Here is a 58,119-nt window from a genome sequence, read left to right on the forward strand (position 1 = left end):
ATTAATAATATAAATGTGTGTAAACTCATTTGTAAAATATTCCTATTATATCCCCTTTTTTACTACTCACTACAGTGCTGTACTATTAAATGTATAATTTCAACAACAAAAAAATCTTTATTAATGTTAACCACTACATTTTTTCATGTATTTTTCTGTTATTATTAGTATTGCTATGAATTTAATATGTCATAGATATATAGCTAAGCAGTCAGAATATGTGTAAAATAATATTTGGGAAATTTCTACAGTGCTGTACTATTATATGCATTATATATTTAAAAGGTATGCATGTATGTTTTTAAATTTACTTTTCCACTGACCCCCTAGTACTCATTTGGGGGTCCCATGACCCTCTTTACACACGTTACGGAAATACTTTAGTAATACCATAGTATTGACATGGTATTGCAAGGAACAATAATACCATGGAACAATTCGTGTAAGTGTAAGGATACCATCCCAGACAGCAACATAGTGTTGGCCCAGATCCGGCCCAAATCTGGCCCGTGTGAAATCCATGTGGGCCGGATCTGGGCCAACACTGCTTGCTGTCGGGGATGGTACATGTACAAAAACATGGTAATATTTGAAATGTGAGTACATTAGACTGCCCTTACCAGACTTCTCCAGCAGCTGGATGGACTGGCTGTAGAGGTTCACGGCTTCTCCATACTGACCGGCTCTGAAGCACTCGTTACCGGCTTGTTTGAGCTCCGTCCACGACTGCGAGCGCCGCTTATGAGGCATGTTGATACTGTAACGATCAAAGGCAGTGTGAACCTTAAGTGCTGTTGAGATCAATATTACACACCAGTAAAATTGTTGTGAGACGTATAAACTTAGTGTAAAACAAAGTTACCGCGGTAGAATCACGTCTGAAGTTGAAAAACCGGAAAGTAAACGTTGAAGGAAGGGCTTTGGTGATAACTCGGCTCCGCTTGTTTAAAGTTACCAGTTGTATGAACTAGATGAGATAACTAGTCCTCGTTCTAGAACAAGCTAGAAGACGCGCTAGCCGGGATGAGTAGCACGTTTTACCGGCTGAGGCTCTGCAGAAACGGGTTGAATTTCAGTTTCAATTCTCCACTCAAGCGGCTGACTCTCGATCTGTGCTGCTGCTATTTGAAGATCAAGATGGGTCCAGTGTTGCCAGATCCAGCAACAAATCCTAGCAACGTGGTCTGACGAATAAATAAGTGAAAAGTCGAGTATAAAACAGCGACATGGCAACCGACACAAGCAGTTGGTTGCCAGATGTTCGTGAAACCAGTAACATTCATTATTTTAAAACGCATCAGTTAAGATTTTTTTCTTTTAAATAATGTTTTAATACAGTCAGTAAAATAATTAGCAATAAAAATACAAGACAAAAAAGGCAATGGTATATAATCCATCGAAACCTGATTATTTAAAAAACGCAAATTAATTTTATTTTATAAATGTTTTGTCTTAGTCTATCAACGAATAAACCACTGTATTCTTTATTTCTTTAAATAATAAAAGTACAATGTGTGGTAGTAGTTGTAAGTTAAGCCGTGTGAGATGTTTTATAGAAATCAAATTTAATTCATGCTTATAATAAATAAGTAAATAAATAAATATTCTATTTTTATTAAACATATATTACATATGTTTTTTCCTTTGTCTTAATCGGCCCCGCTGTGTTTGTCCTTCGTCAGTTTCCGTAGTTTGGCCACATAAACGACTTCCTGTCTGAGTAACCGGATGTGCGTGCTGAAGGTCGTGAATTAAACGGTAAATATAGAGCTTGCTATACTTCTATGGTGAAATCTGTATAAATTTCAATAATATCAAGTTATGTTTTTCATAACACTAAATAAGAATCTCCATTTAGCTAAACGTGCCTCGTTTTTGAACTCCGTTTTGTCGCTGGCGGTCATTGCTAGCTAGTGTTAGCAATACAGATCGTCTCAACTCCATGATATGAATCAGAATTATTAATATTTAAAATAAAAGAAAATTTGGCTTTTCACGTCTAGAGACATGATATGCAAATTAGCTAAACCGCTAAAATCTACAACTGCCCAAAAGAACACATCTGTATATAAAACCTTATGCATTTTAACAATATCTAAAAATGTAATGGTGTCTGTTTGTATGCTTGTCTTGAAAAGCACGTAGCTGTGCTGAAGGGTTGACTATGAGTGTAAGAAGTATATTTTATCAATGTCCATTATTGTCCTCTGCTTCTAGAAGTCAACAATGTCTCTTCAAAAGCCAGCAATGAGAGGCCTCCTTTCCAAGCGTTTGAGGTTTCATTTGCCCATCGCATTCGCTTTCTCCCTCGTTGCAGCAGTCGCCTTCAAGGTCAGTGTTATTGTATTAATCCATCAAATCTTTTTATGGTCATATATACTATATTAGAGCTTTGTGGTCTTTGGTGCTGTTTAAAATTGTGATTGGCACTTCATCTCTTGCTTGGGTCAAAATGTTTTTTTAAAATTCCCACATCAACAAGCACTTTTGTCATGATTTATCCTTAATAGTCATTCAAATTAAATTGAAATTTGATTAGATGATCCCTAATTTGTATATTTAGTTGTATCCTCTTTTTTTAATTTTGGGCAAAGGAGTTTTTGCAAGCTAGCATGTACAGTTTTTCTTGAATCTGAGAAATAGTTTGTGTCTTTCTGCAGTTCACCGTAACAGAGCCCAGGAAACAGGCTTATGCTGACTTCTACAAACATTACGATTCAATGAAGGAGTTCAGTGCCATGAGGGAAGCTGGTATCTTTGAAAGTGTCAGACCCACTGGAAAATAAACCACTGTTTTGTGAGTGGCTCTTCAAATGCATATATCAGTATTATTTGTAATAATTTTCATTCATCACTTTGGCCTTTTTAATGCAGCGCTGTTCACATAATAATAATAAATATGAACCAGTTTTGGCTAAAATTCAAGCTTTGAATGCTCCAAAAACAAGAGATGTTCATGGAAAACTGATCCAAAGTTTTGTCCCTGACTATAATTTTAAAAATGCAGTTAATAGCATAATTTTCTTTCATGCATTGGTCAATTATGAGCTGTTTGGCTTCCGTAATGTATTCTTTCTGACAAGTGTAAAGAAAACATTCAAACTACACTTTAATTTTTTTTATTACTCATTATTGATTTGCATTTATAGATTTCAATTTCATCTGCAAAGGCCATTTTCCAAAAGTCCAAGTCTCCAATTCACCAGTACTTATTGCATCAACATTTATAGTTTTATTTCTATCTATATTGTGAAGGTTTTTGCAGTCAGAATTTGTTCATAGATTATTCACCAGATGTATAACATTTTATTCTAAAAACATGGTGAATTGCTTGTTTGATGACAGTATTTTTCTGATTTATGGAGTGATAAAACCTTTATCGCTCTGTAAAAACCCTAATCTGTCAACAAATGAACCTGGCTTTGTCCAAAATTCAGATTTCTCTTCTGGAAATATTTGCAAATTAGTGCATACATAATTAGATAATGCATTATTTGCTTGTTTAAACATAACATTTCAGAAAATTTAGAATATAAAATGGTTCTCTTAATGTACAAAGAATGGTGATATTAACTTTTTGCTGTGCTTTCCTGTGGACTTACACTTTCTTCTTTCTTTACAGGATATGTTCCCCCTGCACTCCTGCTCTACAACTGAATCTTTATAAGATGATCAGATATGAACATTGATGTCTGATGTTCTTATTAATATACAAATAAACTCTTGACAACCATCATGCTGTACTGGCTTATTGGTACTTGTACATGAAAATAAATGTTGAAACCTGTCATATCTTGTCAACATGCCTCTCCTATGTGTTTTATCATGAAAGAGACTCGCATCATTGACAAGGTTGGGTGTTTAACTATCGTTTATGTAATTACCATAAAAATTAAAAACTTGAATCCAAATGATAAGTTTAACCTCAACATAGTGGTAATGTTGCCATGTCTAGAATATTTTCAAAGGTGAAAGTATTTTTTTTTAACTCCGTTTCAAGAAAAATATAAAATGTTCACATTTTTTTTTTAAAATCTAAGTTTGTGATGTTGCTTCATATTTGTTTGTCCTTTTGACCTTTTTAGGGAAACAAAAATCCACAGTTGGTGTTTACCCTAATGTAATTTATTAATGGAATAATACCACTATTATGGTGCATACAAAGTGCAATATTTTTTATTTTCATCTTTGTAATACCATGGTATTTTTGAAACCACATTGGTGAACCATATGAAAACCATTATTTTTCTTGATTAGAGGTCTTTTATTTTGACGTGCATTTTCCCAGTGTACTACCGCACAGGAAGTGCTTCGAACAAGAAAAGCGGAAGTTGTTGATGGACAAAGTTGAGCATTCTCACGGCCAATTTATTCTTAAAGCGTACGATTAGTAATGTACAACTACAGTTTCATTAATCTCGCCGATACGACCGCTTGTGTACAGTGGGTGAGTTGTTTATTAGTAGTGATGGTTTAGGTTGTGTTTGCGCTCTGTACATGCGCCTTATCCAGGCCAGAGAGCCTGAGAGTGGACAGCTTGTTGTGGATTAAATATTGATTATCGCATATTTAGGCTAGATAATGTACAAACGAACCAGTCAACAATATCAGGTTACTTCTGTAACACTCTGTAGGTAACACATGCAGTTATGTGTTGTAAAGTATTTGGAGTCCTACACATTTTATATGACAGCACTTTGCAATATTGGAACAGAAATTATTACAACTATTGCATATAACTGTATAATCTTATAAAATATTATATGCGAGGCTAAAAATTGCATTTGCATTGATAGTGTTTTATTTACAAAAAAAAAAAAATATTGTTTGAAGTTTTGCGTTGTTTACGATATTTTGAGTCCCATGTCAATTCCAGTGTACATGCATTTAAGTCCCATGCTATTGCCATATTATGCTATTATAGTACCTTTTATGTATTATGTGCTCATATACCATGTGTTACTTCATGGTATTTCAGAGAATACTGTTAATACAAACATGGTGTTTCCACTTAAAACCATAACATCATCGTATTTTTAGTTCAGTTGCTTTAACAAACTGCTCTTTGTTAAATGTTGAATCAAGATTTGCATTTACAGGAAGATTTATAAATGCTTTGAAGAAATTGTAATATTAGCTAGTTTTATTTTTGGTGTTGAATGACATCTAGTTATCATGAAGGGCTAAAATCATTTTCAAGCTTTAATTTTAAAAAAGTGTAAAGTTTCAAAAGCTAAATATGTATGGCATGCTTAAGTCTGAAATGGTAGACCTACACAATGGAAGTTGTGTTCTTATGTGATGCAAGTAGGGCTGAATTAAATGCAGAAAAGTTGAATAGACATAAAACTGTCTTTTTTTATGGTTTAGGGCAGGGGTAGGCAACGTCAGTCCTGGAGTGCCGCTGTCCTGTAGAGTTTTGCTCCAACCCTAATCAATCACACCTGAACAAGATAATCAAGGTCTTCAGGATTACTAAGGATAGGGATACAGGCAGGTGAGGGTTTTTTTTCAGATTTGGAGCTAAACTCTGCAGGACACCGGCACTCTTGTCTACCCCTAGTTTAGGGTTTCGTAAGTTGATGAAAAGATAAAAATATAGATAATTTATTAAATAATAAAATGTAAAATTAAAATAAATATTTTAATTCAAAATAAAACACAATAATTGGTTATATATTTTATTTAAAATATTTATTTAATTATCTGCGTGTCTATTTTAATATATTATAAATGTAATTTATTCCTGTGATGCGCAGCTGAATTTTCAGCATCATTCCTCCAGTCTTCAGTGTCACATGATCCTTCAGAAATCATTCTAATATGCTGCTCAAGAAACATTTCTTATTATTAATGTTAAAAGCAGTTTTGCAAGTAATAATAATAGATATAGAAATTGTTTAATATTCATTGTTTTAAATGACTTATGCAGTTATATAATGGTACTTATGTGAATAATATATTTGTATTATATTCACAGGTGCCCGGGTGGATCTGTGATCTGCATCCGTCTACAGTCTGAGCTCTTCTTCTTCTTGCACTCTACCTCTGAACTCTCATACGACCTCCATCTCTCTGTCTCCCACATGAGCGCAGCGTTCTATTCCCGCTGGGCCGAGCGCCATGCCTGACCGGGATAGCGTCTACCTGGCAGGTGGTGGTGGGGGCGGCAGTGGGACTGGGGTGGGCACTGGGGTCGGGGACGAGGGAGGGTCCGGGACGGGTGGAGAAAGTAGAGCGTCAGGGGTTGGAGGCTCAGCGGGCTGCGTGGGGGGTAACGGAGGTCCCGGGGCAATGGGAGGCGGCGGGGCGTTAGGAAACGGCGCTTTTGGCTCCGGTTTGGGACTGGATGGCGTTTGCCGGGATTTTTTGCGGAACGTGTGCAAGCGTGGAAAGCGCTGCCGCTTCCGGCATCCGGACTTCAATGAGGTTCCCGATTTGGGCGTGCAAAAGAACGAGTTCATCTTTTGCCACGACCATCAGAACAAAGAGTGCGTGCGCACCAACTGCAGATTCGTGCACGGCTCGAAGGAGGACGAGGACTATTATAAGAAAACCGGAGAGCTTCCGCTTCGGCTCAGGGGGAAGGTAGCGGCCGGGTTGGGATTGTCTCCGACCGACCTTCCGTTGAGCCGCGGAGAGGTGCCTATTTGCAGGGACTACCTGAAAGGAGAGTGCCAGCGGGGCAATAAGTGCAAGTTCCGGCATGTCAGGAAGGATTATGAGTATGAAGCCCCATCCCGGGGTGGAGTCGGGTGTATGATGGGCGTCACCGGTGGCGTCAGCGGGATGGTGAACACCGGCGGCGGTGGAGCAGGAGGTGTTGCCGTTGCCTGCGGCGGGATGTCTGGTCTCGTTGGCGGTGGTGTTGGTAACTACATAGGACTGGGATGTCCCAACATGGGTGGCTGCAGAGAGCAGGGCATGTCGGGTGGAGTTGGGGCCTCGTTGAGCAGCTGCATGTCGATGGGAACAGCAGGTCTTCGGCGGTATGACAGGGGCCCTTGCTCTGTCTACGACCCTCTGTTTGAGAATGGCATGTTTGAAGCGGGGCCAGTGGAGGTGCCTGTTGACCACACGGCCCTCCAGCTGAAGAGACGGCGTTTGGAGGGGCTGCGGTTGACCGATGGGACCGGTGGTGGACATTATGACCTGGGGGTTCAGACCACCCTCTCGACCCGACCGTTAGAGTACCGCTTACTGGAAGAGGAGAACTCCCTGCTGAGGAAAAGAGTGGAGGAGCTTAAGAAACAGGTGAACAGATGTTAAATGTACTCATTCACTCACTCTCATGTAGTTTCAAACCTTCCTTTCTTCAGTCGAAAACAAAGGAAGATGCATCTCTGTCTCTGTTGAGTTTGGGGCTGCAAAAATTATATAGTATTACAAAAAGTAGCTAAAAACTGCCTTATCTCACCTCCAATCTCATTCTGGTCATATATGGTGCTTTAAGATGCATTGTGCCTGATATTTTTGCCAAAGACCAGACACACGAGAATCAATCGACAAGACATTTCACATCAAACCCAGTGTGTAGTTATCTAGTTTTGAGAACTACAGCCGAGGAGATTTCTAGCAAAAGAACTCTTCCTTTTTTTATTGTGCTTTTTTGCAGTGTTATTTTAGTGTTATTTATATATTATTACAGATGGCCTATTTAATATTTTGAAAGAGCTTTTAATTTTATATTTTCAGTTTTAGTTTTTGTTTTAGTAATTTTGACTTTTTGTAATACGTTTTTGTTTTAGTAATTGTATTACTTAAGTTATCATTTATTTTTATTTAGTTCATTTCTAAATGAAAATGAATTTTTATACTTTGTTTTATTTTTAGTTCACAGTAAAAACAGCTGTTTTTGTGGGGAGGCACCAATATTAAAAATCTGTATTTTGTCTAAAATCAAGTATCAGGTTTAAATGCTATGAGTGAATTAAGGGTTCATAACATTATAATGTGCAGTGTGAAAAAATAATACTCAGTTTTGATTACAAAAGATTACATGTACATTAGCGAAAGATTTAAGTTTAGTGATAGCAGGTACAGATGTAGAATTAATCTCTACGTTTTTATCATTTTTGGAGATTGACAGTCCCATCTTTGACTTTACTCTTTAAACTGTACATTCTGCAGTAGATAATCTTTTAAATTTCCACAGAAGACAGATTTTGAATGATTTGAGCATGAATAAAGGATGACAGAGTATATCTTTGCTGACCTCTTTCTATTACAAGTCTTTTAGAAGCATTATGCAATTGAGACCCATCCTTTATAAATCCTGCAAACAAAACATGCAAATCATCTCCAAATTGTACTTTATCTTGAGGTCAGTGACAGAATCATTTTTAAGTTTAGGACAACTGTAACAACATCCCTGTCTTTCGTGTGAAGTTTCAAGTTAAATTCTCAAAACTCACATCTTTCCTGTTTTTCTCCAGGTGTCCAATCTCATAGCCACCAACGAGGTTCTCCTGGAGCAGAACGCTCAGTTCCGAAGCCAGGCTAAAGTGATGACGCTGTCCTCCACTCCAGCTCCGTCTGAGCAGAGTCTGGTGCCCCCTGTTGGTTCTGTCAGCTCCTACAACCATGGCATCGCCCAGACACACACCACTCTGAGCAGCGCTGGTATGCAGCCCCGTCCCGTCACGCAGCAGGATCTGGTGGCCCCGGCCGGAGCGCCGACCGCCCCTCAAGCCAACGCGGCGCCCCCTACCGCACCCCCTCCACATCTGAACCCCGACCCCATCTCTGCCGCCCTCGCTCAGACTATCGCCCAGGGAATGGCTCCACCTGTTTCCATGGCCCCTGTTGCGGTTTCGGTAGCACCGGTCGCTGTGTCGATGGCACAACCGCTGCCGGGCATCACGATGAGCCATGCGACCACACCGATGGTGTCGTATCCCATCGCCAGTCAGAGTATGAGGATCACAAACTTGCCTCATTAGTATGAACAGATTTTTTCAGCAATATATACACAAGTCAAGGAAATTCTCCTAACACCCTTTTGCTTAACTTACCAATAACACGGTAAGTTTCTCAGGTGAAGGGTCTGTTTTGACTGAAGGGACTTATAGATTTCTGTATAGACAAAATACAGATCTCCTCTTGTGAATATTTGAAACATATTTCAGTTTTGTTGCCACGCTTTAGCGGATGATTGCCTTTAAGAGAGCAGAAAGAAAGATTCCTTTGAGATTGTGGACATCTATTAACTCATTTTGAAAGATGTAACTATTCAGCTAATCACTACAGAAGGATTGTGAATTTACTTGTTAGCTGTCAGTTTTAGTTTGACTCCTTTTTTAATAGTTTGTTTTGTGAATTGCTTTTGTGTGAACTGATTTTGCACAAAATTAATGAATCTGACCCACACAACAAATCATATGTGGGCATAAAAACGTTTTTTTTATTTCTTTTGGAAACTAAATAACTGCATTTTTCTGTCTAAATATTGGCAATGTTCATCTTTGGTGAGTATCTTTCTGAAATGTTGATGAAAAAATATATTTCTTATCAAACCAAACTTCTGTTATGAGTTTGATGTTTGCACTCTCAGACCTGTTCACTTATGATCAGATCACCACAGATGGATATGGGTGTAACTATATGTGTAAATAATATAGTAGAAATCCCTGTTTCACTTATGTTTAAAAATATTTTCCTCATGCCCAAATAAAACAGAGTAGACAGTTTTATGTAAAAGTTAGATAGTAAAATCACAGCATTTTATAATGTTTTGCATCTGGAAACCCCCAGATTTTTGAAAAGCTATCACTTTATTGCTCATAATCAGTTCTCATAAGTGAACTGTCATCTTTTAGTGTTTGCTTGTGATGTATTTAAGGTTTGGGGGTCTCTCTGATTAATTAAAGGTTGAGTGATTAACTATTAGGGTTATCATGCTAAAAGTATGAGCATGAGAAGTGTATTTAATCTGACCTGTTCTCAAACTTTAATCTGATAATCCACCAGCATCAGGCCTGCAGGACACAAGCACATCTGGATGCTCTGGAACAGACAAACTGAATAGTGTCTATACTTGCCCATGAATACAGATTTTAAGCAGAAGGCGATGAGCTGGTATCAGAGCATCTCAGCGGTTGTGGCTAGAAGGGATACAGCTAAAACTGGAAGCTAACAATAAACTTAATTTTCAACCTATTAGATAGTGTTTTATACAGGGTTGGGAAGAAACTACTTACATGTAACAGAAATACGTAATTTAAATACAAAATAAAAGTAATTGTAATTAGTTACTGAGAAAAAATGTGTAATCAAATTACAGTTAATTATGAAAATGTTAAGGATTACAAAGGAGGTTACATCTGATTTTCTCACACACACTGCCACATAAAGATTTAATTGATTTCTTTCATAAATTGCAGTGACTGCTCTAAAATATGAAACGCCAATGTTTCAGGAGTTTAGAAAATGCTTATTCGATGACTCTTTTATTTCCTTTATGGGTCTATGTATAGCTATGCTTAATTTTTTAAGATTAACTGTTTTTTCCAAGGCATTGTTAGATCCCAGACAGTGTAGTAGATTCATATCTAATAATGCTAATAATATTCTTATGATTTTATATATGTATTTAACCTCAGAATTATCTCGAAGTAAGTCTGATTTTGTGGTGGCTGTGCTTCAAAGGGGACATTGGATCCCCATCTTCCACAAGTTGGTATGATTAGGGTTTTCATGAAAGGTCTGCAACATACTTTGGTTAAAATTCCTCAGTGGTCCTGTAAAACAACACAGTTTTTACCTTGCTCTGTTCACAGCGGCTCGTTTTGGGGTGTGTTCCTTTAAATGATAATGAGCTCTGTTCACCCCGCCCCTCTCTTTCGTGGAAGAGCAAAGGTGATTTGCAAATAATCATAAAAATATATAAAGTGTGAGACTTACTTCTTCTGAAAGTGCATCTGGGTCACAAACAATGGGTACTGATCTATCCTTGAGTTTGAACTTTTTAACAAAACATGCCTTGAATTGTCCCTAAGTCTGGAGTAAAATTATTTGTGCGGACATAAATGAATTTAGGTGTATTCGGTGGTGCATTAACATAAAAAAAAAAAAAAAAAAACTAATGCACTGCGTCCTCAGTGGCTCCGATGTCAGGAGAAAATGAACAATCTTATGTTCTTCTACATCACAAAACTACAAAACATCTGGATTGCTACAGCTGCTCGAACACAGAGAGAATGATGGACTTCGTACAACTGGCTGAGGGCGAAATACGTTAATACTGGACAGTACTTCAGCGGTTGTGGGCGGGGCCTGAGCAAATGTGACATCATACTGCTCAGAAAATCAAAACGACTTGATAATTGAGACTGTTTAGGTTTTTGGGGGATTAAAAAAAAAAAAGAATGCTTTTTGGATTTTTATAATTGCAGGGTGGTCGTGTCCACACACTATTAAAATACATTTATGCAAACACCATGGTAAGTGTCTTTCAAGTGAATTTTGCATCCAATTAAAATATTATAATCTTAATTCAAACGATGAAGGATTTTGAAAATCTGACAGGAATCAGTGTTGACTGTTGAGCACTAATGGAAGGTTAACCCTGCCTGGTTTATGTTTGAAAATGATTAACAGTTGAAAACATTACAAATATAAGTGATCAAATGTAATGTTACATTACTTTAATAAAGTAATTGAAAAGTTACACTACTAATTACATTTTAAGTAGGGTAACTTGTAACCTATTACATTTCTAACACTGGTTTTATAAACGTCAACACCTACCCCAACCCTAAACCTACCCCTTACAATAATGCAAAAACAGTAAATATTGTACCGTGTGACAAAAATGACTCTATATTGATGTGTGCATGCCCAGTAGATAAATCTGTATACCATCTAGCCTTAACCATGTCTTTAAATCAATACAAGCTAGTTTTGACTAGTAAAATTTCATTTTAAAGAGTAATAATAATTTAACAAATCTGTTATATAGTTTAAACTGTAGATATCAGAAATAAAAACATTTGCAATAATGACTATAGCTAATGCATTCAGGATATGTTGCATACAATTTCTTGTCAAAAAAGAGGAATTTATTTATTGAATTGTAATTGGATGAACAAAGAATCAAAAATATCCCTTTAGATAAACTGAAAGTCCTTTTTTCTATTTCTATCACTAGCCCAAACTGCATTAGACATGTTTACCTGCAATTATGAAGTTGCATTGTGGATATCTTAAAAGTAATCTATTACTAAGCAAATTAACAGTTTTGGTTATTCCCAACTGACTCATTAGGAAAGGTTTTACTATTATGATTAATTAGCATTCCTTTAGGGTTTGTTTTTATGATTCTAACTAATAAAAAATGCAATCATTGATATATCAACCTGAAATGATAAATTATATATTTATTTCATAAGATATAGTGTATGAAAGAAAAAAAACTAATATAATTACAAATAAAATAGGTAAAACATGACTAAAACTGGCTATTATCGTCCCATTGTCATGTATTTAGTAAGAACTTGTTAGAATTGCACGTACTTTAAATCAGATTTTGTCTAGTGAGATATAAAGGTAGAAGAATCTGCAGCGTCCTGCGTCGTTTTCTGTGGGCGTGGATCTGCCTAAATAACGGTGCAGGCCACACTTCAGGGGTTCAGACAGAGATACTGCAAGAAGGAAGAACAGCGTCATGCCAGAAGAGTAAAAGAGGCGAGCTGGTCCGACTCATCTTCAGTCTGTAGTCCATGCGCGAATGAAACGCTCGACTTTAAGCCTCAGCATATGTTGAATTTGACTTGCAATCGCTTTGTAATCGCATCTCCACTTTGGAAAAATTTACGTACAGACCACAATGTCGCACCTTGATTCAGGGCCGAAAAATGACTCGGATTCGGAAAAGAAGACCGAACCAGCCCAGGACACTTCATCGGGAGAAATGGACGTCCCTAAAACGAAACTATTTGATGCCAAAGCAATCTTATGGACATTTGGCAAATGTCTCACTGCCTTGTTGCCCGCTTACCTGGCAGGTTACTATCGGGTGAGCACTAGTTTAGTGATGTTTGGGATGATGGTGTACGCAGGATGGAAACACACTCGTGAGGCGAAGGAGGCGAGACTGAAGTCTGCTATAGAGTTAGTCAACGACGAGCAAGAATACGTATCCTCCAAATCATTTAGAACTAGAAGAGACCTGCCTTCTTGGGTAAGAATGCACAAAAGTGTGCCTTTTGTTATCCATTGTTATTAATGCACAACATCCGAATAAATCTACACGTATTCATGCTACAAGTGAAACACACAACGTGTTAATGTAAAAGATTTGCATAGCTACAAACAACTAAAACGAGTGGCGATGTCCGAATCGCGAACGATTTGTTCATTTGAATGATTCAGATTCGTACGACGTTTGAAATCACTTTTCTGCACAGAAGTAAAACTGAGGAGGATGACATAAACAACTCTACCATTTGATGTAAACTACTCGGTCGTATTTTATCAGAACAACCTCTTTTACCGTTAAAAAATTCAACAAAGTGCTTTGCGTGACTTTTCTTTTGCGCAGTGACTCAAAAGAATCGGTCATATTGAATCATTTTTTGAATCACTTCATTGTAACAAACCGTTCGAACGAATCGATTCATCCTGCTAAAGAGAGTGGGCTGCAGCTTTAGAAGACATTGGTGGTATACTGCATACTAGATGCTGCATACTTGGCAAAATTCCCATCGCCCTACTCATTCTGAATGGGCCTACACTGTTGCTTCGTCATCTCCTCCACATGTGCACAGTAGATGCTCAAATAAAAGAGTTCAGTCCATATTTGCTCATGTCTCATGGTTGTCATGTGTTGAAATAAACTATGCATGTAATTCATTGAAAAATTTTTTAAATATATAAATAAATCAAAATGCATTTAAATAAAACAAAACATTCATTCATATATATATATATATTTTATCTGGGAGAAATCTAATTATACTCTGCAAATAGTATATGTTATTGTTATTTAAGAAAGAAATGATGAAATTAAAGGAAGAACGCTCATGATAGGCTGAGGTGGTTGTATGCGTCTGTTGAAGATTGCTCACTTTGAAGCTCATATGCATTTACAGTCTTTGCACTTAGAAATCTGTTATTATTTTTTCTTTATATTTTTAGGTCAATTTTCCAGATGTGGAGAAGGTTGAATGGCTAAACAAGGTAATTCAGCAAACATTTTGGTTGACATTTGTTCATTGAGATGCCGCATGTAAAATTAAGCCTGTAATCCCATGAGCTGTGCCTTTAAACCCCACCCAACCCATCCGTATGACCCTCCCTTATGTCACAACAGCTGCACACACACACACACACACACACGTCTTGTGAACAAAAGCTGCATATGCTATTATTACGCAGCCATTCTTAACTAAACACTAATTCAACCAACATATGTTCATGCCTTTGAATTAGTAGATCAGTCGCAATGCACCTTTTTCCAGGAAATTACATTTTTTTATGTCCTTTTGCATCTCCAAATCCGTAACAATAATAATAATTATTATTATAATAGAATTTATTTGCATAATTAATTTTCTGTATGCAACTCCATAATTAATGTAGCATACAATTAAAGATAAAACCCTCCTTATAATGATAACAAAAAATGGTAATTGAACCCAAGTGATAATAGTAAACTAAAAGACAACATAAGTAAAAAGATAGATTTTTAGCTTTCTTCAAAAAATATTTAGCATTAACGGTATATTTATGCAAGTTTGGTAATTTATGTAAAATAAAAAAATAGGTTTTGGGGTTGAAGTGAAGTTTCCTTCTTGAGATTTACTCACTGAGAGACAGAAAAACGAGGAGCATATAGAGATATATCCCTTCCTAAATTCTTTATAGCATTTGTCCTTCTTTGCGATGAAGCTCAGCCCATTTCAGTAGTAATCTGATTGTAAAAACCCTGTAGCGCACAAATATTTAGGCTTGGTGTTCTTCATCAGTGATTCACGAGGCAAACATTTTACGCTGGCATTCATCCCAACCGAGACTCTACCCTCGTCGTACCCCATGGTCATGTGGTTTGTGCATGAGTCACAATGCTATTTCTAAAATCATGCAATGAATAATCTGAAAAACACTCTGGCAACTGGTGCTTTAGCGTCTGTTATCAGCTCTTAACATCCGCAAACAACAACAGGTCGCTGTAGTAACAAGGCAAACACAAATGGCTCCGGTGTAATCAGCTGCAAGCAGAGCGGAGAACAGACATCAGTTATACGAGTGTTAAGGGAACATTTATCAAACATAATGAGAATGTTGCTTTTCAGATAGTAACATTAAAAAAATGTTAAATGAACGTCCAACTAAAGCATTTCAGAAAAAAATATATTCCATGAACGATGCATAAATAATATAAAATAAAAAAAACATAAAGTATGACACTCGTTCTCTTCCTGTCTGTTTTTCAAGGTTATCCAGCAAGCCTGGCCGTTTATTGGTCAGTATTTGGAGAAGCTGCTGACGGAAACCATCGCTCCATCCATCCGTGGCTCCAGCACTCATTTGCAGACGCTCAGCTTCACGAAGGTCGACTTTGGTGGCAAGGTCATACATGCACACTCACTCACTGCTACATTATATTCCAGTCTAACACTCTCACACATCTCAGTCCACCGCAGTGCAAGAGATTGAAAGCCACTGAAACGTGTCAGAACAAGCATTCTGTTTAAATAAATACTCTTGAGACTCTTATCAACCTCTGATGCCTCATGGCAAACTTCCTGTTAGGACACGAGTGAAATTTGGATGTTAAAAGGATTAAAAAAATGAATAAGATTGTGAAATTGTATATTTTGCTGCAGTATATTTTAACATAGCTAACATAATTATTAATTCATTAAACCATCAATATTTAAAATAAATTAAGTACATAATTTTAAATAATTTTAAGACAATCAAAATTAACATGGAAATGTGTTGTTGAATTATTAAAGTATTAACTTTAATTCTCAGGTGCTAATGTTTGGGAATCCCTGTAGTTAATAAATTAAAAGTTAAAATATTAACTTAAAATCTTAGGTGGCAGGTCATTTATTTTTATTTTTTTGCAAACTTTTTTTTTTTTTTTTTTTTTTTGTGAAAGGGTTTTGAAATACCAGAACTATTCCATTACAGAATTATAGAATAGTATTCATAAAGAAACAACCGATTAACCAATTTTGCTTGATATAATGGTATTGTCTGCACTTTTTTACATTGTTATTTTAGAACTTTCTTTCATTTTACAGCCGATGAAGGTGGTTGGAGTGAAGGCCCATACAGAAAATGAGAAAGGCCAAATTCTGCTTGACGTTTACATCAGGTGACGCATACAGCTTTTGAGATTCTCTGCATAAATGAGGTCCTGTAATGAGGGAATTGTCTATTGTCTCTCAGGGAGTGATTTAAAAGCCTTGTGTACTTGATATTGTGTCAAAAACAGACAAAACGAGACTGTCAAACTGCAGCCAACTCAGATTTGTTCAGCCGGACTGAGTTTATTCAGAGTACTGAAAGCCTCGACTTCAGTTAGTGTTTAGTTGGCTGGCATCAATTCAGAAGAATTGTTAAAGTCCTTAAGATTTCTAATTTATTTGTGAAGAGTTAAAAGCAGTCTAAAGTTTCCTCTCCGCCGTCTTTTCCCAGTTACGTGGGGGATGTTGAGATAAACGTGGAGGTGAAGAGGTATTTCTGCAAGGCTGGGGTGAATGGAATACAGGTGAGATTCTGCGTTTGTGACGGTAGATTTGATGCACAGTCCCAATGAATGAATTTTATTAAGGGTTTATTTCATTTTCGTTTGTTCCGTCAGCTTCATGGAATGATGCGTGTGATTTTGGAGCCGCTGATCGGTGACGTCCCAATCGTGGGCGCTGTGACCATGTTCTTCATTCAAAGACCTGTAAGTTCTGTATATAATAAGGGTTCTTCAGTGCTTCTATGGCTGTATGTGGTACTTGAGTTGACCAGATGGTTCTTTGGATATTAAAATATTGTTGCATGACATTATGGGTTTTTCAAAAATAGTAGTACAGGGTTTCCCAAACTTGGATATATAAACCCTAAAATTACAATAAATAATATTTTTTTATAAATAATAATCACTAAAACATTTTTTGATTGTTTACCTATTTGTCATGTGACCATTTACCAACATTAGAGTACCATAAATATGCAAATGTGTTGTTAAATATTAGCTTAAAATCTCATGTGGTACTTCAAGTAAATATTTTATGTTTGGGAATCACTGCAGCTGTATGTTGTATATTGGTATCATCCATTAATTAAAGAAAATTGAAGCTCTCCTGGGTTCTTTGAAACACCAATACACATTTTTCGGTTGCACTTTATTTTACAGTATGTGCATTTACGTGTACTTGCAATATACTTAAGAAAGTACTGGGTAATATAAGGTAACCACATGAGTTAAGGTTAGGTTTAGAGGCTGGCTCTGGTTCTCAAAATTGGGAATATGAATGCCGTTATTTTTTGTTAGAAACTGACCGTTAACTGGACCGGTTTGACCAACCTGCTGGACATACCAGGGCTCAAGTAAGTTTCAGTCATTAGAGATACACAATAAGATGTTTTTCAGTTCAGTACCCTCACTGTCCTGAGCTGCCTCCTTTTTGGTGTGTTTCTCTCTGAATCTATTTGACTCTATCTATCTCTGGTTCTTTCTCTCAGTGTGATGTCAGATACTATGATCATGGATGCGATTGCTTCATTCCTGGTTCTGCCCAATCGTCTCACTGTTCCTCTAGTGGCAGATCTGCATGTAGCGCAGCTGCGGTGCCCTTTACCCAGGGTAACACACACACACAAACCTTTACAAATGCCCATATACACATTAGAATCAACATACAATGCAACATTTTGACAAAAATACTTGGAATACATAATACTTTGGTTTTTGCAATTGAAATGTAAGCTACTGTTTAATAGTTTGGGGCCACCAAGGCTGCATTTATTTTTTCAAATATTGTACAAACAGTAATATTCTGAATATTATTAATTATTGATTAAAATATATATATATATATTTAATTTTGTCATGGTAAAGCTGAATTTTCAGCATCATTAGGATCACATGATCCTTCAGAAATCATTCTAATATGCTGATTTGATGTTAAAAAACATTTCTCTGCACTGTATTCTCATTCTGTGCATCTTTCTTTCATGAAGGGGGCTGTGCGTATTCATCTGGTGGAGGCTGATGGTCTGGCTTTGAAGGATAACTATGTGAAGGGTGTGATGGCGGGCATGTCTGACCCGTATGCCCTGCTCAGAGTCGGCCCGCAAACCTTCAAATCCCGCCATCTGGACAACACGCTCAATCCCAAATGGGATGAAATGTATGAGGTGGGTGTTAAAATGACACCACATTATAATAAGAACAAAAAAGCAGTAAGCCATTTATTATCATGATATCAATGTATGATGTAAATGTGATAAACATCTTAATCTCATGTGTATCTGTGCCTTTCAGCTCAAATGTAGAACCATCCATACCACATTTTGTCTTTGATTACTCATGCTGTTACTGTAAGTGTGTGTTTGGTGTTTCATGCATGCATGTGTGTGTGTTTGTGTGTCTGTCAGGTCATCATTCATGAGGTGCCTGGTCAGGAGCTAGAGGTGGAAGTGTTTGATAAAGATCCCGATCATGATGATTTCCTGGGCAGGTACCATATCACTGCTTCCTTCTCTGTCTATCCGTCTCTCATTTATTCTTTAAAAGGGGTCATATCTAACTTTTTGTAACATTTTTGTTTCCCCTGAAGTTCACCTGTAATGTTAGTCATAGGTTAGGTTTGTTGCAGCTAAAAACTTTTCATTCCAAAAGTTTCAGAAAAATGTATTTGTTCTGCATCATGATATGACCTCTTTTGTATAGATCTGTTTCAGAGTTTCATTTTCTAAACATTCATTCATAATGTAAACATCCATAACCATAAACATCATTACCATAAACTCACCTTTGTGTTTTTTTTGCTGTTTGCTGATCTCACACTATTCTCATCTTTGTATTGATTCTCTTTATTTCACTTGTGCTCAGGACAAAATTAGACTTGGGGATTGTGAAGAAGTCTAAAATAGTGGATGAGGTGAGAAAGTTTATTAATATTCCAGTGCACTTTTCTCCTTTGTGTTTGTGGTTAACAAATTTGTTACAAACCACTAAAATCATAACCCATGTTTTGTACATTGCAGTTATTATTATTTATGAATATGATTATCACATGGATGAATGCTTGATTCTGATTGGTCCATCATGGCATTCTCCAGTTAAATATTTTAATGAGGAACTTTTATTTACTGATTTTCATATCTCTTGCAGTGTTATCAATAATCAGTAAAACTTTTCAGTAATTGATATAAAGCTGAAATAAAATAAACCTTATAAAACTTGAACATTTCGCCTTGAAATAAAGCTGAAGTTTTAAAATCACAAAAACTAAAACGGAAAAAGAAAAAAAAATGATAAAAGCACATAACACAATTACAAAAACTTAAATTAAAATAAAAAAACTGAAAGTAAAAAAATAAAAGCTAATTAATGAATACTATAATAGTACATAAATAACACTAATCATTCTGTATTTACTTTGCAATAACGACAAGCTTATTTATTGAACATTGGTGTCTTTTTTCATAATATCAGTCATAAGTGTGTTGTAGGCTCTCTCATTGGAAATTTTTTCTGTATTCATGTCTCCTTAGTGGTTCACCTTGAAGGACACCCCTACAGGACGGGTTCATCTCAAACTGGAGTGGCTGACGCTAGAAGCTGACACAGAAAGACTGGAAGAGGTCTTGCAACACTGCACATACACAGAACACAGGGGGTTTTGTTGGAAATGGGTGTGCTCTGTTCAACACACATGCAAACAGTGTTTTCATATACTCCACCCGTTAACCAATCCCAGGAAACTTCAAACGTGTTAGAGATTGAAAGCTTACTTTGCACACTTTGCAAACAGAGTGAATACAAACAGAATTTCTTGCAGTTGGTTTGCTCCTCCCTCCATTGCCCTCTCTCTCTCTCTCTCTCTCTTTCAGGTTCTGAAGAGAAATGAAAGTGTGGTGAGTAAAACAGCAAAGCCGCCCTCAGCAGCCATCTTGGCAGTGTATCTGGACAAGGCTGAGGCACTTCCTGTGAGTAATACTCTCACATCCTCTTCCTGCTGCACTCTCTGTTCTAATGCACACACCACACACTATAGTTTGGGCACAATATTGTCCCCACAGACAGATGTGTTAAATCTGGCTAAAACCTGCTTTTGTGGACATCTGGGCATGTCATTGATTGGAATAATTATTCAGAAATAAAATAAATTGTGCTTTTTAACATTTTAAAAGAGTAAAAGGAAAAAATAGCTTTAAAGGGGTCATATGACGTTGCTAAAAAGAACATTATTTTGTGTATTTGGTGTAATGCAATGTGTTTATGCGGTTTAAGGTTCAAAAACACATTATATTTCACATACTGTACATTAATGTTGCCCCGCCTTTTTCTGAAATGTGTCGATTTTTACAAAGCTCATCATTCTGATTGGCCGAATACCTCAAGCGTGAGACGGAAATGTTACGCCCCCTTACCGTATTGTGATGCTTGTGCGACGACACAAAAACAATAAAACCCATTATAAATTAGGTATTTGTTGCATCCAGTGGGGACATAATTACTGATTATAATGACTTATACTGCAACGTGCCGCGTAAACATTACCATGTCTGCATATGTGATCGGAGAAACGACAAACAACAAGCACTACTCTACACTGCTCTAAAACTCGCATTTGAATAGTCAGTAGCAGAAACGTACTTACAGGCTGTGAGTCAGAAGCGTCAGACTGTCCTTGCAAAGTTGGAATTGCCCCACTTTATAGAAACAGCCTTTGTGCAAGCCAGCATTGTAGGCTAATGTTACTCTTCCAGGTTCAGGAAAAAGTCCTCCGTAAAATGCGCTGCACACACTCTAATATTTGGGTTGAACTGTTCTGGAACAGTGTTGTAAAAAACAACTTAACCACTGATTTCTAGTTGTGTCCTCTTTTGGAAGCCCAAACAAAGCACTTTCACTTCCACGACGAAACACAGCCTCTCCATGACATGCCGCCGGCGGCAACAACAATACTACAGCGAGAATAATAGTTCCTCCTTCTTTCATTGCGTATACATTTGGGCGGTGTTTTGCAAATCTTCCCACACCGTGAGGTAGACATGTGGGGGCGTGTTTGAATGAGCCGTTTTAGGAGGGCATGGCAGAGTCTTAACTTTTATATAGAATATCTCTTTGATTTTGAGACTTTAGTCTTTGCAACTTCAGGGATCTTATCTATGCATGAACAACTTGTGACACTCCAAACAGGAAGGAAAACTTGAAATCGCATCATATGACCCCTTTAAATAAAATAATAATGCTTTTATATTTAGCTTTATATGACAACAACGGAAGTTTAATGGCTGCATTTATTTGATCAAAAGTGCAGTAAAAACTGTGACATTATGAAATATTTTTACAATTTCAAATAACAATTTTCTATTTTAGTATACTTTAATATGTAGGTTATTCCTGTGATGTCACGTGATTCTTCAGAAATCATTTGAATATGTTGATTTAATGGTCAAGAAACATTTCTGATTATTATCAATGTCGAAAACAGTTGTGCTGCTTCATATTTTGTGGAAACCATGATGAATAGAAAGTTCAAAATAACACTTTTGATTTATTGTGTCCGTGCCAAATAATAGTATTAATTTCTTTGTGTATGTGGGTCTGATTTTCTCGCCTTTGTACCTGAAAAGGAAGTGAAATCTGAACTTACCCTACTTTGCGGACAAGCCCTTTAAGGAAAATTGCTTAATAAACATACTAAATAATGTCTCAGTGAATGTCTGAAAATGTTTCTGTGAGGGTTACATGTAGAGTTTGGGGCTAGAAAACATCATTAGCGCAGTATAACAAACAATAGAAGTCAAAGGAAAGCCCCACCATGATCGTAAAAACAAATGTGTGTGTGTGTGTGTGAGAATGCCTCTGGTTACCTACAACTTGCCATTTCCCTTTTACATTTGGCAGCAGACTGGCAGACACCCAACTCTGAAACAGAGTAAAAGGAGGACTGCAGCCATGTCTACAGAAACTATTAAGTGTAACTCTAGATTATATAACTTCACTTATTCGGCTCATAGCCTGATAGAGCACTTTGTGAAAGCACTTGCACCGTTTCCCGCATCCAGAATATTTTACCAGAAGTGCAAGGGCAAAAGAGTTTACTTAGAGGAACACACTGATACTTAAAACTCTTGAAACAAGTACACACTTGCATCGAGTGAACATCCCAGAGCGCTCAAGCTTACAGTGCTGCCTTCTGGAGGATTTCAAATGAATGCTCTCGTTTCATTGCAAATTAGGTTTTGTTGTTGTATGTTGTTATTGATCACATAAATTAGACTCGTTCTTCGGCTCTTGTGTTTGCAATAATGCACTTACTGTACAATGAAAGTCAATGGGGATTTACTATGTGAAAAAATTAAAATCTGCATCCTTGAGCGGGCCCCACGGCGAACGGACTACCGAGGGGGACCACCACCCCCACCTGTTTTCAACATTGATAATAATAATAAATGTTTCTTGAGCAGCAAATCAGCATAGTATAATGATTTCTGAAGGATCGTGTGACACTGAAGACTGGAGTAATGATGCTGAAAATTCAGCTTTGCATCACAGGAATAAAATACATTTTAAAATGTATTCAAATAAAAAACAGTTATTTGAAATTGTAATAATATTCTGCAGTATTACTGTATTTTTGATTAAATAAATGCTGCCTTGGTGACCATACGAGATTTCTTTCAAAAACATAAAAAAAATATTACCGCCACCAAACTTGGTGTATAGAATCGCTTACTAACTGTGTTTGTGTAAAGTTATATGAATGAGTTAAACAGTTAAAACAGGAAATATAATTATAAAAGATGATGATAAAAGATCTACAATTCATTTGTTTGTTTTTTTAAGTGGATTTGTGCTTGTTTCTTCTGATTTTCAGATGAAGAAAGGCAATAAGGATCCCAATCCGATCGTTCAAATCTCAGTGCAGGATGTTACTCGTGACAGCCGGGTAAGACGCGCACCTACCATCCCAAATAAACCTTCCCATGTGACCACCCGCTCTTCTCGCTCACTTATTTCCCTTCCTCCAGATTTGCTGGAATACCGTGAACCCCCAGTGGGAGGACGCTTTCACTTTCTTCATCAGAGATCCGAGCAAACAGGACATTAACGTACAGGTATCCTATCATCATCTGCCTGGTTTTCTAACCGTCTTCTGATCTGCTCTAAATACCAAATGTGAATTTTGCTAGTTCACATTCATGTTACTTACTACTTTCTCCATCTCTTTCAGGTGAAGGATAATGACCGTGTTCAGGTTTTGGGAAGTCTGTCCATTCCTGTTTCCCGTCTTCTCTCTTGTCAAGATCTGAATTTGGATGAGTGGTTTAACCTGGAGAATTCTGGTCCAGAAAGCCGCATCCACATCAACACAGTGCTCAGGGTAAATTCTGACACACAATATGCAAGATTGAGTACACAGATCACAATATACTGCATACAGACTACTATAAAAATACAGTAAAAACAGAAATATTATTAGAATTTAAAATACTTGTTTTCTATTTGAATATATTTGAAAATGTAATTTATTCCTTTGATGCAAAGCTGAATTTTCAGCATCATTACGCCAGTCTTCAGTGTCACATGGTCCTTCAGAAATCAGTCTAATATGCTGCTCAAGACACATTTCACATTATTATTGATGTTGTGTTACTTCATATTTATGTGGAAACCATAATACTTTTTTAAGGATTTGTTTGATGAATAGAAAATTTAAAAGAACTGCAGTTGAAATTGAAATCCTTTGTAACATTATAAAACCTCATTAAGAGGTCTTTTCTGTCACTTTTAATCATAATAATCATTTAAACAGTAGTGTATGATGTTATACAGATTTCAAATCTATTATATTTGGAAAAAGACTCTCATTCGGTGTTGATGTAATTTCCTGCAGGTGCTCTGGTTGGATGAAGCCGCTGCAGCTGCCTCTCTCCTCTCCAGTGACCCTTTTTCAAAGAGTTCTGCCTCACGTCCACAGAAAACGATGCCCCATTCCAGCTTCGCCACTGAGGTGTGCAGATCTCATCCATTAGTCAATATCTCTGTGCTGTTAATAATGTATCGCGTTAGCCATGCGAGTACTGAAATCAACATCCTTTGATGGTCCAATCGATCATAACCAACCCTAAAATCATCTGCCCTCTCTTCCTGTAGGGGATGCTGCGTATCCACCTCGTGGAGGGTCAAAATCTGGTTGCGAAGGACAATCTGATGGGTGGGATGGTGAAGGGCAAGAGTGACCCGTATGTCAAGATCCAAGTCGGAGGTGAAACCTTTAAAAGTCAAGTGATCAAGGAGAACCTCAACCCGGTCTGGAACGAGATGTATGAGGTGGGAGTGCTGGGATTTACATTTATAAATCAACTCTAGACACTATGGCTTTGTCTGGAGTGGCATGCTACCGTACTACTCATGCAATTTGTGCAGTTTTTTGTATGTACATATATTTAATATTTTCTTTAGCCATGCAGTCATTTGCTAAAAATTTGCTGTATACAAGTCATTTTCATAAAAAATTTAATTACAAATATAAAATAACCTTATTTATTTCCAAAATTATAACTGGATATGACACATTGAATTAAATATGCATAATATATTTATGTTTATTTGTTTTAAAAACCTAATATGGTCATGCAACAATGTTTGAAATGTGTATTTTTGCATGTTGCATACTGTTCACAATGCAATTCAAGGGCTTTACAAGCATAAAGAAGTGATTGACATGAAAACCAAGCATTAATAATGATATTAAAATAGTTTATAGTTAACTCTAAAAATAACTTGCATGCCAGTGGATATATATACTGTTTACATACTATTTAATATTTTATTTAAAAAAAAATAGTAGCCTTTATATAGTATATTCTGCAAATTATGTCCTATGCAAATGTTCAAAACATTTATTTGTGGAACTTTTTTCCTTAATAAATAAAAATAACGCTCTCTCTCTCTCTCTCTCTCTCTCTCTCTCTCTCTCTCTCTATATATATATTTTTATATATATACTATATTTACTATATTTATTGATATTATTTACTATAATACTATATTTATATAAATAATAATACTATATAAAATATAAAAAAATAACTGTTAATGTGTATAGTTACATACAGTTTATGTGTTATTTTTTATAAAAAATATTAGCCTGTATACAAATTACAGGCTATGCAAGTGTTCAAAACATTTCTCTGTGGGACTTTTTACTTGTATTTCTAACTTTTTTATTTCCCATTGATATTTTAAGGTGGTTTTGACGCAGCTTCCTGGTCAGGAGTTGACCTTGGAAGTTTGTGATAGGGACATGGACATGAAAGATGACTTTATGGGCAGGTATGAGGGCTGCTGTCAATATAATCCATAAGAATTCTAAACATTGTTTTGTTTTAGCATTATTTAGGGATGTATTGTTTTTCTTTTAGGCTGAAGATGAATCTAAGTGATATAATTAGCTCCGAATACATTAACGAGGTGAGTATATGTGCATTAGTAGTAATACGTCTAAAAATAACCTGCATTAATATACTGATACATATGCTTTTGTGTCTGTGTTCGTGTGTCAGTGGTTTACTCTGAGCGATGTTAAGCGTGGCCGTGTTCATCTCGCTCTGGAATGGCTGCCCACTGTAACACAACCAGAGAAACTACAGCAGGTGAGCAGAACCGTATCTCGTCCTCGTTCAGTGCTGACAATGCTTTGATAAAACTGGTTAACTTGGTGATTATTCGTCAGGTGTTGCAGCACCAGTCAAAGAGCTCATACCTGAATAAGACAGTGCCGACTGCCGCTCTCCTGTTTGTGTATGTGGAGCGCGCACATGAGCTTCCTGTGAGTATGATATCTCTTTAACATCTCAGTTGTTAGACTGGGATCTTCCTGTCTCTCAGATTTTTCTCCTGACAAAAAGACAATCTTGTAATCTTCCAGTAATCTTGCATGGTTCACCTCTATAATATAACTGTGCTCAGATTTGCCAATCAGAAGACAGAGATCTCAATATGAAGTCAAACATTTCTCAAATGATCTTACAGCTGCTATTTTTGAAAATAAATGATTGTTTATATAGCAAAGATGCATTCAATTGATTAAAAAATGTCTCTGTTTGTTTAGTTGAAGAAGAGTGGAAAGGAGCCTAAAGTTGGAGCTGAGCTGATTTTGAGAGGAACTTCTCATAGAACCACGGTAAGAAACAGTTTTTGCTGTTGGATTGATTGATTAATGTTGTGTGGATAGAGTTGACTTTCTTTTTCTTTACTGACATTGTGTGATGTAGGTCTCTGACCGCACCATCTCTCCCCAATGGGACGAGGCATTTCACTTCCTGGTTCGAGATCCATTGAACGAAGACCTTGTTGTGAAGGTAAGAGAATGCAAACAGCACATTTTTATGTTATACAACTGTAGTGTTTGGCTTGCAACACACCTTACGACCTGACTTTAACCTTTCTACCTCACGTTTTCTCTTCAGTTGTCCCACAATTGGGACTTCTCTCTGGGATCTGTGGTGATTCCCATCAAAGAGCTTCTCTCTGAACCAGATCTGATGCTGGACCAGTGGCTCGATCTGGATGGAGCGTCACCCCAGAGTCAGATTCTGGTCAGAGCTCAGCTGAAGGTAAAACACACATGCATACATATTCATATTATTTGAAAGTCTCTTCTGCTGACCAAGACTGCATTTATCTGATCAAAAATACAGTAAAAACAGTAATATTGTGAAATATTATTACAATTTAAAATAATGGTTTTATATATTCTAAAATGTAATTTATTTCTGTGATGCAAAGCTTAATTTTTAAAAATGTTTTATTATTCTTACTCATTACACTCCATTGCCGCTTAATTAAAAATAAATAAATACATTTGAATACCATGATGCATTTATTTTCTTTCTTGATGTTCGAAAGTTCGAAAGAACAGCATTTATTTGAAATGGAAAACTTTTATAACATTCTAAACTATCACTTTTGATCAATTTAATGCATTAATTCCTGAATAAAAGTATTCATTTCTTTTACAAGGTTTCTGCAAAAAAAACTGCCTTTTTTAAAATTCATACAGTCATGGCATTAAATCTTGCATGCACTGCAAAAACGGAATAATATGAACTGAAACTGAAATCTTCTATATTTGTGTATTCCAATACAAATAGCTAAACATCCTTAAGTCAAGACACATTTATTTAAGTCAATGGGGTATTAAAAATTTCCGTTTCCGTTTCAGTTCAGTTTTTCTGAGCACTTGGGCAGATATTCTTGTTTCAACCATAACCATTTTGTTCAGTTTCACAAAAAACACGACTTCTTATGTCATGTTGCTTCTCATATAAATGCATCTTGATTTAAGAATTATTCAAATTATTCATTAATATTACTTCAAAATCTAACTGACTCCTAATTTTTGAATTGTAGATTCAAAAGAGCAGCCTGTACATTCTGCAAAATATCATTTAAAATTTGGTTTTCAAATAAAAAACAATAGAGTTTGATCATAAGTGCATGATGTTTGCTTGAACTGTGCCTTGATGTGGTGTTATCTTATGTTGTAGATTCTTTGCCCTAAAGAGACAGAGAGCTCTGAAGACCACGAGGAGCCGAAACGTCCTGAAGCGTCCAGCCTTAGAAGAAAACAGGAGGAGGAATTAGTGCAGAAGTGAGAGGAGGAGAAATTCAAACATTTCTTTATTAATAATATTTAATAAACAGTGCATTAAACTGAAGTTCCTAATTAAAATAAATAGATCTGCAGAACTGACAACTGATATTTTATTCGTAATTTCTCTTAAAGGGGTCATCGGATGCCCATTTTGCACAAGTTGATGTTTTAGAAACAGTCGATAATGAGGCATCTAGGTATATATATCTATGAAGCATACTAAACTTCAGCCGGGAAACTAGCTTACTAGCACATTATTAGGAAAGGCGATTTGCAAAGATTCATAAAAAAAAACTTATACTCACTTCTTCTGTAGATAAAGCTGGATCATGAATGATTCAGGCAAACATAGCAGATCGGGGATCGGCGCATTCACTTCAGAATGAAAGTAACGTTAATCCTCTGCATCTTCAGCAGCTCAGATGTTGGGAGTAAATGACGACTGCTATATTCATTATTACATCCAACAACCAAACACTTCAATTGCTTGATTGGAGACATCTTGTCTTCCCCTGCACCGTCGACACAATGGCGAACAGCTCTCAGCTCACTTAGGGTGGGTCTAAGGTAAAACGGCCTTGTCAATCAACTCTCGTGGGAGCGGTCTGTACAGATCTACGTCATTCTGACAGGAACCTCAGATCAGCCTGATTTGAGAGAGAGGATTTTAAAATAGGGATTTAAAAAAAACACTGGGTGGATTTGTATCATTATAGGATGGATGTGTACACACACACTTCTAACACACATTTATGTTCAAACAACTTGAAAAGTGAATTTAGCATCCGATGACCCCTTTAAAAATTAATGATGAAATCCATCGACTGTTAGTAATAATTAATAATAATTGTTATCATAAACAGATGACTTAAGTAAGTGTGGTTGTTTATTGATTATAGTTGACTGTTAAGTGTATATATGGATTGATTTTTAAGAGGAACCATGTTTCCTGTTCATGTTGTTGCATTTTATGTTACTGAAAAGACAATAAACTTACTTTGACTTTGACGTGTGTGTCTGTGTTTGTTTGGGGGGGTTTAGGTCTAGTATTGAGGAGGTCCCACCATCTCCTGTCAGCAGGACTTCCTCTGTGTCAGTCCCAGAAGAGGAGGAGGTCACGGAGGTCCCAGAAGTTTCCAGTTCAGATGACCTTCAACCCCTGCACACCAGCCCTGACCCCAGCTTTGGTGCCGAGGTGAGGAATGCGCAGATGGATGGCGGACTGTTAATATGGCTTATAAATGCAAACAAAACGACACAGTGGGGTGATTTGATGTTTTTTTAGGGCGTGCTCCGCCTCCACCTGCTGGAAGCTGAAGATCTGGTTGCTAAAGACAAGATGATGGGAGGGATGGTGAAGGGGAAGAGCGACCCGTATGTCAAGATTCATATCGGAGACAAAATCTTCAAGAGTCATGTGATCAAGGAGAACCTCAACCCCACCTGGAACGAGATGTATGAGGTGGGTTTAGGTCCTCAAAGGTTTTTTTAGTTGATGTTAAACATGGTTTTAAAAATAATATCATGTAATCAATGCTTTTTCCAGTTGGTTCTGACCTCCAGGTCGACCTCTGATGTCCTTGTGGAGGTTTTCGACAAGGATGTGGACAAAGATGACTTTTTAGGGAGGTATGTGGTAGTGTTGTTATTGCTGACTCAAACTATAAAAAAAACTTTGTGTTCATTGAAATAAAGTTGAGAAATAAATTGTAAATATTAGATGAGAAGTTTATGTTATGAAAATGCAAACTAAATTTAACATAAAAAATGGAAATATAAATATAAAAGCTAATTTATTAGGGCCCAAGCCAGTAAGGCGCAGGGCCCTATTGTTCTTCTAAGGATTATTAGGGCCCAAGCCAGTAAGGCGCAGGGCCCTATTGTTCTTCTAAGGATTATTATTTTTTTTTTTTTTATTTTTTTTTTTATTTTTTATTTCAATCATCCGGGCACTTTTGGGGGCCTTAACGTGCCCGAAAACTCTCGAAAATTGGCACGCACATTGGAACCTGCGGCCATTAGGACGCCGCTGAGGCTGGGACCCGGGCGTGGCACAGGGGCTCTACGGCGCCCCCTGGAAAATTGTCAGAAAACTTGATGTATAGCTCACACATACTTGCACGTATTCATATGAAACTCGGTACACATATAGAACTCATTGAGCCGAACAACTTCCGCACAGCATGTCTTAGGCTCCGCCCAACAGGAAGTCGGCTATTCAGGGCTGTTTAAAAAGCGCATGCTCTGGAATTTGATATACTCCTCTGAGGATTTCCATACGATTGCCACCAAACTCGGTGAACATGATCTCAAGACATTGGGGACGCTAAATTGCGAAGATATTTTTGATATGTCGAACGGTTTGCCCGTGGCGAGGCGATGAAGTTATGGCGAAAAATGAGACCCAGGAAATGCCTAATAACGTCCACATACATTGTATGATGTAGATCAAACTTCAGTGATTTGTTCGTTGTATGATGCCGATCGGATAGATGTGACTATTATGACTGAAAGTTATAGCGCCACCAACTGGCTGCAGGAAGTGTGTCGTTTTCAAAATGCTTTGAATTCAGCATCTTCTTTTTACTCGATTTGCTTCAAACTTCACCAGAATAATGTCAAAACACGGCCGATGTAAAACTGTGAAGGGAATATTGATATCTAAAATTATGTTGCCATGGCAACGTGTCAAAGTTGAAAATTCGTTTCTGGTGATTTTGAGGCAGATAACATGTTTAGAATGTCATGAAACTCAACACACATATCAGTATTAATGATAGTTAGACACTGGAAAAAGCTCATAAACGGGCGTGGAAGAGACACTCTATAGCGCCACCTTTTGTCAAAAATGAGGGGGTTAGTTTTAGCTACAGACCCCAAACTCGGTACATAAATTGTTCTAATTAATCCGGACAACTTTCTAATTTACAGTCATTAGCTACGACCAACAGGAAGTCGGCTATATTTATTTTAATGTGGATTTTTTTTTAAAACGGGCTGTAAACAAATTAATACTCCTCCAAGCAGAAACACTGAAATCACACCAAACATTTTTTATCATGATGCCAAAATACTGAAGATGCTAAATTGCGGACGGATTTAGGATATCTTGAACGATGATTTAATGGCAATTTATTAAAGTTACAGTAAAAAAGAGAAAACTTTTTTTTTTTTATCTTTTAAGAGCAGCTTCCAAACACTTCATAAAAAATTACATACACAGAACAATACAGTCTGAGAATATGTGATTAATTTCATGAATTTACAATACACTATGCAGAGGAGAAAATTAAAAAACTATCAGAGCTGCTTCTGAGTGAGAGCTCCCTGTCACTGCAGCTGAGTGAGGGGGTGGGGTGGGGTGTGAGTGACTGTGTGAGTGACTGTGTGGATTGAGGAGCTGGGTGAGAGAGAGAAAGAGAGAGAGGGTCTGTTTTTTAAAATCTTTAAAAAATGCTTATAAATCATTAAAGATTTTGATAACACTTTATAATAAGGTCTCATTTCTTAACATTAGGAAATGCATTAATTAACGTGAACTAACAATGAAAAATATATTTTTACAGCATGTTAATTCTTCCATGATAGTATGAACTAACAAAGAACAATTTTTTTTAAAGCATTTATTAATCTTTTTAATGTTAGAAAAATAGTCATGTTCAAAAGATAAACTTTAAAATTTAATAATATATTAATACATTTTGGAATTAATATTGATCAACATTAAATGGTATATAATTATTAATGTTTATATAGATATATATATAATGATAGCTACAGACACCAAACTCGGTACATAAATTGTTCTTATTAATCCGGACAACTTTCTAATTCACAGACATTAGCTACGACCAACAGGAAGTCGGCTATATTTATTTTAATGTGGGTTTTTTTTTTAAACAGGCTGTAAACAAATTCATACTCCTTCAAGCAGAAACACAGAAATCACACCAAACATTTTTTCTCATGATGCCAAAATACTGAAGATGCTAAATTGTGGACGGATTTAGGATATCTTGAACGGTGTTTTAATGGCAATTTATTAAAGTTACAGAAAAAAGAGAAAACTTTTTTTTTTATCTTTTAAGAGCAGCTTCCAAACACTTCATAAAAAATTACATACACAGAACAATCACAGAATTTAAAGTTTTATATGTTGTTCTGTGTGTGTGTGTGTGTGTTTCACAGAGTTGATGGTTTGGATTAACCCTTTAATTGCCGTATCCCTTAAAACCAAACTGCCAGAGGGTTACTGTAATGCGTGTGCTCGCTGGGCACCGTTTTATCGATGCCACCAGGGTGGCGTATGCTGACGGCTTGGGCCCGTCATCGCTGCTTGCAGCTATATTTATTTTTTTTTTTTTTTTTATTTTTTTTTTTTATTTCAATCATCCGGGCACTTTTGGGGGCCTTAACGTGCCCGAAAACTCTCGAAAATTGGCACGCACATTGGAACCTGCGGCCATTAGGACGCCGCTGAGGCTGGGACCCGGGCGTGGCACAGGGGCTCTACGGCGCCCCCTGGAAAATTGTCAGAAAACTTGATGTATAGCTCACACATACTTGCACGTATTCATATGAAACTCGGTACACATATAGAACTCATTGAGCTGAACAACTTCCGCGCAGCATGTCATAGGCTCCGCCCAACAGGAAGTCGGCTATTCAGGGCTGTTTAAAAAGCGCATGCTCTGGAATTTGATATACTCCTCTGAGGATTTCCATACGATTGCCACCAAACTCGGTGAACATGATCTCAAGACATTGGGGACGCTAAATTGCGAAGATATTTTTGATATGTCGAACGGTTTGCCCGTGGCGAGGCGATGAAGTTATGGCGAAAAATGAGACCCAGGAAATGCCTAATAACGTCCACATACATTGTATGATGTTGATCAAACTTCAGTGATTTGTTCGTTGTATGATGCCGATCGGATAGATGTGACTATAATGACTGAAAGTTATAGCGCCACCAACTGGCTGCAGGAAGTGTGTCGTTTTCAAAATGCTTTGAATTCAGCATCTTATTTTTACTCGATTTGCTTCAAACTTCACCAGAATAATGTCAAAACACGGCCGATGTAAAACTGTGAAGGCAATATTGATATCTAAACTTATGTTGCCATGGCAACGTGTCAAAGTTGAAAATTCGTTTCTGGTGATTTTGAGGCAGATAACATGTTTAGAATGTCATGAAACTCAACACACATATGAGTATTAATGATAGTTAGACACTGGAAAAAGCTCATAAACGGGCGTGGAAGAGGCACTCTTTAGCGCCACCTTTTGTCAAAAATGGGGGGGTTAGTTTTAGCTACAGACACCAAACTTGGTACATAAATTGTTCTTATTAATCCGGACAACTTTCTAATTTACAGTCATTAGCTACGACCAACAGGAAGTCGGCTATATTTATTTTAATGTGGGTTTTTTTTTAAAACGGGCTGTAAACAAATTAATACTCCTCCAAGCAGAAACACGGAAATCACACGAAACATTTTTTATCATGATGCCAAAATACTGAAGATGCTAAATTGCGGACGGATTTAGGATATCTTGAACGATGATTTAATGGCAATTTATTAAAGTTACAGTAAAAAAGATAATTTTTATTTTTTTTTATCTTTTAAGAGCAGCTTCCAAACACTTCATAAAAAATTACATACACAGAACAATACAGTCTGAGAATATGTGATTAATTTCATGAATTTACAATACACTATGCTTAGGAGAAAATTTAAAAACTATCAGAGAGTTGATATAATGCTTCTGAGTGAGAGGTCCTGTCAGCCTGCAGCTGAGTGAGGGGTGGGGGTGGGGTGGGCTGTGAGTGACTGTGTGAGTGACTGTGTGGATTGAGGCAGTGGGTGAGAGAGAGAAAGAGAGAGAGAGGGTCTGTTTTTTTAAAATCTTTAAAAAATGCTTATAAATCATTAAAGATTTTGATAACACTTTATAATAAGGTCTCAATTCTTAACATTAGGAAATGCATTAATTAACGTGAACTAACAATGAAAAATATATTTTTACAGCATGTTAATTCTTCCATGATAGTATGAACTAACAAAGAACTTTTTTTTTAAAGCATTTATTAATCTTTTTAATGTTAGAAAAATAATCATGTTCAAAAGATTAACTTTAAAATGTAATAATATATAAACACATTTTGGAATTAATATTCATCAACATTAAATGGTATATAATTATTAATGATTATATATATATAATGATAGCTACAGACACCAAACTCGGTACATAAATTGTTCTTATTAATCCGGACAACTTTCTAATTTACAGTCATTAGCTACGACCAACAGGAAATCGGCTATTTTTTTTTTTGTGTTTTTTTTTTTTTTTAAACGGGCTGTAAACAAATTCATACTCCTCCCAAGCAGAAACCAACAATTCACACCAAACATTTTTTCACATGCTTCCAAGATACTGAAGATACTACATTGCGGACGGATTTAGGATATCTTGAACGGTGATTTAATGGCAATTTATTAAAGTCACAGTAAAAAATAACACTTTTCTTTTTTTTTATCTTTTAAGAGCAGCTTCAAAACACTTCATAAAAAATTACATACACAGAACAATACAGTCTGAGGATATGTTATTAATTCCATGAATTTACAATACACTATACAGAGGAGAACATTTTCAAACTTATCAGAGTTCTCCTGTCTCTGTGCTTCTAATGTGTGCGGTAGGTGACTGGGTGGGTGACTGACTGTGTGAGTTCAGTGAGTGTGGAGGGAGAGAGAGAGAGAGAGAGAGAGAGAGAGAGAGAGAGAGAGAGAGGGTCTGTTTAAACTTCTCAATAAAATCCTTAAAAAATGCTTATAAAGCATTAAAGGTTTTGATAACACTTTATAATTAAGTCTCATTTGTTAACAGTAGGGAATGCATTAATTAACATGAACTAACAATGAAAAATGTATTTTTTACAGCATGTTAATTCTTCATTGATAGTATGAACTTACAATGAACTAACAATGAACAAAATATTTTTAATATTAGAAAAATAGTCATGTTCAAAAAATAAAACTTTAAAATGTAATAATATATTAACACATTTTGGAATTGATTTTGATAAACATTAAATGGTATATATTTATTAATGATGTAAATTAACAACAGTTAAATAATGTTGTTTTTTAACATTGGTTAATTCACAAATAACATTAAATATTAACAATATATTTTTTACTTTATTAATTTGTGTTAGAAAAAATTATTCATGTTAGTTAATGGAAAAATAAATCATTAAAAAAAGCTTATAAATCATTAAAACCTTTGGTAACTATAATAATTTCTCATTTGTTAGCATTAGTAAATGCATTAACTAACATCAACTACCAATGAAAAATATATTTTCACAGAATTTAAAGTTTTATATGTTGTTCTGTGTGTGTGTGTTTCACAGAGTTGATGGTTTGGATTAACCCTTTAATTGCCGTATCCCTTAAAACCAAACTGCCAGAGGGTTACTGTGATGCTTGTGCTCGCTGGGCACCGTTTTATCGATGCCACCGGGGTGGCGTATGCTGACGGCTTGGGCCCGTCATCGCTGCTCGCAGCTATATTTACCATTTATTACTACTGTGTTGTATGTTTGATGTGATGCTGGTCCATGTCATGTAATGCAAATGAATTTTGCTTGGCCACAGCGTCAAGATCAGCTTACAGGAGATCATTCAGTCTCAGCTGACTGACAAAGTGAGTGAATTATCACCAATATCTTTCCTCATTCTCTTTAATGTTTTAATTTTGAGCATTTTAGACATATTGCATTTTTAGTTTTGCAAATTTCATTGTGTTTCCTTTCTCTGTGTCAGTGGTTTTCTCTGAAGGACGTCAAACATGGCCGGGTTCACATGATTCTGGAGTGGCTGCCCACAGCCACACAACCTGACAGACTACAAAAGGTCATTATTAAATCTGGAAAATTGTATTATATTATGCAGACTTATGCATGACATGTTTTTGAGTTCTAAAAGTAGTTTGGTCTGTATGCAAGCCATCTAGATTTTAGAGTAAAGTGTTTTATTTGGTGATTTAATTTTTTAAATTAAATTATGTATTTATATAATTTAATTTGCTATTTTTGTAGTTTACTTTTTAATTTTACTTGTCAAGTGAGACTCGTGCTGTATGAATACACTGTGTCAAGATTAGCTTTCAGTAAAAATAATGAATGCATTAGCCATTTTGCATTAATGAATAATACATTTAATTACTCATTTTGCATGTAAGATCAGGACAAATTGTTAGATTTTGATGTCATGATTTTAAAACTAAATAATTAAAAATAAAATTTTAATGCATTTATTATTTATTTCTTAGTATGTTTAATGTGAATGAATTTTGTACAGTTTAATTTGGTGTTAGAATTTATTTTCTTGGTTTCTTCACGTCAGGCTCTGCAGTTACAGTCAGATCATTTATACCAGAACAAATCTGTGCCGTCAGCAGCTCTGTTCTTCATTCTCTTGGAGAGAGCTCACGACCTGCCGGTGCGTCTCATATAAGCATTATCCTGCACAAATACAGTTATGCTATATTGGATGGAACTGTCGTAATTCTGTCATGTGTGCAGCTGAAGAAGAGTGGAAAGGAGCCTAAAGCTGCTGCAGAGCTGGTGTTAGGTGACATTTCTCATAAAACCAAGGTGGGAATTTGTGCCTTTTGTAAAGAATCTGTTTAGTGTCAATTTCTGACCCTTAATAAAAGCAACTTCTTTGCTGGTCTTTTTAAAGGTGTGTGACCGCTCCACATCTCCTGAGTGGAGTGAAGCTTTCTACTTCCTGGTTCACAACCCTACAGAGGAGATTCTTATTGTAAAGGTAAAATAGATGGAGTTCAGATATTTAGGTAGTCAACATGATATAATCCATCTAAAACTGTTTAAAATAGCATTTTAATTATCCTTTTAGAATTATTATGGTTGATGCTTTTATTATATATTACATCGATTATTTATAATATGTATAATATAAGAATTAATTGTCTCATTATTAGTATTATTTTATGTAATGTAATTTTTTTATTTTTTACCACATATTGAGAGACTGTATTAAATATTTGTACTTTTAATATGTTATTTTTAATTATAATATTATTACTAATTATTTTTATTATTTACAATATTTTTAAACATTTATATGTATATCATATTATTATATATTATATCATTTGTCACACTGTTGGACCATTTAGTAAATGACGATTAGTTACAGGACCTAAAATGTACACTTTCCCATGTACATTAATATAAATTTTAACTTGACTTTTCAATATTGATATAGTCCATGGACACATTATGCATCAAAACCCCTTATATACAGTGCCTTGCAAAGGTACCCCTTAATTTTTTTCACGTTTTATATTGCTCCCTTATGTTAAACTGCTTTAAATGACTTTTTTCCACATCAATCTCACTCCATACACTATAATGGTAAAGAAAAAAAAAAAAAAACGTTTTTTAACATCTTTGCTAATTTATTAAAATAAAATAACTTAAAGGATTCCATTGCATAAGTACTCATACCCTTATGACAGTTGGAATTTAGCTCAGGAGCATTCATATTGCTTGTAGGTGTTACTAGACTTTGAGTGAAGGTAACCTGTGGCACACACGTCTTAATAAAAGGTCTAACAGCTGATAATGTATATCAGAGCAAAAACCAAGCCCTGGGGTCAAAATAACTGTCTGTAGAGCTCAGAAACAGGTTTGTGTCAAGCCACACATCTGGGGAAGAGTTCAGAAAAAAAATTCTGCTTCATTGAAGGGTCACAGAAGCATGTATTCTCCTTTACCCTTAAATGGAAGAAGTATGAAACAACCAGGATTCTTCTTAGAGCTGGCCTCCTGGCCAAACTGAGCAATTGATGGAGAAGGGCTTTGGTTAGAGTGGTGACAACGAACCTGATGGTCACTCTAGTTGAGCTCCATGATCATATGTGGAGATAGGAGAAATCTTTTTTTGGCGGTGTGGCAAGACTCAATCCTCTCCTCAGTGAAGACAAAATAAAACACACTTGGAATTTACAAAGAAAGCACCTAAAGGACCCTCAGACTAATAAGATTCTCTGGTCTGATGAACCTCAATTCTAAGCATCATGTTTGAAGGGAACCAGCTCTGCTCATCACCTGCAGAGTACCATCCCAAAAGTAAAGTGTGCTGGTAGCAGGCTCATGCTATGGAGCTGTTTTTCAGCAGCAGGGACTGAGGGACTCATCAGAATAGAAGAAAAGCTCAATGCACCAAAATACTGAGATAGCCTTAATGAAAACCCAGTCCGGAGCATTCAGAACCTCAGACTGGGCAGTAGGTTCACCTTCCAACAGGACAGTGACCCTAAGCACACAGCAAGAGTGGCTTATAGACAACTCTGTGAATGTCTTTGAGTGGCCCAGCCACAGCCTGAACTTGAACCCAATCAAATATTTCTGGAGAAACCTGAAAATGTGTGTCTGCCCCCATCCAACCTGAACGAGCTTGAGAGGTGAAGAGGTGAGAAGAATGGCAGATAATTGCCAAATGATGATGAGCAAAGCTTGTCGCATCAAACAAAAAAGACTTGAGACTGTAAAGGTCCTTCAGCTAAATATTTAGTTAAGGGTATGAATACTTATGCAATGTACCTGAGTTTTTTATTTTTAATAAATTTACGAAGTTGTGACAATTCTATTTTTGTCTTATCAATATGGTGTATGGAGTGTAGATTGATGTGGGGGGAAAAGTAATTTAAAGCAGTTTAACATAAGGCAGCAACATAACAAAATGTGAATAAAATGAAGGGGTGTGAATACTTTCACAAGGCACTGTATATCATAATAGATATTCATAATGGATTGTATCTTTGTTCATCTTTTCTCTCGTTTCCTCGTAGCTTTCAAGTGCCTTTGAGCAGCCCTTAGGCTCTGTCGTTCTACCAATCAGAGAGCTGCTTTCAAAACCAGATCTACTGATGGACCAGTGGTTGAGTCTGGATGGAGCAGGTCAAGACAGTCAGATTCTGCTGAGGGCACAACTTAAGGTCAAACAATGATTCGTATTGCTTTTTCTAAACTGTTACAGGATAACTTACTAATTGTCTTTTTCAAATTGCATTTCAGTTCTTAAAATAAAAAATATATATTGTATATGGATCTCTCGCAATTAGTTTCATGTTGGTGTGTCAAATTGAGACCAGAAGACATTTGCAAATGTTTAAATTAAACTTGTTTAATATCAGATTTTGGACTCAAGTCTGGATACAAGTGTCCTTCATCGTAAAAAGCCTGTTATTGAAGAAGAGCGTTCAGTGGGTGAACAGCAAGAAGAAAACGCTCCAGTCACTGTTGAACACTCACAAGCTGCAGTCAGTAAGGAGTCTGAGAAGAAAACGCTGCCACCAAAAGGGTTCGATTGTTTTGTTATGATTACTGATTTCTTAACAGTCATATGGTTTTATCTTGAGAACTAAACCAGACTGATTGTGTTTGTGATGAACAGAGTCAGTCAACTGGCAGCCTTTACTTTACCACTACCTGTGTCACTTCCTCAAGAACATCAGAAACAAACAGACGCCCATGATCTAGATGACCATCACACGCCATCTGTACCCAAAACACTGCCTGCCACTGAGGTTAGTTTGTGTGTGTGTGTGTGTGTGTAAAGTATAATTTACTTAAAATATTATATAAAATAAATTAATAATTAATTAAAATAAAATATTTATTTTAAGTAATTGAAATCAATAATTATTTTAATCATAATGTCATTATTTCAATTTTAATTTATTTAGTGATAATATAAATTATTTATTAAATTATATTATAAATTCAGCTTATTAAATTATTTAATTTTATTAAATGAATTGAAATGTTTTACATTTATTTAATTGGAATTTTTTAATTTAAACAGTATTTCAGATCAATTATATATTACATTAAACATAAAACTAATTTTTGCAATTCTTTTTTTACTTAAATGATTAAATGCAATAAACATTGTTTTGTTGAAAATTAATGATGACCATATTTTTTATTAATTATGTATAATATGCGTTAACTTAGTGTAATTGACACTATTATAGTTTTTTTAATTACTCATTTTAGTTTTTTAGTAATTTTGTAGTCTGTTTTTGTCATTGTTCTTAGTTCTTTTTTTTTATATCTATATAGTTTTTATTAATTTTTATTTCAGTTTGAGTTATTTCAGCACATCAAGTACTAAATGAAAATGAAAAATGTTTTTGGCAACTACTGGAAATAAGATATTTTATTTCAGTTAACATGTTTTATTTTGAGTAACAAAGGATTTTTATTTTCTAGTTTTAGTTTTAGTTAACCTTAATAGCTCAGATTATTTCTTATCATTTACAGGATCTCAGCAAAGTTCCTGATTCCACTACCAATGAGGGTGGATACATGGAACCAGTCAAAACATTTGGATCAGCCCCTGAAGAGCAAAAACCAGAAGAGCAGTGAGTTAAAGATTTGATACAACCCTGATTTAGCTTTAATTAACAAAGTCATATATTATTAATACTCATAATAATGATGGGCCATCATATAAAGATTGATTTGTTCATGTTAAACAGGTCTCACAAGAAGGTTTCCCCCAGTGCTCTTGCAGAGGAGTCAAAAGTCAGTAGTTCTACAGACGTTCGACCCCAAAAGACCAGACATAACCCCAGCTTTGGCACCAAGGCGAGTGGTATTTTCTTGAACTTTTAGATTCCTAGATCAGCATACCATTTTTTAGGTGTAGATCTAAGCATGTTGGAACATGTCCTAATTCTTCTAATGTTATGATTGTTTAATGTCTGTCCCATAGGGGGTGCTGCGTATCCATCTTTTGGAAGCTCAGGATCTGGTAGCGAAGGATAACATGATGGGAGGGATGGTGAAGGGAAAGAGCGACCCGTATGTCAAGATCCATATCGGAGACACAACCTTTAAGAGTCATGTGATCAAGGAGAACCTCAACCCCACCTGGAACGAGATGTATGAGGTGGGAATGCTGGGAAATGTAGTTTGGAAAAATCAAAGTGTCGCAGAAATGTCTGTAATGGCTATGATTTATGTGTATTTATGCTCATTTCTTAAATATTTTAAATTCTTATATGTAAAATAATAATTTAAAAGACATTACTTTAAAATAGATTTATAGTTATATTTCCTGTTTTTATTAACTAGATGATTCTGAGTCCTGATCATAATCTAGACGTGAAGTTTGAGGTATATGATAAGGATTTTGAATCTGATGATTTCCTTGGAAGGTTAGTACATTTACAGCCTTTTTTACTCATTATAGCACAGAAACCAGATTTTTTGCATTATTGCATATTTTTTTGGGGACAATTAGGCACATTTCCCATCCATTTCATATATATCATGGTAGTATTTGTTTTCAACTTATGTTGATTTTGGGGTTAAATGTGCCCCAGATAAATCTTAATGAAATTTACTCTAAACATTAAAAACACTTTATTTCAGATGCTGTATTCATAAAATAAATGATCTTTTACTTAGTCTTCATGTGTGTTCAGGTTCAAGCTCAAACTTGGACATATCATCAGTTCCCAGTACAATGATGAAGTGAGTATCAGCATATTTGGCTCTGGTTTGTAAGATCATAACACAGTCAGCACATGAACCTGTCCCTGCTGCCTTTTCTTTTCCAGTGGTTTACTCTGAATGATATAAAACACGGTCGAGTCCATTTGGTCCTGGAATGGCTTCCCACCTCAACACAGCGGGATAGATTGGATCAAGTCAGTTTTTCACAAAAGCACACAGCTGTTATATATGTATAAAATTGACTTAATACGAAAATTTGTCTTTTTTTTTACTAGGTAATGCAGATGCAAAGCTCTCAGACCTACCAGAACAAGTCTGTGCCGTCAGCAGCGTTGTTGTTTATTTACTTAGAAAGAGCTCATGATCTGCCTGTGAGTCTATGTACTTCTACACACTATCAATAAACTATCATTTATAGAGATTGCATTAAAAAAGACCATTTCTAGTCAATACTAAATAAAGTAGAATATGTTTGAATTTTATGTCTATAATGTTTAAATATTTTAAAGCTATTTAAAAATATGCATTCATGTATGTATAAAATTATATATTAATATGTATATATAATATCTATTATTATATAATACATACATCAAATTACTATATATATATGTATATTTACACTGCCGGTCAAAAGTTTGGGAACAGTAAGATTTTTTATGTTTTTTAAAGAAGTCTCTTCTGCTCATCAAGGCTTTATCTATTTGATACAAATCAAAAATACAGAAAAAAATGTTATTTTGTGAATTATTGCAATTTAAAACAACAGTTTTCTATTTTAATATACTTTAAAAAGCTGAACTTTCAGCATCATTACTCCAGTCTTCAGTGTCACATGATCCTTCAGAAATATTTTAATATGCTGATTATAATCAATGTTGGAAACCGTTGTGCTGCTTCATATTTTTTTGGGACCTTTAATATTTTTTTTTAGGATTCTCTGATTAATAAAAAGATAAAAAGAACAGCATTTATTTAAAAATAATTTTGTGTTACAATATACAATGCTATTCAAAAGTGTGGGGTCAGAACATTTTTTTTTTTTTTTTTTTTTAGAAATTAATACTTTTATTCAGGAGGGATGTGTTAAATGAATTAAAAGCCATAGTAAAGACTTATATTGTTAGAAAAGATTTCTATTTTGAACAAATGCTGCTCTTTTTAACCTTTTATTAATCAAAGAATCAAAAAAATTATCACAAGTTCCAAAAAAAACAACATGAAGCAGCACAATAGTTTCAACACTCATAATAAATCAGCATATTATACTGATTTCTGAAGGATCATGTGACACTGAAGACTGGAGTAATGATGCTGAAAATTCAGCGCTGCCTCACAGAAATAAATTCTATTTTAAAGTACTGTATATTAAAATAGGAAACTGATTTAAGAAATTGCAATAAGATTTCACAATATTACTGTTTTCTGTATTTTTGATTGAATAAAAACAGCCTTGATAAGCAGAAGAGACAGAAGAGACTCCCTTAAAAAACATAAAAAATCTTACTGATGCCCAACTTTTGAGCGGAAGTGTATATATATATGTGTGTGTGTGTGTGTGTGTGTGTGTATATATATATATAAAATGTTATTTAAGAGCTTTATAAAAATATTGTATATTATACATACTTTCATACTATTTGTATTAATTATGTATATCACTATATGTATATTTATTCTACTTTATTAATTATTTCACTGACTATAAATGATCTTTATTAACAAAATCTTTACTCTATAAATTATTTTAATGATTGGAAAGGTAATGAAAGTTTTTTTTTTTAATAATAATAATAATAACCTGTCATTAATTCTTGATGGTTTTATGTCTAGTTGAAGAAAAGTGGAAAGGAACCCAAAGCTGCTGCTGAACTTGTACTTGGAGGAACGACTTACAAAACCAAGGCAGGAGACTTTTATCTATAATAGCAATCATACAGTCTTATAAAAAGTTAAAGGGTATATTATTTATTTGTAATATTTTAATATATTTAAATGATTTTTTCTGTGCTCTCACATGTAAAGGTGTGTGATCGCTCGTCTTCTCCTTACTGGAATGAAGCATTCGACTTTCTGGTTCAGGACCCCAAAAAGGACATACTTGTCATTAAGGTGAGGATATTTTAGCCTGAAATGCAGTTAATATCATTTTGTGAAGATTGCATGCATTACAGTTTTTCTCAGTGGCTTTGGTGCAATATATGATAATGTATATTTAAACTTGGCATTATTGTATACGCCTTAGTGTGCTTCAGGTTAAGTACATACTTAACATGCATCAACAAAACTAAACTAACTTGCTCAGCATGACAGTAGTTGACCTGAAAGAGAAACTGACTGTAGAAGAAGCGTTTAAGAGCCCTTGTGGCAACACGGAGAATGCAACAGTATTTGTGTTTAAACTAGAAGGGTTTCTGCATTATGCTTCACATCTTAAATTATGATTATTTCAGACTCTGATTTGATTTATTGTCATTCTGAGCAGCTCTCAAGTGCTTGGGACCAACCCATGGGCTCTTTGGTTGTACCAATCAGAGAGCTGCTTTCAAAACCAGATCTACTGAAGGACCAATGGCTCGATCTGGATGGAGCTTCACAGAAGAGCCAGATCCTACTCAGGGCACAGCTGAAGGTTAGTCAACTTGAGCTATCTGCGCTCGTTTTGATGGCTGTTTTAGTCAATCAGCCAAGAAGTAATATCACAATGCTGTAAATACAATCAACATGTTCTCTTTTATCCAGATCTTGGATTCAAAAATGGCCGCCTTAGTGGCCATGGGTTCAGGTCCTGTGTTGAGTAATAAGCAGATGGCCACCACCGGTCAGATCAAGATCTCCCTTTCCTTCCAGAAGAAGCTGACAGTGATCATCCACGCATGCAGGTCTGGTGTGATTATAAATCACAAGTTTAGAAGTCTCCTCTGTAAGTCTGAAGTTTGAGGTGAAATGAAGACGTTGTGTGTTTGTGTGTTTTCAGGGGTCTGGTTACATCATCTAAGGACAGCTTAGACACCTACGTCTCCCTCATTCTGCTGCCGGATAAAAGCAAGGCCACGAAAAGAAAGACAACTGTGAAGAAGAAAAATTTGAACCCTGAGTTCAATGAAAGGTTAGACCTGTGTGTGTGTGTGTGTGTGTGTGTGTGTGTGCTCATTGTTGTGTAACAAAAATATATAAATTTGTATAATGACACAGGTATTACAAGGTGAAGGTGACTTTTCAGGACATTGCCCCATGTCCCCACTTTTCAAAACGCTTATAAATCATACAGAGTGAGTTTTTTGGGAATAAAGTAGAAATGCACAGTCTCCTGTGAGGGCTAAGTTTAGGTGTAGGGTTGGTGTAGGGCAATAGCACATAAAGTTTGTACAGTATAAAAACCATTACGCCTATGGGATGTCCCCACTTTTCACAAAAACAAACAAATATTATCTGATCTGATCATCATCCAGTCTATCTGGAATGACATGAAGAAACAGAACAAACTGAGACCGACTGAATCCAGAAGAACTGTGGCAACGTCTCCAAGAAACCTACCTGCAAAGCTACAGTACTGTTAAAAGTTTTAGACACTTGTGTAAAAATGCTGTCAAATGAGGATACTGTCAATAACGTCATAAATAGATTTTCTTTATCAATTAACTTCTATTAAGTAAATGAAATCAACATTTGGTGTGTGCACCCTTTACATTTAAAGCAGCTTTTGCCCTCGGTGCACTTGCGCAGAGTTTCTCAGGGAGATCTCTTAAAGCGTCTTGGAGACGTTGCCACAATTCTTCTGGATTTAGTCTCTTCAGTCTGGATTTATTCTGCTGTTGTCAGACTCCTTGTGCAAATAAAAAACTCACTGGATTATTACAATTAATGGCAAAATCAATGTTTGGAAATGTAAACTGATATTTGCTACTGACACACAACAGCAAAAGATAGAAATAACTGACTTAAAACCATTTTAAAATACTAGTGCTCTAATACTTTTGGCCACCACTGGCCAATACATATTGATGTGTTTAATTCATCTTCAAACATTGCATTGTGTAAATCTCTCTTTTGATTTGTCTTAGATGTGAAGTGGTTTTAGATGGTTTTTATCAGACCTTGACCCAGTGAGCGTGTCATCATCTGCTGTCGTTCTGTAGGTTTGAGTTTGATATGAGCGTGGAGGACGCTCAGAGACGAGAGCTCAGCGTTTGTGTGAAAAACGCATCCTCGTCCTTCATGAATCGAGACAAAGACGTGATCGGTCAGGTCAGTCTGCCTGGGCTCACTTCAGCTGTATAGGAATATACTGCAAAAAAACGTCCTTGTCTGTTTAAAATATCTAGACTCCCTAACACTGAAATATATGTGCACAAAATCATATAAGATAATAAGACTTGTTTTCAGAGAATTTATCTTGAATTATGAGTTACTTTTCTGTATTCAATTGTTTTAATGTTTATAATTTTATAATATGTATATTGAAATTTTACAGTATTACTAATATTTATTTAATCATGTTGATTTCTTCTTATAGATGCAGATAGACCTGGGACATGTTGATGTAGTCGCTGGAGTCACAGAATGGTGAGTTTTTGTACTTTTAATACACAAACATACAAATATTTCCTCTGAGCAACACTTTCCAATGTAATTATTATGTATTGTTTATTTTGTTCTGATATCGGTTTAACTTTTTCAAAGACAGAATTTTCATTTTTGGATGAATTGTTTTTGTTTCTCTGTCAGGTTTGATCTGAAAGAAGAGCAGAACTAGCTCTTACTAGAACACCGTGTTCTTGACCTGAGCACTTCACAGCCAACCTTAAACCTCTTCCTGAAGTTCATCAGGTTAACTTTGCTGTCGTGTATCGCTGCCGGTGCTTCCCTTCCACCTTTTTTTTATAACTTCACAAAACACATATATTTCTTTCCTCCATCTGTTTATTTATCAGCAGATGATTTTTGAGTCAGGATTATGTGATATGATTGATCTTAGTGATTTGAATATACTGGTACATTGACAAATCAAGTTTAGAGTATAACAGCAAAAGGTGATATCTAACCGTTTGGTTAACCGTATGTATTTACAGAGATAAATGTTGAGCAGGTGTCTGGAAAGAGTCTCGTCTTCATGTGCAGGTTGCAGGACGTTGCATTTGTGTTAAATTCAGAAGGAAAAGTATGTTTTAAATGGGTTTCATGTTTTTTTTTAAAGCAAAGAAATATTTCTTCTTTATTGAAAATGAAAGGATACAACACTAGGTCTAAATGTACAAATTTATGAAGCATTATAATTGACAGAAATTTGTGCACCAAAAATATAAAGTGGTGTTATTTAGACAGTCTACACATCACCACCTAAACACTATTTAAGATATTTTATGTGCTGTCACCACAATCATAGTGTTGCATTTGGATAAATAGCTGCTGTTTACACATCCATATGGCTTATGCAGCTTCTGTAGTCCATTGTGATGCCAAATATCTAGAAAGTCCATTTTTTGGCCAAAAATATGACTTTAACGCTTGCATGTTACATTGTGTTAGATTTTAGGCCTTAAAAAGAGTTATTTTGTGGTCATTTTTATTTGCAATCATTTATGTTTACCATTTATGACGGTCTATACATAGGGTTCCCATACTTATGAAAACCTTGAAACAACAGGGAATTTAAATAGATTTCCAGGCTTGCAAAAATCATGGAACATCATAAAATGTTGACGCCCTGGACCTTTCTAAAGTGAGTGTAAATTTCTGGTTATGCTTGGGCATTGGGTTTCAGAGTCATGTGTTGAATCAAATGCATTGAGCTGCATTCAGATCTCAGGCTCTATTTTTGTCTGTTTGGAGACTTTTGTACTCCATGTTTGGTTGTTTAAATCACTTCATTCCAAGGATTGATACCCGAGTTACAAATGAAGCTCCACTAATGTCTAAAATGATTTGAATGATACTTAACCACTAATAGCTGGATATCGTGATAATGCACAACTGTAAAAGTCATGGAAATTCATTAGTTAAAAGGGTGGGAACCCTGTACAAGAGCTAAACCAAAAACAAATGCTTTTGCTGAGCTTCGTTCACGTTTTCATGATTTATAATGTTTATAATATCTATAACTACCATTCAAAAATTTGGGGTCAGCGAGATTTCTTAAATTAAAACTTTTATTCAGCAAAGACAAATTAAATTGATCAAAGGTTAAATAAATGCTGTTCTTTTGAAATTTCTTTTCATCAATGAATAATAAAATAAACATTTTACTGTATTTTTGATTAAATAAATGCAGCATTAAGAAAAATACTTTTTATAAACAAAAAAAAAAATCATAGTCCCCAAACTTTTGAACGGTAGTGTACAGTATTTGTTTCTTGTTATACGTCTTACTTTACTAGTTTGATTTCATATTTTGCTGCATTCCATTTGCTTTCTATCACTGAGTGCATGTTACTTTTATTTCCATGTAAGTTTTATATTTTACATTAAAACATGCTGTAATGTGTTGAGATTTATGTGCAAATAAGTAAATACCAAAGAACCAAACCATGCTAAAGACGACCATATTCAGCTGAACTGCACTACTCATACTGCCACATTTCTGAATGTACGGTATTATCTCATATATTCACAGCTGTCAATAAAACAGTTATGGCATCAGAATGTTGTCAAAATTTTATTGAGAATTCGAACAGCATAAGCAATACTACATAAGTCAAAAACCACAAAAAACAACTTCTGTGGAAGTTTATAATTTTTATTTACCAAACCAGTCTGCATTGATCATGCACAGCTTTATTGATGCTGCATTGTGCAAGCAAACAAACTCTACATCTGCCACCATTTAAAGGTCATGTGTTCTTTATGTAGTATGTGAAATGATTTATAGATAAAAACAGCCCGTCAATGCTTTTGTATTTTACAAAAAGAGAGTGTGACAAGCAGTTCATAAGTTCATACATGAATATTATAATGACAACACGTTTTCTCATGGTATAAAGACAAGAGTGCGTTTCTCCCTAAAGGGAGACATAATCAGCCTTCAAACCATCTTATAACGACTTCCAGGTCCATTTAGGCATCTTCCCACAAATAATACCATTTCAGTTTTATGTGAGACTGGAAAAGAAGAAATAATGAAGTTTAGTTGGATTTGAAGTAATCATCAGTATTGGATAAACTATATGTATTTCTCCAGACTGAGTTGATGTCACATACCTGTCGATGAGCGAGTCTCTCATGGTAGTTGCGATGGCGCTGGGCTGCGTTTCACTCAATCTGAAGACGCTCTCGATGACAGACAGCTCAGTGCTCGTGGTGTCCAGCCCACAGAAGGCACACCAGTCGTTCACCACCATACCAGCAGCGATCACCTCACTACCACGATTCACCGTTCCAGCCTGCAGAGAGAAAACACAGTTATCACTGAGCTTTATCAATCACCACAGATATCAATGAGCCAGCATCAGTGCAAAGAAATCAAGTAGTTCCTCGAGTACATTTCGAAAGGTTTCTGACAAAATACTAGTTACCTCAGTCTAGGGTTGTATTGCATACGTTTCCCCCACAATTAGTCATTTCTAGGGCTACTGTTTGTCTGATATTTCATGTTTGCATCATGATGACAGGCTGAAAGCTGCTGTTCATGGTTTTCACAGAACATTACTGGTGTTATACCTTCAGAAGTCAGAAAGAGCTTTATTACCAAGTCTGTTTACACACACACACAAGGAATTTGTGCAGAAGAAAGTGTGGACATAGTGCAAACTAGTGCAGCAGACAGGAATTACACAGCAGAGATGGAGTATAACACTAATATAAGAAAAACTGAAAATTAAATCATGCAGAAGTAGAAATATAGAGAAATGTAAATTTAAATGAATGCATGTACAGATATATTTACAAGTGTGCAATTTACAAACGTACAGTTTTCGGATTCAATGTATAAAGTCATTTTGAATCTGAATTACATTGTTGAGAATTTTTTAAAGCATTTTCCTTGTAGACTATTATTTCTGAACATATAACATGTATAAGACAAGTTTGTAGAGGATGTAGTTGTAGTTCATGCATCTTTTAGGCAGAGATATTTAACAAGTGATATGTTTAACATTTACATCATGTTGACAGCTTCATGTGTGGTGCACTTGGAATAGAATTTTCTTTAACTACAGGGTTAATAAAGAAAAAGTTACTTGAATCATGTTGGAGGTGCATTTTTCAGTTGACTAGTTAAAAATCGTAAAAAAATAATAAATCGAAAATCAGTCAAATCGCCCACCCCTAGTTATTTCACATAAATATTTAAATAAATACTCAGATATAGATATATAATAAATATATAAAAAGGCTGAACATTTTGGATTGGTAGAATCAACTACCCCTGACATTAAAATGGCAAAGATCAACAAAAAAACAGTAACTATGATACACTTCCATACAAATGATCAAACACATCCACTGAGTATGTATTTAGCATAAACCCCAACTAAGATGATCAGTGTTTCTTATCTTAGTAAACACCACTATATAATTTATTCCTGTGATCAAAGCTGAATTTCCAGCATCATTACTCCAGTCTTCAGTGTCACATGATCCTTCAGAAATCATTCTTCTTATATGCTGATTTACTGCTCAAGAAACATTTCTGATTTTTATCAATATTAAAGACATTTGTGCTGCCTAATATCTTTGAAGACCATGATACATTTCTTCAGGACACTTTAATGAATGGAAAGTTCAAAAGAAGAGCATTTATTTGAAATAGAAATCTTTTATAAATTCTAAATGTCTAAACTTTTGTTCAATTTACTGCATCTTTGATAAATAAATGTATTAAGTATTTCTTCGACCAACAACAACAAAAAAATCATACCAACCCCCATACATTTGAACGTTTTGAACATAATATATCATAATTGTTCAGTAGAATGTGATCAAGTCAGATGAAGCGATTGTCAGATATTAGAGAGCGGTAACTCACCACTAAAGGAACTTGCAGGAGTGACGAGAGTTCATCTTGATCTTCTATGGAGGTTTTGGGGTGGACGAGGCCTCCCTGGTTACTGAAGGCACAGTAACTACCCACAAGCACCTGCTCCGCAATCGTCTGTCTGAACACTTCCACCTTGAGAGTGTCTGCAAGAATCTCTTCTGTTTCCTGTGGACAATAATTGCCTGAATTTAATACAAAAAACATCAGCTTTGGGAAATAAACTTTCCACTTTCTAATGGTTTCATTAATCTTACAGGCTTTTTAGAGAAATATAAAGCATTGAGAAATCATTTAGAGCCATTAAGGTTCAGAGAAAGTCTTCCATTAGGAATGTTCTTACTCGGTCAAGATCAGGATGAACTAGAGCAACATAGTCGTTACAGGAAGTGACGTTCCCCAGTGCAGAAAGACGCTCTTCTACTCTCTGAATCCGCACTGAATCTGGCAGGCAGTTCCTAATGTGCTGTAACTCTTGATCTGTCGTGTTGCTGGGCACCAAGAGACCGTGACGATTTCCTGCAGAAGAGCATCCCCAGATGGACACAACATCTATTATACATCACGCATGAGGACATAAAAACATAAGACCTAATCTGATCTAAAGGTTCATTTCATCTCTTCTGAAACAACATCTGTATTTTAACAACATACAATTAAATATAAAAACTGTTAATCAATCACAAATTTGCATTGGATACATTTTCTTACCCACACACATTCTACCAATGATTCGGCATCCTGCTATAGAGGCATGAACAACAGGCATCGTTTCTGACAGTTCACCTTCAAACACACTGTGGGGGAAAACAGCCATTCATCACAATCAGAACTGTGTGTATATATATATATATATATATATATATATATATATATATTAGTAATCTCATTTAAGTAAGACTCACCTGTAAAAGTTTTCTGAACCGCCAATCGCCACCAAGCAATATGTGTTTGTGAGCTTGGCAAAGCAGCCAATTTCATTATTCTTTTCAAAAGATGCACGGACTGCCATTCTTCTGCTATTGAAATGATCAAAGCTGTCTGAAACTGATGAGAAACAACATTCACAGTGAGATAATGATAATAAGAAGAACAAATAGGGTAGATATAAAACAAACATATACAACATATCCTCCTGAGACCCAGCTATGGAGTTTTTGCCTCTGTACTGTCTGTAGTGGACATTCTATTTCAGTGAATTTCTCTGAGACGTCACATGTCACAGTTTTAAGCTTGGATGTCCTGTACAGAGCACATTCAGGGCTTTATAGAGATACTAAATGATTGGACGTTTGACCATGACCACACCCTCTCCTAGGTCTTTAAAGATGGCTAAATTTAATTTAGTGAAACATTTTACATCCTTATGGAAATATGATTATATTTTGTAATTGTCATTTAAATCTGAATAATTTTCTAATTGTTTGTCATAAAGCAACATCTCAGGGAAATGTTATGGGTTTTCAAATTCAAATATGACTTCCTGTTATGAAACAGGACATCATTTCATACATATCCACTGTGGAGGACACCAGGACTAAAATGATGTTTATGATGCATTTTGGACATGACAATTGAATAGGAAAATAAATTATATATCTATTTTGTTATTAAATATTAGATATTATTATGAAAATCTGGCCAATTATTACTCCCATTATGACAATTCTTTTTTCAAGACGCTGTCCCAACAGCAACACATTAATATGCAAATTAGATACAGTATAGATACACTGTGTTTAATGGGAAAACCAGTTTATGGAAATTTGTACAGACATACTGCATAAAACAAAATGGTATATCAAATAATTTTGCTATATATTTTATAACATCGTTGAGACTCATCCTTAAAGTTTAGAAGAAAAAAATTCTGAAACCTAAAAATGTATTGGTGATTAAAAAAAAATCCCATTGTTTTAGCCTTTTTGATGTCTATTAATTCTATTTTATATTTAGAAAAACTTAGTCTCTACAGAGGACATAGAAAAAAATATTACTAAAATATAATTTTTCAAAAATGTTAATTTAAATTTTTTTGTAATGACATGAAAAAATACTAAATTCACAAAGCTTTTTTTTTTTTGGGGGGGGGGGGGGGGGTCTCAGGAGTATATATATATATATATATATATATATATATATATATATATAATTATGATCTGGCAATTAGGTTTTGATCCAAACAGAAACATTCATATTTCTATAGAAAATTATTATAAAGGATAATAATCATATTTCTAAACATTAAATATAGTCCTGTTTTAGGATTAAATCTTATATTAGTATTAGGTTAGAGACACAGTTTTTAAATGTACTTCTGAAACTATTATTTTTAAACGTATGGGATTATTAAATAAAATAATTCTCAACAAAACTCGTTCTAAGTAACTTTCATTTAAACAGTAACTTAACTTAACTTGCTAACATTAGTTAGCAGTCGGCTAAATGAAGTTATTTTCACTTCTCTATTCATTAAACGCTATCAATTGTGTCCTTTAATAACAACGCAGGTTAATAATACATATTACTTCCTAAATGTAATAACTTTACTATAAAATTCATGACAATTACAACAATAATCTTATACTTACCGATTATCACTCTATGGAGAAGCGTGGCCAGCCGTAAACCACGTGTTCACGTCACTTCCTCGAGTGCCTACGTCAACGCGTTACGGTACGTGATACGTTAGCCCACGTTGTCATGAGAAACACTGCTGCCTTTGTTTTGATTCTTAAATATCAAGTTCTCATATCCTTATTCTTTGAATGATGACGAATCGGTATTCGCGTTAATAAAGACTTTTTGTATTTAAAAATTGATTTAATTTAGACGCGACATTTATGTCCCTTTCAACAAAATCTCTCAAAAGTTGCTAGATGTTATTTTTATTGATTTTATAATAAATAATATAAATTAATAACGCAATCTAGGATATACAACAATTAAACAGCAAACAAAAATATATAAACACATGACTTTTATTTGCTTTTTGACTGAAGTTGTCATATATAAATGTTGGTATAGTGTAGTCTGTGCACATGTATTATAATAATTTTAGAATAACACTAAATGAGCATATTTATATTTCTATAACCTGTTGTTGTTGCTGAGACTGGCGAGCCATGTCCCCACATGTTTATGTCATCCGCTTCAAAACCTGCGTAGCAACAGGACACACCTCTCCTTGCACTATGGATTTGTGAGCCAATCACGATTGAGTTTCGGCGTGACATCGTTTTTGTTGACACTTCGATTAGCTGGCCACCTGTGAAACGTCACTGCAGCAGCGCGCGCCCGTGACCCTCAACGTCCAGCCCGTGTTTTCTGCCTGGAAACATTGCGAGCTAAACGCAGGATCCGGGGGCTAGAGTCGGTGTGGGGTAAAGTCTTGCCGTGCCTCGGCTCGTTAACGCACTATTGATCTGTTTTTGTCACAGTCACGGTGTCAAACTCTCTCTGAGTGCTTGCTGCGTAACGTTATGTAGGTTTTTGCTGTCTCTGTTGTGAGTCTCGGTCTCAAACTAATCATCTGCGAACAGTTTTGTGAGAAAGTTGCTGAACATTAACATAAGCATCATATAAATTCGGTAAGGTTTCCTGAGACGTAACTTACCATAGTTATACCATGTTGTTTCACCTACATTGGTATTAAGTACGCTGAAGTTCCAATGCTACATGAATATGCTAATTAATAAGTACCATGCTACATAAATATGCTAATTTATAAGTACAATGCTACATGAATATGCTAATGGCACTTTTTTTTTGTAGAAGGTTGATAGTGTACAATCAAAAGCAGTACTAGTTTACCCTGACTACAGTGAATTTGTAATTGAATATATCATAATCTCTAAAATATGTGTGAATGAAAACATAAGCAAATCTAAATCTATTGTTTTTATTATTAATAATAAAGAGATGGGGTCTGATCAGAGCACGAGTTCGGCGGCTGACGAGCGGCAGAGGGATCCAGGCAATCTGCCATTGCAAGGTGAAGTATCTTCATCCAGTGTCCAAACTGATACCGGTCCTGAGCCCCGGGACAGTCTGGATCCAGACACTGACCTGCCACAATGTCGTATGGGCACCAGAAAGGTAGACGACATGAGCTTCATGATAGCCTGCACTAACTGGTATTAAAAACCAAAGACGTTGCACTGTGAAAGAACTGATTAGACTGGACGTGTCGTCCACGAACGAGTGCCAAATTTAGTCCGGGACAACAGAAGACACAATGCTGTTTGATGCAAGTCATGCCATTAATAAGTTGTGCAATGTGTTTTAAGACATCAAGAATAAAGCTATGGCTCATGTTTGTATTCACAAACACAATCTGTTCTGCTGAACAGCTGTGCACTTATGTACCGATTGCATGATATCAAAAGCATGTATTATGTAGTTGATATCAACCTGCACTAATGAAGTATGTATAAATATATCATTATAATATTGTAAAACATTCACCCAGAAAGCATCAAACGCTTGGCATTTCTGTAGTTTTATTTTATTGACATTTCTTTGAACGTGGTGATATTAGATACACAGTGTAAAACTAGACTGAACCCGAAATAAAATTTACTCATTGTTTATAGAATTAAAAACAGGATTTAAGAAATAAAACTTAAATCATATCTAATATTAGTAAATCAATCCGTTTAAGATCTCTCACATTCTTAATAATCAACATTATGCATGACAATGTGAAATCATAGGCTACCGTTAGAGTGAAAGAAAAATACAAAAGGTCTGAAAAGTTTCAGTAAATCTTTGTATTTACATGACCATTAAAACCTGGACGAGGCTGAGCAGACAGCGACATTTGACCTGTAAATCAGAAAATATCAAAATTTCAAGGACAGAATCTGAATTTATTTAACCTGCAGAGTGAGACGTTCACTCTTAAATTCTTGTCAAAGGGAAAAAAAGAACCAGTTATGTACAGGAATATAGTTGAAATTCCCCCATGGTCAGTCAAGAAAAAATAAATAAATAACAAACCAAAAATCTTTAAAGCTATCTCGGATAATATCTCCATTAAAATGAACCCTCTGTAATTAAAAAGCGTAAATACAGTTGGTTCCTTGACCACCTCTGATATGTTTGTCCTATTGTTAGTCTCATAAAAGGACCATAAAAAACAAAAGGCAACAGCAGCTCGGGTTAAAAGTGACTGTTGTCCAAAGCCACGATCATACCCATTAAAAAGAGGCAAGTTACCAGAGAATTCCTATTTATGTATCTCCCTGTACAGGTCTGGATTTATTTTTTATTTTTATTTTCTGTGCAACTAATGTGGTTATATGCATGGCTTCACCTTGATTTCAAATTAAACTGTGTAGAATACCCTTAAGTCTCCATTAATGATGAATAAATAACTTTTCATATGATAAGCCTCTATCATTACAAACCTTTCACTTGACCCTACGACAAACATTTCTAAAGATATTCACCTTTAATAAATACACTTTAGTTCTGTTAAACATATCACCGCTGAATGTTCAGTGTGTTAATATATACACATAATACTGGCTTAGCTTCAGAATTCCTCATGAAGTGGCATGGTCTGGAACTTAAATGTCCTGTTTTTTCACAAATCTATTTGTGATTCGTTTAGGTTTAAAGAAAAAATAATGGTCAAATCATGCATTTTTAGTAATGCATGAAAAGTGTAAATGCCCTCCAAGAGGCATTTGAGACTGATATTCTGGAGATGGTCTGAATCACATACAAGTGTAAAGGTCATATCTGTAAATGTTGGTCATCCCAGATGAAATTATACCCAGCATATAGATGTTTGGGATTGCATATGCAATCCACATAATGTTCATTTGCCGAACTGGGCAAATATATTGTACAGAAACCTATGGAAGTAAACAATTTTGTGTTTGCATATAGTTCGGGATTAGGTTTATAGTCGGATTTTTATGCATTTTGCAGAAACACCTTTATGTGGATAGCAATATGACTGATCATGATGCATGACGTGACTATGTGTAAATACCCCTTGTGTTTATCCACTATTCTGCAAATAAATCTTACAAATTTTAATCTCAATCTAGTTAGAGTAAGGTAACTGTAGCATTGCCACAAGTTTTCTTTCGTTATAAGCCATCCTCATATAGATAAAGCATATACTTTTAACACTGAGCATTTGCTATATACGATGTCAGACATAGATAATAAACACACAAAGCCTCTTAAGTATGGAACACACTATTGTGCCACATTGTCAAATTCAGTCCATGGCTTATTAGAGCAAGTGGTTTGCTGTCTTTTGTACCAACAACAGCTCATCGGACAGATTCAAAGTTGAGGAAGACAATTGGTGATGCACAGTGTGTTCCATTAAAAATACTCCCACCCAGTTCTTACTGTACCCGAGACATTAGATCACTTCACAGCCACATTGCTTGTTGTTGCAAGCAGGTGCTCTAGATTCGGAGCTGACTAATAAAAATGCTTATCTGAGAGACAATAACATCGAGTCTTTCCCAAGTGGGCACAAACATGTCAAATCTGCTCTAGTTTCATGCCACTTCTCTACCCACGACCAAGCTGCTCGCATAACAGATCCAAAAAATGATATATGAGAAGGAGTGCAACAAAAATAAATGGTAACACGTTGTTTTCACTTATTAAAGGCATTGAATAATATATCAAGGGATGTATTCATGTAGTCACTGTTGAAATAATGAGGTGGAAATCAATGTAAATGAGCAGTGTTCAGTGTGCCATAGCGGACTTAAAGACAAGGCACAATGTCTTAAAGGAGTACAGTCACATAACCCCTCCACAGTACTACTGCATTGAGCTAATCCGACCAAAACACCAGGCTAATTTAACATTTTTCCACCATGTTATAAAACATTCTATAGTCAATGCAAAGCAATGTCAAAAAGCATCGTCACACCAAGCATTCTTCTAACCCAAAAGTACAATGGTAATACAGGGGTCTGCCATGAAAATATGGATAATCATTTCGTAACATGGCACGTATCAAAGTACTATGACAAATAGATTTGATACTATCCCTGTTTCACGGTACCTCAGTAATTTTTTGTGAATTTTTGCCACGAGTCCATGGAAGCCTGTCTCTGCCTTAGAGTTGAAAATAAAGTAATTGTGAGATTTAATTCAAACCACATTTTGAGGGATGAAGAAATATAAAGGTACAATTGCAAAATAAAAATGTGCAACTGTGTGTGGCAATTGTGAGATATAAAGTCGCTTTGAAGCCAATTATGAAGCCACAAATGGGAGAGACAAAGTTGGAAATACAGTCACAAATGTGAGACTTAAGTCGCAAAAGTTTGCTCTATTTTGTCATTCGAATCAGTGGTTACGTGATGGATCCCATTTAAAGAAGGCCCACAAACTTTAAGAAGATCACACAAAGAGGGTGAAATGTTACTTTGGAAGACGGGTTAAGAGAAAAAAAATCTGATGTCCACAAGACCTTCAACTGACTATTCAGAAAACATTCATGTTGGTTGAATGTGATGAACAAAATTATTATCTCCAAGTGGTCGATCTTTTGGGCAGATGTACATATGGCAACTACAGAAGTGACATCATGTCACAAACAACATGCCAATGAAGCCACCTCAGTGTAAAAATGCGGTGAAGCTTGAATAGATGCTCAAACCATTGGTGGAGACATATTAGAGACATAAAAGTATATGCCAGGTAGTTTCTGTTGCAGATCCATGCTCCTTTGAACTGTG

The 58,119-nt window shown here is 35.6% G+C and overlaps 5 protein-coding genes across 7 annotated transcripts in view; 3 read left to right on the forward strand and 2 right to left on the reverse strand.

Annotated features, from left to right (window-relative positions):
- LOC306879516 (mitochondrial import receptor subunit TOM34-like) overlaps nt 1–1,235 on the reverse strand; it is a 3,746-nt gene extending 2,511 nt beyond the window's left edge. Inside the window, exons 1-2 of the mRNA XM_079432520.1 lie at nt 863–1,235; nt 621–757 (exon numbers count right to left, since the gene is read on the reverse strand). Of these exons, the coding sequence (XP_079288646.1) occupies nt 621–750 (130 nt within the window). The 5' untranslated portion in view covers nt 751–757; nt 863–1,235. The remainder of the gene's footprint in view (nt 1–620; nt 758–862) is intronic.
- Nucleotides 1,236–1,698: 463 nt separating this feature from the next.
- On the forward strand, nt 1,699–3,733 carry LOC306878716 (cytochrome c oxidase subunit 6C-1-like). Its single transcript, XM_079431215.1, has 4 exons — nt 1,699–1,758; nt 2,218–2,331; nt 2,661–2,797; nt 3,623–3,733. The coding sequence occupies exons 2-3, from the start codon at nt 2,227–2,229 to the stop codon at nt 2,784–2,786; spliced, it is 231 nt and encodes a 76-aa protein (XP_079287341.1). The 5' UTR covers nt 1,699–1,758; nt 2,218–2,226; the 3' UTR covers nt 2,787–2,797; nt 3,623–3,733.
- A 566-nt stretch (nt 3,734–4,299) lies between these two features.
- Nucleotides 4,300–11,061, forward strand: LOC306878718 (zinc finger CCCH domain-containing protein 10-like). Of its 2 annotated transcripts, XM_079431219.1 has the most exons (4): nt 4,318–4,447; nt 5,371–5,497; nt 5,981–7,254; nt 8,436–9,517. In XM_079431219.1, the coding sequence occupies exons 3-4, from the start codon at nt 6,124–6,126 to the stop codon at nt 8,940–8,942; spliced, it is 1,638 nt and encodes a 545-aa protein (XP_079287345.1). In that variant the 5' UTR covers nt 4,318–4,447; nt 5,371–5,497; nt 5,981–6,123; the 3' UTR covers nt 8,943–9,517. The 2 variants fall into 2 exon arrangements, with proteins under 2 accessions (XP_079287344.1, XP_079287345.1); XM_079431218.1 differs by lacking the exon at nt 5,371–5,497 and having other exon boundaries at nt 4,300–4,447; nt 8,436–11,061.
- Nucleotides 11,062–12,582: 1,521 nt separating this feature from the next.
- Nucleotides 12,583–48,061, forward strand: LOC306878717 (extended synaptotagmin-1-like). Of its 2 annotated transcripts, none has more exons than XM_079431216.1 (52): nt 12,583–13,180; nt 14,137–14,178; nt 15,436–15,570; nt 16,254–16,327; nt 16,651–16,723; nt 16,817–16,906; nt 17,501–17,556; nt 17,692–17,812; nt 18,190–18,366; nt 18,607–18,689; nt 19,064–19,112; nt 19,729–19,818; nt 20,068–20,163; nt 23,064–23,135; nt 23,218–23,304; nt 23,421–23,570; nt 24,084–24,200; nt 24,344–24,520; nt 25,440–25,525; nt 25,615–25,663; nt 25,756–25,845; nt 25,926–26,021; nt 26,304–26,375; nt 26,467–26,553; nt 26,662–26,808; nt 27,742–27,845; nt 28,890–29,043; nt 29,134–29,310; nt 29,395–29,477; nt 35,519–35,567; nt 35,687–35,776; nt 36,269–36,364; nt 36,448–36,519; nt 36,608–36,694; nt 38,745–38,891; nt 39,090–39,256; nt 39,350–39,482; nt 40,222–40,322; nt 40,440–40,548; nt 40,676–40,852; nt 41,038–41,120; nt 41,391–41,439; nt 41,526–41,615; nt 41,697–41,792; nt 43,255–43,326; nt 43,447–43,533; nt 43,907–44,053; nt 44,164–44,303; nt 44,399–44,530; nt 45,561–45,669; nt 45,938–45,987; nt 46,150–48,061. In XM_079431216.1, exons 1-52 carry the CDS (start codon nt 12,827–12,829, stop codon nt 46,175–46,177), a joined length of 5,499 nt encoding a protein of 1,832 aa, XP_079287342.1. In that variant the 5' UTR covers nt 12,583–12,826; the 3' UTR covers nt 46,178–48,061. The 2 variants fall into 2 exon arrangements, with proteins under 2 accessions (XP_079287342.1, XP_079287343.1); XM_079431217.1 differs by having other exon boundaries at nt 12,624–13,180; nt 36,278–36,364.
- A 2-nt stretch (nt 48,062–48,063) lies between these two features.
- LOC306878719 (eukaryotic translation initiation factor 6) lies at nt 48,064–53,547 on the reverse strand. The gene is made up of 7 exons (XM_079431220.1): nt 52,984–53,547; nt 51,298–51,439; nt 51,104–51,189; nt 50,736–50,911; nt 50,384–50,560; nt 48,619–48,800; nt 48,064–48,519 (listed from the first exon to the last, which is right to left on the reverse strand). Exons 2-7 carry the CDS (start codon nt 51,402–51,404, stop codon nt 48,510–48,512), a joined length of 738 nt encoding a protein of 245 aa, XP_079287346.1. The 5' UTR covers nt 51,405–51,439; nt 52,984–53,547; the 3' UTR covers nt 48,064–48,509.
- Nucleotides 53,548–58,119: the final 4,572 nt, after the last annotated feature.

This window comes from Barbus barbus (assembly GCF_936440315.1).
Source record: "Barbus barbus genome assembly, chromosome: 13".
In the NCBI taxonomy this organism is placed as follows: Eukaryota; Metazoa; Chordata; class Actinopteri; order Cypriniformes; family Cyprinidae; genus Barbus; species Barbus barbus.

Bases quoted from the DNA above. Each gene is read 5' to 3' on its own strand.
- LOC306878716 (XM_079431215.1), top strand. From the start codon at position 2,227: ATGTCTCTTCAAAAGCCAGCAATGAGAGGCCTCCTTTCCAAGCGTTTG. The intron at 2,332-2,660 runs GTCAGTGTTATT...GTCTTTCTGCAG, and splicing joins TTGCAGCAGTCGCCTTCAAG to TTCACCGTAACAGAGCCCAG.
- LOC306878717 (XM_079431216.1), top strand. From the start codon at position 12,827: ATGTCGCACCTTGATTCAGGGCCGAAAAATGACTCGGATTCGGAAAAG. The intron at 26,554-26,661 runs GTAAGAGAATGC...TTTTCTCTTCAG, and splicing joins ACGAAGACCTTGTTGTGAAG to TTGTCCCACAATTGGGACTT. The intron at 43,534-43,906 runs GTGAGGATATTT...CATTCTGAGCAG, and splicing joins AGGACATACTTGTCATTAAG to CTCTCAAGTGCTTGGGACCA.
- LOC306878718 (XM_079431218.1), top strand. From the start codon at position 6,124: ATGCCTGACCGGGATAGCGTCTACCTGGCAGGTGGTGGTGGGGGCGGC. The intron at 7,255-8,435 runs GTGAACAGATGT...GTTTTTCTCCAG, and splicing joins TGGAGGAGCTTAAGAAACAG to GTGTCCAATCTCATAGCCAC.
- LOC306878719 (XM_079431220.1), bottom strand. From the start codon at position 51,404: ATGGCAGTCCGTGCATCTTTTGAAAAGAATAATGAAATTGGCTGCTTT. The intron at 50,912-51,103 runs GTAAGAAAATGT...GCTCTTCTGCAG, and splicing joins CATTGGTAGAATGTGTGTGG to GAAATCGTCACGGTCTCTTG. The intron at 50,561-50,735 runs GTAAGAACATTC...TATTGTCCACAG, and splicing joins TTCATCCTGATCTTGACCGA to GAAACAGAAGAGATTCTTGC.